The following is a 72,089-nucleotide window of genomic DNA, read 5'->3' on the forward strand; positions in this document are numbered from 1 at the left end:
TGCATGGATTCGGAACCCTGGCCTTATGAGTGAGTACAGTCCTCATCTACATGCACTCTTACGGACTGTACAAATTCTTTTCTTCTTAGGCCACTCAATTAAGGTAGCGTGCATGTAGGTATTTCTTCTTGGTACAGCCCTCATCCACATACACTCTTACGGGCCGTACAAATTCTTCTTTTTCTTAGGCCGCTCACTTAAGGCGGCGCGTATGTGAGAATCTTCTTCTTCTTGTCACTCACGGGTTCCCCATCGTAACAACCTTTCGTTTCTCTTCTTTAGCACTTTTCTTTCTTTTATTCTTTAGTGCTTTTCTTTCTTTCTCTTTATTCTTAAAGTTCTTTATTCTTTAAATTCTCATACATATGCATATGTATGCATGTGGGTGGCTCATGCTTGTAATTCTTTCTAAGTGCAAACATGTAATGCAAAAATGTCATGTAGCATAAAAATAAGTTTTCCCTACTCATGCATACACTTCTCTTAGGCATTTCATCAAACAACATGCATGTATTCCCAAATTCTATTTGGCTTAAACCATCCATATTTGGAGTAAAACTCCTCTATAACAAGATTAAACCTGGCCAGGAAACACACATCAAATATTATACTCTGGTCACCATACTACCAACTCCACTTCTCATGGCTCATCAATAGCCATCTACTCATCATAACATCATTCTGACCAACCAATCTCAAAATCATAAGCACATACATGCATATAAAATCTCTACACAAATTGACTATTTGAATCATAACTTGGATTGGATTTACTTACCTTGTGCTTAAGTAATTCCACTAAGATCTCTCTTCTTTGGTAGACTTGTTCTTTCTCTAAAACCCTAAGCATAAACTCTGTTAGAATTCAACACTTTTACAAATTAATCTCATATCTATAGCAAGAATCCTTACCTTTGGATGCTTAGGATCAAATCTCTACCAAACTCTATCCAAAAGCTCTTGAATCTTCCTTGGAAATTTGATTAAAAGATGAGAGAATTAGAGAGCAGAAGTGGCATATGGGGTGTAGAGTGGGAAGGTTTATGTGATTCAACCCTTAACATCTCATATTAATAAGCATTCTTTCCCATTTTGCCCTTGCATTTTCTTGAAAATTCTATCTTTGCCTTTTAATTCATTGCAAATAGACACCTATCTCCAATGCATTCTCTATGAAATTTTCTTACTTTTCACTCTCCACATTTGTTGCTAATTAGGGGTAGAATGGTCACTTTGCCCCTAAGAAAAATTTCTCAAGAATTTCAGCCAGCTCTTCGCCTCAGTGAAAAATTCTAAAGCATACATTGCCGTAGCGAGCCCTCTTCTTCGCCGCAGCGAAGTCTAAAATTTTCCAACTTCGCTAATCCTTTACCAAAACTCAGGGCAACCAACATATTAAAAACATACAAGCTTAACTAAGGGAAAACAAACAACACTAAGGGCAAATAAGCATATATGACCTAGGTACCTCAAAGTAGGCGTTACAGATTTGCTGGGTATATGGCATGAGTTTTCTGCTCCAAAAACACCTCAACATAATGGAGTTGTGGAAAGAAAGAATAGAGTTCTTCAAGAGATGGCAAGAGTCACAAACGAAGAAGAAAGTAGAAGAAAAAGGAAGCTTTTAGAAATGTGTATTCAACTTAAGTGTTAATACAGGGAGTAGCACTCTTATAGTGTTGTGTAAACAAAATAACTGACTATTAAACTAAACAGAGCTTAACAGGAATTAACAACAACTAATAACGGTGACTAACCTCAACTAACTTTCACTTCTTTACTAACATCCTCCCTTAAACTAAATTGGGAGTTTACATTGCTTACTTGTTTAATTACACCTCTTACCAATATCCTCCCTTAAACAAAATTGGGGTACTTCACATCTTGCATCACCATATCATGCCTTTCTGTGATGCTTTAGTCTTTTACTTCAAACTTTCAAAGAAGAACAGAGAAACTCATTATAACCATACCATATGAACTTAATCATTAAAAAAACACAAAAAAAATAAAATAAAATAAAATTGGTCCAACTGCATCTGTAGCTGACTTCCAGTATTAGTAGACCACTCTTACATCTACAACCAAGGTTTAGTTCCAAAACACTCGGCAACTACATTTGTAGTTGACTTTCAATGTGAGTAAGTCACTCTTGCATCTGCAGCTAATTTTTCAGTTTCAAAACAACCAATTTTTACTTTATCCTTCAACAATAAATTTACTTATGCGCAACAAATTAGAACCTACACTCTGCAAGATAATCCAGCAAATTTCTACACAAAACTACTCAGTAAGATTTATTTTGCACACAAGATACTTATGTTGCAGGAGAACCACTCTACAACTTATCAATCAACAAAAATATCTAATTCACTAGCAAGAATTAGATAAGAATTAGGCTGCACATAAGAGGTGTTAGTAAATCGATGAACAAAGGCAGTAGAAAAACAAATATTTTCACCCATCGATTACTCTGATTTCGCCAAGATCAGGGTCTGATATATATATTTTACATGCTTAAATTGAAACAACATAAATCCATACAAGGATTTGATTATACCTGCGATTGAAGGCTCTATTAGTGTCTCTGAAGGTGATTCGCTACTGATTCGAGAATGGAATCGAACTCACGTTGACCACACAAAGATAGTATGCCAATGACCAAGAATTAATTTTGCTAGAATTAATTCTTGCCTTCAAAGAGTGTGGATTTGGAAGGTTGAGTGTAGAGAAGAGAAGAGAAAAAGTTTCTTTTCAAAACTATCATCCACGACACAAATGAAATTAGGTTGATAAAACCTAATTTTTCTTGCTTTAAATAATAAAGCAAACTATCACCTATGGCACAAATGAAATTAGGTCACTAAAACTCATCATGGACCTAACTATGTCAAGTAAGGTTCTATTCCTCCTCTCAGACACTCCATTGTGTAGGGGTGTGTACAGAGGGTTGAATTGTGATACTATCCCACATTCCTTTAGGTACTCAGAAAACCCTGAGGTTAAGTATTCACCTCCTCGATCCGACTGAAGAGCTTTAATACTTTTGCCGAACATTTTTTGTACTTCATTCTTGAATTCTTTGAATTTATCAAAGGCTTCAGATTTATATCTCATAAGATAAACATACCATATCTACTGAAATCATCAGTAAATGTGATGAAGTATGAATATCCACCTCTAGCTTCAACTATTAGTGGACCGCATACATCACTATGGATAATGCCTCATAGTTCAATAGCCCTTTCACTTTGTCCTGTGAAAGGTGACTTGGTCATCTTGCCTAAAAGGCATACTCACATACATCAAATGACTGAAATCAAAAGGGTCCAAAGCTCTATCCCTTTGAAGTTTTGCAATGCGAGTCAGATTAACATGACCCAATCTACAGTGCTAGAGGTATGTTTGGTTTCGATTGCTATGTTTAGCTCTCTTAGTTTCAACATTGAGAATATCTTTATTGTTTAAATCAAGAACATATAACCCGTTATATAACCTTGCAATTCCAAATAGAATAGCATTCAAACTAAAGGACAACAATCCATTAGAAATCTCAAAACGATATCCTATATTATCCAAAGTGGATACTAAAATAATATTTTTGGAAATAGAAGGTACGAAATAACAATAATGAAGTTCCAAAAACAAGCCTGTAGGCAAAGATAAACAATAAGTCCCTATAGTCAATGCAGCCACATGTGCTCTATTTCCAACTCGTAGGTCCACTTTTCCCTTGGCGAGTGATCCATTCTGCCTTAGTCCCTGAACATCAGTACAAATGTGAGTACCACATCCTATGTCAATGACCCAAGATGTTGAAGGAGAAAAGTTAATCTCAATCATGTACATACCTGAAGTCGAAGCGTCCGACTTCTTCTTATTAGCGAGGAAAGACTTGCAGTGCTTCCCCTAGTGGCCAAGCTTGCCACAATAGAAGTAGACTACCTTCCCACCTTTCCCAATGCCACCCTTAGGCTTGAGAGCATTTTGTCTTTTGGGCTTAGGCTTGGGCTTGGGCTTGGGATTGGCCTTGGCCTTTCTTTTGCCCTTACCCTTTCCTTTATTAGCAATAACCAGTAAAATAGGCTTGGACCTTTTCATGTCCTACTCTGCAGTCCTTAGCATGTTTAGAAGCTCTGATAGGGATTTCACCACCGTGTTCATATTGAAGTTCATTATGAACAGTGAAAAAGAATCAGGTAGAGACTGTAGAATTAAATTCACTTGTAATTTTGTATCCAACCCAAACCCCAAAGTCTCAAGCCTCTCCATGTACTCAATCATTTTGAGCACATGAGGACCAACTTGGGCTCCCTCAATCATATGACTCCTAAACAGTACACTCGACACCTTATACCTCTCATGTCGAGCATTTCCTTCGAAAAGCTCCTTGAGGTGCAGAATCATGGTAGCAGCATCCATATTCTCATGCTGCTATAGCAGCTCAAGTGTCATCGATCCTAACATAAGGCATTGAACATTATTAGCATCATCAAGGAACTTTTGGTAAGTATCTTTTACTTCTTGAGTGGCATCAGGCTCAGGCTCAGCCAAATAAGGCTTGTCAAGGATATACAATTTCTTTTTAGACTTCAGTACAATCCAAAGATTTCGATACCAGTCCAAGAAATTAAATCCATCCAGCCTGTTTTCTTTCTTGATTATCGATCGCAGGTTGATATTGCTCATTTTTGGTGAATCTACAAATGCAGAAAAGTAAAAGTCATTATAATGTTCATTATTATTTAGTAAGGTCTTTTATTAAAAATGCTCCCACTATTTTCCTCAAGCCAATAGCCCTCACTATTAACTCGAGAAAGCCCGTTGACTTTCCTACTGGACTGAGATCCCATCTAGCCTATTTCAAACCTTCACTTTGGCGAACAAGCCAAAATGGGTTGATTAGGTAGGCCAATAAACTAAATCCACACTAGTTGATAGCTCCTTCTACCAACCTCAAATGTTAAATAAGCCAACAAGCCAATCACACAATTCAATGGCCTAAGTCATCGTCCTCTAGTGTGATTCTCAGTATCAGTAGAGTGGACACTACATGTCTCCATGTACACACAACAAGTGTACTTCTTTACTATGCCTATGATGTGCTTATCAACATTCGCTTTAGCGAACAAGCAAAACACGTCATTTTAAGTCGACCCACCACCATTAAGGAAAATCTAATGAGCTTTAACCTCCCACTGGTAGAAGTGTACATTCACTTTGCAAACAAGGTTCTAACGAGCAGTGGTTTGATTAAAGCCATGATGATGGAAGGCGTACATGACTTAATATACTTTATTTGAGGGTTTTATTTTATGTCTCACTATTTTATATTTATTAGCATGTTATAGTCATAACATATGATAATCCGATGATTATACTATTTTATTTAGGCTTTTTGGCCGGATTTTGGATACTTCTTTGTTCGTTTGTGCCTAAATTGCTACTTAATTCCACATATTTTATGTTTCAGGCCAAAACGTGTACTTTGAGCAAATAACGAGCAGATTGGAGTTTCTAGATCCAGAAGCAAGCGAATCTCAGAATTCAGGGAAGTTTTGAAGCGGATTTGAAGCACTATGAAACTTGTTCCCATTGGAGAGCATCGAAGATTGAAGATTCAAGCAAGGAAGCAAGCAGAGGGCAATTTTGTAATTTTAGAATTGTTCAGTGGGGTTCACCGTGGCGAAGTTCTTTTTTGGCCGCGGCGAGAGACGCTTGGCACGAGAGTTCACTTTAGCTCGTCGCTACAGCGAAGTTCTTTCTTTGCCGCGACGAGTCTGCAAATTACAAATTTCTTCAAAACGCATAGTTTTATTTTAGGAAAGTTTCTAGGTTTTTGGGCGGACTATTTAAGGGAAACTTTGCCATTTTAAAAGGGAGTTCGATTAGGTTCGTCTAGGTTTGTCTTTATTTTTAGTAGCTTTGACATTTTGGGAGAAAGAGAGAGAAGATTTGAGCATTAACCTTGTGGATTCATCAATTAGGGGAGATCTTTTACTCTTTTTTCTTTGTTTCAACATGTTAACTGCTGTGTTTACTGTTTTTCTTGCTATTTGTGTTAATTTCGTTATGAACTAACTCATTTTGGGTTAGGGTTTTGATGTAATTCAGATTTCTATGGATTAATCAATTGATTATTGTTGCTTTTACATTCTATTGCATGGATTGTGTGATTATTCTGATTTTTATTGAATTTATTTGTTGAACATGATGAGATTGAGAAATGAATCATGTTGAGCTTCTTGGGTAATCACCATTGTTGTATTGAACGCTAGAGATAGGTTTGAGAATCAATGAAATCAATCTAGGATTCCATTAGCTTAATGAACTTGGATCTATTAATCTTCAAATTGTTGGGTGCGGAAGCATATTAGGGAAAAGTAGGACTTCATAGCCTCAGAAGGTATGTTTTACAAATTAAGAAGTTCCATTTACAATCCGTGCATATGAATGTAGAAGTAGCATAAATTGTAGAATTAATTCATAGAGTAATGAAATCAAAACCGTAACCGCTTGTTTTACTTGAAATTACTCTTACTTTAATCTTGCTTTCATTAATTAGCATTTTTAATTATTTTAGTAAATTTTGTTTCCATGTTAGTTTAAATTTCTCCCATCAATCCAAACACTTTTGGTTTCTCCAACTTGAAAATAATTAGGAAAATCAGTGCTTAACAACCAGTCCTCGTGGGAACGATACTCACTCATCACTTTATTACTTTGTGCAACTAGTGCACTTGCTATATTGCATGTTGTAGTAGCAACTCATCAACATACACCCTTAGCATGCATTCTAAGCATTTAAGGAAACGTGCTGGTACATGGCCTAACTAAAATTGATTTCCTCGAACCTAGAAGAATCAGTGGGTCACCTAGAGATCCTGTAATAAATATCTTAAGCCTTCAAGTATGATTGCTTCATCCTTGCTCCATCTTCAAGTACATTACAAAATACATCATATTGAATTTACAGTGAAATTACTACTACACTAACTTTACATCACTAAATTTAGAAACCTCGACTTACATTCGAGGGGAATGAGATGAGAAGAGAAAGTACATTGAGAAGGGTGAGAAAGACAGGGCAACATGCCTTATTTAAAATATTTACAGTCATACATACCAAAAAATATACTTTAAAAACATTTACCATAGGTCTAAGACTCATGTACTAGGCACCATGCAATTTTTCAAACAAGAATTATTGCATACATTCAAAACAATCAATTTTGAATTGGGTGGGTTGATTTATAAAATTACCCTCTTGAATTTGCAGAATTATGCATTGATCTAGCATTGAAAAATGCTACAGTAGCATTCACGCCGCGGCATAATAAAACTATGCCGCGGCGAGGAGCAGGAACCAATATAAGCCGCGGTGAAGTTTTATTTCGCCATGGCACAAAACCAGCAACTTGCGCATTGTCGACATATTTGAGCCTGGCATAGTTTTATTACATCACGGCTCGATCACGCAATTTTACGATTTGGCACACTACTTCGCTGTTATGACACCACAGCGTAGTTTTATTACGCCAAGGCCTAAATGTGCATTGCATGATTTTTACAATGCTTTCATGTTGGAGCGAAATTTTATTTCACCATGGGTCAAATTGGGCGATTGCACGATCACATTACGTAATCACACCGAGGTGAAGTTTTATTTTGCCGCGACCCAAATGCGTGTTCCCAATCGCTCAACATTACCGCAATCACGCTATGGCGAAGTTTTATTTCGCGCGGTGCGTTTACATATTCCAGGATCATGAAACTCTATGCCGTGACGCAGAAGAACTGTGTCGCAACACAAATCGCAATTTCCTGAATATTGTTCATGCACGCTTAATACAAAATCGATCCAATGCGAATTCCTTAACAAACCTAGTTAATATATTAATCAATTTAAGCAATTTTAACATATTGAAAAACTAAACATGCATTTTCTAGCAATCAATTCAGTTAATCAATAAAAAACACAGTTAAAATATATACAATCAAGACCCTAGGCTCCGATACCACTTTTAGTAAATCGATGAACAAAGGCAGTGGAAAAACAAAAATTTTTGCCCATTGATTACTCTGATTTCACCAAGATCAGGGTCTAATATATATATATTTTACATGCTTAAATTGAAACAACACAAATTCATGCAAAGATTAGATTATACCTGCGATTGGAGGCTTCATGAGTGTCTCTGAATGTGATTCACTACCGATTCGAGAATGGAATCAAACTCACGTTGTCCACAAAAAGATAGTACGCCAATGCCAAGAATTGATTTTGCTAGAATTAATTCTTGGCTTTAAGGAGTGTGGATTTGGAAGGCTGAGTGTAGAGAAGAGAAAAGAAAATTTTTCTCTTCAAAACTATCACCCATGGCACAAATGAAATTAGGTTGATAAAACCTAATTTTTCTTGCTTTAAATAATAAAGCAAATTTCCATTCCACCCCCAAAGTTTAGCAACAACCCAGACTTAGGTGGAATTGCATTTTAGCCCTTATCTAATTATTTAGTTAAATATTAATATAGATATTAATATTAACTCTAATAATAAAATTTATAATTTTTCTAAATTGATCCAATGATGAAATTGAACATAGGCTACAACCTCAATAAATTTAATTACGCAGAAAAATTACCAATATGCCCATTCATCTAAAAGATGAATATACCCTTCCAAAATTTACCATCCTTAAACTGTCTTCTAAGTGTGTGACCCATAGGCTCCTTATCATATCAACAGTAAGCAGTATCACGATTGACACCACTCAATCGTCTCAATACACATAGACCAAGATTGGCCCCTAGCAAGGCATTATGGCCACCCAATCGATTCGGATTCAGCGAAGTAGCTACCTATCAATGATATGGTTACCATGCAATCAAATCATTTCATCATCTGTTATCTTATCGAGGTTGAGGTACAAGAAATAGTGTCAACCTTAGCTATCCTGAATGTTTTTGTATTCAGTTACTAGACAAATGACCGGAATAATAAATTGGATTGAGCAACAACTCAATCCCACTGTGGCCATAGCTTTAGTGTCATTGCTATCCACTAAATTGTGCCATGAGATAACTTCTCCCGTATCCAGGAGTGATGAATCCTCTGTCGATCCACCATAGTCTTGATACACTTCTCAATATAGCCAATCACTACAGTATTGATAGCTCTGAATAGAACAACGATGGGCTAGTGTCAAACTACATCAATCAGTGCACAAGGCACTCTGGTGATCTCAAGTCTAAGGATCACATACACCACCATCCATTAGAGGATTTATTCCATAGACACTAGGGTTACCATCTATATGAAATCCTCTGGTGGGTTAGTCTAGTGAACTTGCCTACAACAAACACCCATGTGTTGCACCAGGTTGTCGATAAACAAACTTGACAAGTGAGATCAATCACTACCTTTTGACAGGGTCGTTCAACACTATGATAGCCTTACCGTATTATTTGTGTCTTTGGTCAGAATAATACCGGGGCTACAGAAATGGCCACCATATGTGATCATAGGGTTCTCACTATCAAGATTTAAAACACTTGATACCCTTGTCACGGTTCTACCATCCTAAGGACATATATCAATACATACCATTATGATTTACATGATATAGAATAAAATGTCTTTTATTGATTAAGGAACATTATTACAAAGAGTCGATTCTACAATATTTGATTGGCTCTAGGGCACCTACTCTAACAAGAGGCACATTCTACACACAAGAGACTTATTCTATAGGAAAACCACTCTGCACTTATCAATCAATGAATCAATATGCATTAGAACACACAAGAGTCTTATTTTGCAAGAGAACCACTCTACAACTTGTCAATCAATGAATCAGTATGCATCAAAACACACATGAGACTTATTCTATAGGAGAACCATATACTAGAAAACTGCAGGTAAGAGAGCCATACACTAGAATACTATAGGCACATATACACCAGAACACTACAGAACTCATACACATCAGAACACTTCTTATCTAAGCACCAAAACTTTAGTATCAAGTCAACTTATAATCAACTCATGAGCTTGCTTGATTTTGGAGAAACTGGAGAAACTACAGTTTCCTTTGCAGGGTTGCAAGAGGTAACATCAGCTTTCACAAGGGAAGCAGTTACTGTCAGTTTATCTCTGAGAGTTTCAAATCATGAAGCTAACAAAGATTTGGTGGAGATGTTAACCTTTTGTTGTTTTGTAGGAACATATTGTACCTTTATGTTGTTAGCATGTAACGCCCCGCTTGAGGTACGTTGTTATTGTTTCCTCTTTTGCCCTTAATCGAGTTGGTTTTTGTTATTATTATTTGTTTGAGTGTTGTGTTGAATGTTTGCCCTGAAAATTGGATGAAAACAGAAGAAGTTCAGTCTGCCGTGCTTCGCCGGGGCGAAGAAGAAGCTTCGCCGCGGCGAAGATGTGTTGAAACCAAGGGGAACTCCCTGGACAGTTTCGCCGCGGCGACAGAGGTTTCTTCGCCGCGGCGACGGGCCGAATAAAAGGTTGATTGAGTTTTAGATATTTTCTTCCTTAAGGACAATTTGACCTTTCTACCCCTAATTAGCAGGAAAAGTGGGGAGTTAATTGTAAGGATTTTTCATGGAGAATAGGTTGAGATAGGGGTGAGTTTGTAATGAATCAAAGGATATGGATGGAATTCCCAAAGTAGAACAAGGGCAAAATGGGAATGAGTGTGTTAATATTTCATTAAAAGGAATTAGAATCAAAGAAACCCCTCATTTCTTCTTCTCAAACGTGACTCTCCATTCTTCTCCTCTCAACTTCTCTTTTCTTTTGATCAAGGTTTTCCAAGGGATTTTTGAAGGATTTTGGGGTAGAAAAGCAACCTAAGGCTTCCTAAGGTAAGGATTTCTTCTTAAGTTGTGTGATTTGGGAGTTTTAACCCATATTGAAGTTTGAGGGTTTTCATTCTTTTGGCTAAGATTTGAGGAGATATCAAGCTAAACAAGTGAAAGGAAGAGTTTGTGAAGTCTCTCCTTAACAAGTAAGTAAAACCCAACCCAAGTTGAGATTTATGAATTTTCTTGATTAGGGTTTTGATAGAAATGATGTATGTATGTGATGTGCATGTAATATAGCATGTATGAAGGATTAAATAGAGATTTCTATGCTTTGTGATTGTTTATACCTTGCAAATTTGAGAAATGGGTTGTTGGTTTGGCAAGGTAGTTGAGATGGAATTTAAGGGGTATTATGTATTCCCTTTTTGGAAGTGTTTTCTATGGCAGGTTTTGTGACTTTGTGAAGGGGTTTTTCCCCATTTTGGATGGTTAAGAAAAGTTTTAGAATCATGGCTATGATAGAGTTTTATAGTGCACATGAGTTGTTTGATGAAATGCCTAATAGAGGTTTGAGTGTGAGAAATGAACCTTAATTCTTGCAACATTGCATGTTGGCATCTCATAAGTGCATTGGTGAAGATGAACCATCCATAGGCACTAGTTGTACATGGAAAAGTGACCTAAGAAAGTGTAAGGAAATGGTTTATGCAATTACCCTATGAGTAGAGAGCTTAGTGGGTAAAATTACTCTAAGGGTAGAGAGCATTGAAAAATGCTACAATAGAATGAATTAGAAGAGTAGTATAGTTGGGATGATGCTTTGTGATCATCACCCGACCGTTATGGGAATCGGATTGATGCTTGGTGATCATCATCCGAATAGCCCTTAGAGTGATGGGTCGATGCTTTGTGATCGTCACCCGATGAGTAGTAGAGATGGGTAGATGCTTTGTGACCGCTACCCGGTTAGTGATAGATAAGTAGGTTGATGCTTTGTGATCATCATCCGACATTTAGTAGAAACGGGTTGATGCTTTGTGACCATCACCCGATAGTGACTAGAGACGGGTAAATGCTTGGTGATCGTTACCCAAAATTCATGAGGAACGGGTAGGCGCTAGGTGATCTCCACCCGATAGTTAGAAATAACCGAGTTGGTGCTTTGTGATCCTCACTCGGTAGTCACTAAGAACGGGTTGGTACTGTGTGAATTCCACCCGATAGCCATAGAGAGTGAGATGGTGCTGTGTGAACGCCATCCGGCCGTACCTCCGGTAAGATGAGGCCATGATGTTATTAGAAACAGAAATAGAATCAGAGATAGCATAAGGAAAGAATTAAGAGTTATTCATACGGGGACAGACAGATAGAGAGTTTTACTTACTGAGCATTATTTTGTGCTCACCCCGTTATTTTCCTTTGTGGATGCAGGTTCTAGATGATGTTGCGGTCGGAGGGGCGTCGGCAAGCAATGAGGAATAGCTACACTGTTTCCCCTGTTTTGTCTTTTAAAATACATTTTTTTAAACAGTACTCTTTATGTATAAAAGACACATGAATTGTAATGAAAGAAAACTTTGGGCCCAACTTTTCTATTGTTATTATGCATGCATTGTACAGTTTTCAGTAGGTGTTACATAGCAACTACTTGTTCTCTAATGTGGAGAACATCTGACTCAATATGCTTGGTTCTAGCATGAAAGATTGGATTTGAAGCAAGAGATCTAGCACTCAAATTATCACACCACACAATTGGAATTGTAGAAGGGTTTAAACTCATTTTAGAAAATAAACTTTTGAACCATGCTATTTTTGTAGCTCCCTGAGCAAGTGCTTTGTGCTCTACCTCTGTAAAGGACAAGGCCACTACCTTTTGTTTTCTAACACTCCATTGGAGTAGATTAGGGCCACGGAAGATGCAACAATCACTAGTTAATCTTCTGTCTTGAACATTTCTTGCCCAACCAACGTCAGTGAAACACTCTAGATTGAACTTGTGAATTTTATGAAACTAAACCCCAAAGTGTGTTGTGCCTTTAAGATATCTAAGTAATATCCTGCAAGCTTGCCAATGTAGGTGAGTAGAAGCCTTTAGAAATTGGCTCAATTTGTTTACAGAACATGCAATATCAAGTCTTGATAATGTTAGATATTGCAAGGCTCTAATTGTGCTCTTGTAAAGTGATGGCTTGTCAAACAACTCACTATCCTCAAGAGTTAACTTGTTTCCTAAATCCATAGGAGTAGAGCATGGCTTAGAGTCCATCATTCTAGTTTTAGTTAACAGATCTTTGGCATACTTTTCTTAACACATATGGATGCTATAAGCTATTCTATATACCTCAAAACCCAGAAAATATTTAAGAGAGCCCAAGGATTTTTCAAGGTAAACTCATCCTTGAGCTTGTGCACTATGTCTTGGACTAGTTTAGAATTACTTCCTATCAAAAGAATGTCGTCCACATAAACTATTACATAAACAACCAAATCATTGAGCTTGTAGATGAATAAACTTGGATCAGCCAATGAACTAACAAACCCCTACTTGAGAAAAGCAGTTTTGAGTTTCTCAAATCAGGCCCTTGGAGCCTATTTAAGGACATACAATGCCTTGATAGGTTTGCATGCATGGAGTGGTGTCTTAGTATCAACAAAACCAGTAAGTTGAGTCATATACACTGTCGCACTGAGTTCCCCACTCAAAAAAGCATTGTTGACATCCACTTGTTGGATGTCCCATCCATAGGTAACAGTTAGGCTTAGCACAACTCTAATTGTGGATGATTTGATGACAGGACTAACAGTCTCAAGATAATCAATTCCCGAAGTTTGTTGAAAGCCTTTGGCAACTAACTTGGCTTTAAACCTTTGAATGGAGCCATCTGAGTTGTGTTTAATTTGGAAAACCCACTTACAACCTACCACATTCATATGAGCCTCAGCTGGAACAAGCTCCCAAGTGTTATTAGAGAGCAAGGTAGTGAATTCACTCTCCATGGCAGCTTTCCAAGAGGGATGGGAAAGTGCTTCAAATACACTTACTGGTTCATCAGTGATAAGTGCTTGAAAATAAACTTATACTTAGTCGTTTATAGGTATCATTTGTTAGAAATTAGGTTTAATTCGCATGAATTAACTTAATTGTTTCATAAACGCACTTTCCGGGATCACGGGTATTTTTGTTGTCTTTTTAGGGAATAAGGCTCAAAAATAATATTTGGATGAGAGATGATCTTGGCGAGAGAATTTTTGACAACTGGAAACAAACGAATCGAGAATCGGAGTTGAATTGAAGAAGTTATGGAAGTTGAAGCAAAGAGAAGATTCTAGATTACGTTCCAGCTTGAGCATGCCTCGGTATTTTGAGAATATCTTGAGTTTTAGAACTTGGATTAAGACGATTCTTGGACCGTTGGAAAGCTGATTCAAAGGGCTATATTTAGTATGATTAAAACGTTTCCAAATTCCATCGTTATTGAGTTCAAAAATCACCATCTCTGAAGAACAGTGGAATGATGCGAGAAGAAGACCTGTAGCTACTGTGCCGCGACACACTTTTTCCAGTAGCTACTGTGCCACAGCATAGTGCTGCGGCACAGTCATGAAAGCTGGGAACTTTTCCTCCATTTTTGATTGGGAAAATAGCGTTTTAAGAGTCCTAAACTAACTAGAATTAAGGAAAACAAAACCCTAACCCTTGTGGGATGTAAATATAAGTCTTTTAGCATTATTTTAGGGGAATTCTTTTAGAGATAAAAAAAGAGAGAACAAAGATCATTCAAGAACTGAAGAAAAAGGGAGATTAAAGAAGGCTTGGAGAAGAAGAATCGGAGGAGATCATCATCAACTTCATTAATCCAACCAAGTTTCACTAAGTTTTTCTTCTTCTTTGTTATTATTATTTGTTATGAATAAAACAATGATGTTCTCATATTTATTCATGAAGAACTAATTCTTTTGTGATTGAGGGTGATTTCAAAACCCTAGACATGTCTTGTGTTCAATAAAATCTGCATCTTTTTATCTTTTGATCCTTCTTGGTTATGTGATTATTTCTCTGTGAATAGGGTTTAGATAGATTGTCTTAATTGTTTAAGTGGCCAATTAAATCGTTAGGATTAATCTATTAATGCCAATTTAGGTTGTTTAGTACGGAATCGCTTTATTAACCTAAATAACTAGTGGTAAAGTGTATGCCTGCATACATGGGGGGTAATCACTCAAGATAACTAAACCGACCATATGAGTTTAGCCTTGATTCAGTAGGTCTCTCGCAACTTAATGCTTTTATTACTTTGAATCTAGAGATCGTATCCTAGGTTATCTAATAAATAGGGAATTGGGTTATGACCGTGTCTATTCCAACGACTTATTAAGGAGAGATTTTACTTATCAACGTTTGTTATTTTCTGAGCTGATGTGATTAAGAGGGTAGAAAGTTAAAGAGTGTTTTTATTTTATGTAATTTTTGTCTAGTGGTGGCGAATAAACCTTCAATCCAGTTTCTCTTATTGATTTCTCTATCATCATTAATTGCTTGATTTACATTGTTTGCTTTGAGTTCTTTTTAGTTTTTGGTTGATAATTCGTGACAAACCCCGTTAGAAGTAGATAATTAATTAAGTTCACAAATCCTCTACGGGAAAGACCCTTACTTGCTCTTTGCTACTACACGACTTTGCATTAGAATTTAGTGAGGTAAAATTAGGTGTTGCATTTGCATGCATTAATTTTTGGCGCCGTGTCGCCGGGGATTTTTATTAACTTAATTATTTGTTTACTTTTTGTTTATTTTTCAATTTTTATTTGTTCTTTGTTTTTGAGTTGCAGGTGTTTTAGGTGAATGAGCTCGCGATACAATTTGAGATCGAATCCGCATTCTGATCTAATTCCACCTATTACTCATTCAAAATAACCTTTGCATAGATCAACTCTCGATCAAGCAATCCATACCGATCTTCCACTCACAAGTGATTCTTCTGATTTTTCCAGATCAAGAGGAGATGGCTAATCTAACTCTCAAAGAGATGGTTGCACCAACCGTTGACCAACAACCTTTATGCATTCGATACAATGATACAATAGGGGGAGCTTTTGAGCTTAAATCTGGGATGATTCATCTTCTACCAATTTTCAGAGGTTTAGCAGGAGAGGATCCAAACAAGCACCTCAAGGAGTTCCATGTGGCGTGCTCGAGTATGAAACCAAATGGAACAATGGAGGAACAAGTGAAGTTAAGGGTGTTTCCATTTTCTTTAGCAGATAGTGCTAAGGAATGGCTTTATTACCTACCATCCGGGACCATAACTACTTGGAATGAGATGAAGAGGTTGTTCTTGGAGAAGTATTTTCCAGCATCTCGAGCCACACTCATTAGGAAAGAAATTTGTGGGATTTGGCAATACAATGGGGAAAACTTATATGAATATTGGGAAAAGTTTAAGAAATTGTGTGCTAGCCGTCCGCATCATCAAATAAGTGAGCAATTACTTCTCCAATATTTTTATGAGGGATTGATGCCAATGGAGAGGAGCATGATAGATGCAGCAAGTGGAGGAGCATTAGTGATAAAACTCCTACAGAAGCAAGGAACTTAATTGCAACCATGGCGGCAAACTCTCAACAATTTGGTACTCGATTCGATCCACCACCAAGGAAGGTAAATGAAGTGGGGATATCCAATAATCTTGAACAAAAATTGAATAATTTGACTGCACTTGTGCAACAAATTGCAATTGGACAAGTGAAGACTTGTGGAATTTGCTCCAATGTGGGACATCCTACCGATATGTGTCCTACCCTTTAAGAGACAAATGCAGAACAAGTAAATGCCATGGGAGGATACCAAGGACAACAAAGGCAAAGGTATGATCCGTTTTCCAATACCTATAATCCAGGATGGAGGGATCACCCTAATCTTAGCTTGAAGGAAATCAACAAGCTACTGTCACTAATTATCTACCTGGTTTCCCTTACCCACGAGCTCCACAACCGTACCAAGCAAGACCCCAAAATGTTTCCCAACCTCAAGGTAAGTCTTTGGAGGACTTGGTAAACTCATTAGCAACTGGCTCTCTTCAATTTCAGCAAGAGAATCTCAAGTTCCAACAAGAAACAAAAATGTCAATCAAGAATTTGGAAAGCCAAGTTAGTCAATTGGCTAGTATTCTTGGAAGATTAGATGCGCATGGGTCTGGAAAGCTTCCTTCCCAACCTTTGGTTAACCCTAGGGAGAATGCTAGTGCCATTACTTTGAGAAGTGGTAGACAACTTGAGAAGACTCACAAGAAGCCAAATGATGAGAAAGAAGTTGGAGATGAGTTGATTCAAGGTGGAACAAAGCAGCCCAAAAGTGCAGAAAATTTGCCAACCGATTCTTCTAATGCAAAACATCCACCTAAGGTACAATCTAAAGTTCCTATTAATACTTACAAACCTCCTTTGCCTTTTCCTAGCAGGTTTGCCACATCAAAGAAGGAGGAACATGAACAAGAAATTTTGGACACTTTTAGAAAAGTACATGTCAACATTCCTTTGTTGGATGCAATAAAGCAAGTGCCGCGTTATGCGAAATTTCTTAAGGAATTGTGCACCAACAAGAGAAAACTGAAGGGAAACGAGGTGGTGAGCGTGGGAGAAAATGTCTTAGTGGTTTGCAAAGGAAGCTTCCAACAAAGTGCAAAGATCCGGGTAGTTTCACCATACCATGCGTCATAGGCAACACAAGGTTTGAGAAAGCAATGTTGGACTTAGGTGCTTCTATTAATGTCCTGCCTTACTCAATTTATTTGATTTAAATCTTGGTACTCTTAAAGAGACCGGCGTAGTTATTCAACTCGCTGATCGATCTAATGCCTATCCAAAGAGAGTTGTGGAAGATGTTTTGGTGTAGGTAAACGAGCTTGTTTTTCCAGTGGATTTCTACGTGCTTGACATGAAAGATGAAACAACTGTGAAAACCACGCCATAGCTTTTGGGGAGACCATTCATGAAAATAGCCCGTATGAAAATAGATATGCATAATGGGACATTAACAATGGAGTTTGATAGGGAAGGCATTCAATTTAACATCTTTGACACAATGAGGTATCCTAATGATGACAATGATTGCTTTTCCATTGATTTACTTGATTCTTTAACGCAGCAAATGTTCGAGCTTAAGGGTAAAGATCCATTGGAAGTGGCAATATGGAATGGGTTATCAACCGAGGAACCTCAAAGTTTTAATGAAGATGTAGAGTTGGGAGAAGAGCTAAATGAAACTATAGCAATGTTGGATGAGCTTCCAAAGAAAAATCCAAGGTATGAAATCTCCTATATTTCTCTTCCCATATCTAATGAGAAACTTTTACCTTCCATTATGCAAGCCCCTACCTTGGAGCTTAAGCCTTTACCAAGTCATCTCAAGTATTTATACTTGGGAGAAGGAGACACATTGCACGTGATTGTAGCGGCCAACCTTTCAAAGGTGCAAGAAGAGAAACTTGTTCGTGTGTTGAGAGAGTACAAAACGGCAATTGGTTGGACAATTACTGACATTAAAGGAATAAGTCCTTCCATGTGCATGCACCGCATATTATTAGAGGAAGGATCGAAGCCTACAAGAGAAGCGTAAAGACGAATGAATCCACCAATGATGGAAGTAGTGAAGAAGGAAATAATCAAGTTGTTAGATGTTGGTGTGATCTACCCAATTTTGGATAGTAAATGGTTTAGTCCGGTCCAAGTAGTTCCTAAGAAATCTGGAATAACTGTGGTAAAGAATGAAGATAATGACTTAGTTCCCACTCGCATTCAAACGGGATGGCAAGCAAGCTCAATGCCATAACGCACAAAGATCATTTTCCTCTTCCATTTATAGATCAAATGCTTGAACGTTTAGCGGGCCATTCTCACTATTGTTTTCTTGATGGATTTTCAGGTTATAATCAAATTGTGATTGCACCGGAAGATCAAGAGAAGACGACGTTTACATGCCCTTTGGGCACTTTTGCTTATCGACGCATGCCATTTGACCTTTGTAATGTACCAGCCACCTTTCAAAGGTGCATGGTAAGTATTTTCTCCGATTACATAGAGAACATTATAGAGCTGTTTATGGATGATTTTAGTGTCTATGGGAACTCATTTGATAATTGTTTGGGTAATTTGGCATTAGTTTTTAAAAGATGCATAGAAACGAATCTCGTTTTAAATTGGGAAAAATGTCATTTTATGGTAAATCAAGGGATAGTTTTAGGGCATATTATCTCATCTAGGGGGATTGAAGTTGATAAAGCTAAAATAGATCTTGTACATTCCTTACCAGCTCCCACTTGTGTGAGAGAGGTACGTTCTTTTCTTGGACATGCAGGATTTTATAGGAGATTTATCAAGGATTTCTCCAAGATCGCAAGGCCCTTATGCTGTTTGTTACAAAAAGAGGTAGCGTTTGAGTTCAATGAAGAGTGTATAAAGGCGTTTAAGAAATTAAAAGAACTCCTAACCACAGCCCGAATTATTCAGCCACCCAATTGGAGTCTTCCATTCGAGTTGATGTGCGACACAAGCAATTATGCCATTGGAGCCGTGTTAGGACAACGAGTTGGAAAGTTACCACACGCCATTTATTATGCTTCAAGAACATTGAATGACACTCAACTTAACTACTCCATAATTGAGAAAGAACTTTTGGCCGTTATTTTTGCATTAGAAAAGTTTCGTTCTTATCTAATTGGCACTAAAGTTACTGTTTTTTCTAACCATGCAGCTCTTAGGTATTTGCTTATGAATAAGGAGGCTAAACCAAGGCTTATAAGGTGGATTCTATTGCTACAGAGTTTAACCTAACAATTAAAGACAAAAGAGGGAGCGAGAATGTTGTAGCAGACCATTTAAGTAAGTTGATAAATCGAGAAGATGCTCTTCCATTGAAAGATGATTTTCCAGATGAACAATTACTTGCGATGACATCCTCGAGACCATGGTATGCAGATATAGTAAATTACATAGTGACCAAGAGAACCCCACCCAACATGTCACATGGTAGCAAGGACAAACTGAAGAAGATCGCCAAACAAAACGTGTGGGATGATCCATATCTTTGGAAATATTGCCCCAACCAAATCATAAGAAGGTGTGTGTCCGAAAGTGAATTTAATTCAATTTTAACTTTTTGCCATTCTTATGCATGTGGAGGACACTTTGGAGCAAAGAGGACAGCTCTCAAGGTTCTTGAGAGTGGATTCTATTGGCCTACACTCTTTAAAGACGCATATTGTTTTTGCAAAACATGTGATAGATGTTAACGCTCAGGTAATTTAGGCCCAAGAAATCAAATGCCCCAAAATCTGATTTTATTTGTTGAGATTTTTTATGTATGGGGTATTGATTTCATGGGACCCTTTCCGTCTTCTTATGGTTACTTTTATATCTTACTTGCTGTTGATTATGTGTCTAAACGGGTAGAAGCAAAGGCCACCCGGCCTAATGATTCTAAAGTTGTAGATTTTGTAAAATTTAACATTTTTGCAAGGTTTGGAACACCTAGAGCCATAATTAGTGACGGGGGCACTCATTTTTGCAACCGTACATTTTGGGCTACCTTGAAGAAATACAACGTCACCCACAAGATCTCTACGCTATACCACCCACAAACGAGTGGACAAGCCGAAGTCTCTAATCGGGAAATCAAGTCCATCTTAGAGAAGACCGTGAATCCAAATAGGAAAGATTAGAGCTTGCGACTTGACGATGCATTATGGGCGTATAGGACAGCATATAAGACACCAATTAGAATGTCCCCATTCCGAATGGTTTATGGTAAACCATGTCACCTTCCCGTTGAATTAGAGCATAGAGCCTATTGGGCAATTAAGCAATGCAATATGAAACTAGACGCAACGGGAGAACAACGGAAATTGCAATTGAATGAACTTGAGGAGAAACGGAATGAAGCTTATGAAAGTTCATGCATTTACAAGGACAAAACAAAGGCCTTCCATGATAGAATGATCCAGCGAAAGCATTTTGAAGCTGGACAAAAAGTTCTTCTATTCCATTCACATCTTAAACTTTTTCCTGGTAAGTTAAGTTCCCGTTGGGTTGGTCCTTTTGTGATTACTAATGTTTTTCCCAATGGTGCAGTGGAAATTAAGAGAATGAAGACCGGGAAAGATTTCAAGGTCAATGGCCATCGTCTAAAGCCATACTAAGAGCCATTCATGGAACAATTGGATGAAGTACCTCTCCGTGAACCAACGGACATGGACGGTTAAGCAAAGAACAATGTTAGGCTAACAACATTAAACAAAGCGCTACATGGGAGGCAACCCATTGAGTTGTGTTAGTTTTCGTTTTTCCTAATGATTTTTGTTTAATACCGATTAATAGAGCAATAAGGACATTGCCCAATTTAGGTTGGGGGTGGGACATAGAAATATTAATTCTTTGGTATGTCTAAGTATGTGTTTACATTTGTGTGTTTGCATTTGTGTTTCTGTAGTTTTTTTTTAGTGTTTGCATGTTTTTAGGATTAAATTTTTTTTAGTTTTTCGGATTAATTTATGTGTCAATGATATGATTATAATTGTGATAACATGTGATGTTTAGAAGATGTTAAATGTCGCTTAGGTTTAGGGGTAATTTTGAATAATTAGTTTCATCTAGTTTGAGACTCTCATGCTATGTGGTATGATTTGGTTGGTTAGTCTTAAGGCTTAGTGATGTTTGTTATGTATGAATTTTCATAGATATTTTTGCGATCTCAACAAATTCTAGAACTCACTTGATAACTACTTGAGGCGAAATCCTAGAATGAACATTACTTAGGATATGATTTAGGCTATCTTTGGATCGTTTGAGCCTTTCAAGCCAACCCTTTATTTAAATTATCGCTAGTTACCCCTTTGAGCCATTATTAAACACATTTAGCCTTGATTTTCTTTCATGTAACCTACATTAACCCACTATTATTTTGAGCCAAAAACACATTCCTACCCTTTAATTTTAAGAGACTTAATCTAAGTACAAGATTGGTGAGAGCAATTAAAGAAGTGAGGGTGAAGGTTTGTGAAAATTATCAATTTATTCCAAATGTGCTCAAAAGAATAGGTTGGGGGTTGTGGAGTGCTTTTTAATCAAGATTGGGGTAGCATTTTTAGCTTTCCTTTCTTTCTTCTGAATGAAAAAAAAAAAAAATTGAAAAGAAAAAAAAAAAAAGAGAAGAAAAGAAAAATAGAGAAGAGAGAAAGAAGAAAAAAGGGAAATTTATTAAGAAACACTGCAAAGTATAAATGATGCAATGAAATTATTTTTGATAAAGGGTGGAAAAAGTTGGGTGTAAAGAAGAATGATGGTGCGTGAATGAAAGTGTTTGAAAGAAATAGGATTGAGTCTCTTATTTTTGCTTATCTTTTCCGTTCTTTCATAACCTCATAACCTAGCCTAACGTTACAAGCTTAATAAAGACCTATTGATCTGAGGTAGTGTGATCATTCTACATTAGTGGAGAGTAGTTTGAAAAGTGAGCCTATGGAATATGATTCTATACATTACATTATATTATTAAAATTTTGAGATCAATTCTTTGTTTGTGAAGTTTGTGCATGTGATCATCCGGGTTTTGAGATTAACGGGTTTGTGGAATGATTGATGTGTGAGAGTTGATAATGAAAATGAAATTGATTTTTGAGTTACCTTTGGGCTTGGGTGATATTTAACTATTCTTTATGTTATGTGTTGTATGCAATTTTTTGAGACGAATGTATATCCAGAGACTAATGTTTTGCTTGTTTGTTTTTAATTTTAGAGTCTAGGTTAGGTTTAGCATGGATGTTTGTGGGTATCATCGCTGGAAACCCTCATGAGACTACAACTTGTCCAACTAGGGCCACCTAGGGGTTTAAAGGCTTGTTGCATACGCTAAATGCAACCGTGACAATCTAAGGAAGTGATTTGGTGTAGATTAGATTTATGTTTATTTTATTTTAATTTTCAAGCTAGAAGACATATTTTTATCACTTAGCTTGCTAGGGACTAGCAAGAAGCTGGTTGGTGGTTGTGATAAGTGCTTGAAAATACACTTATACTTAGTGGTTTATAGGTATCATTTGTTAGAAATTAGGATTAATTCGCATGAATTAACTTAATTGTTTCATAAACGCACTTTTCGGGATCACGGGTATTTTTGTTGTGTTTTCAGGGAATAAGGCTCAAAAATAATATTCGGATGAGAGATGATGTTGGCAAGAGAATTTTTGACGAATGGAAACAAACAGATCGAGAATCGGAGTTGAAGAAGTTATGGAAGTTGAAGTAAAGAGAAGATTCTAGATTACGTTCCAGCTTAAGCATGCCTCGGTATTTTGAGAATATCTTGAGCTGTAGAACTCGAATTAAGACGATTCTTCACCATTGGAAAGCTGATTCAAAGGGCTACATTTCGTATGTTTATCACTTTTCCAAATGCCATCGTTATCGAGTCCAAAAATCACCATCTTTGAAGAATAGTGGAATGATGCGGGAAGAAGACCTATAGCTACTGTGCAGCGGCACACTTTTTTCAGTACCTACTGTGCCACAGCACAGTGCCACCCCACAGTCACGAAAGCTGGGAACTTTTCCTCCATTTTTGACTAGGAAAATAGGGTTTTAAGAGTCCTAAAGTAACTAGAATTAAGGAAAACAAAACCCTAACCCTTGTGGGATGTAAATATAAGTCTTTTAGCATTATTTTAGGGGAATTCTTTTAGAGATAAAAAAAGAGAGAACAAAGATCATTCAAGAACTGAAGAAAAAGGGAGATTAAAGAAGGCTTGGAGAAGAAGAATCGGAGGAGATCATCATCAACTTCATTAATCCAACCAAGTTTCACTAAGTTTTTCTTCTTCTTTGTTATTATTATTTGTTATGAATAAAACAATGATGTTCTCATATTTATTCATGAAGAACTAATTCTTTTGTGATTGAGGGTGATTTCAAAACCCTAGACATGTCTTGTGTTCAATAAAATCTGCATCTTTTTATCTTTTGATCCTTCTTGGTTATGTGATTATTTCTCTGTGAATAGGGTTTAGATAGATTGTCTTAATTGTTTAAGTGGCCAATTAAATCGTTAGGATTAATCTATTAATGCCAATTTAGGTTGTTTAGTACGGAATCGCTTTATTAACCTAAATAACTAGTGGTAAAGTGTATGCCTGCATACATGGGGGGTAATCACTCAAGATAACTAAACCGACCATATGAGTTTAGCCTTGATTCAGTAGGTCTCTCGCAACTTAATGCTTTTATTACTTTGAATCTAGAGATCGTATCCTAGGTTATCTAATAAATAGGGAATTGGGTTATGACCGTGTCTAGTCCAACGCCTCAGTAAGGAGAGATGAGACTTATCAACGTTTGATATTTTCTGAGTTGATGTGATCAAGAGGGTAGAAAGTTAAAGAGTGCTTTTATTATATGCAATCTATGTCCAGTGGTGGTGAATAAACCTTCAATCCAGTTTCTCTTATTGATTTCTCTATCATCATTAATTGCTTGATTTACATTGTTTGCTTTGAGTTCTTTTTAGTGTTTGGTTGATAATTCGTGACAAACCCCGTTAGAAGTAGATAATTAATTAAGTTCACAAATCCTCTGTGGGAAAGACCCTTACTTGCTCTTTGCTACTACATGACTTTGCATTAGAATTTAGTGAGGTAAAATTAGGTGTTGCATTTGCACGCATCAATCAGTATCAAGGTGGGAAAGTGTAGTGGTAGAAGAAACTAACATAGAATTATGGAGTTTGGCTTTGGACCTAGTAACCATGGGGTGAGTGTTTAAAGGTTGTGTCTCAATTGGTAGTTCAACCGTAAGGTGAATGGCTTCAGGTGACTTTGAATAGGTAGAATTATGGGACTAAGTAGCACTAGATGAATGAGATTAACTAGGTTGATTTGCTAGGTGGAGTGGTGGTGTATCAATTGGTCTGCATAAGTGAGGTTCACTAGGCTGGTCTGCTAAGTTGGTTGGTTGTGCATCAATTGGTAGTTCAACTGTAAGATGAATGGCTTCAGGTGACTTTGAACAAGTAGAGTCGGGAAACTGAGTAGGATTGGCAGAAGGGGACTCACTAATCTGGTTTACAGTAGGACTGGTAAAAGGGGACTCATGAATCTGGTCTGCAGTAGGACTAATAGAAGGGGACTCATGAATCTGGCCTGCTAAGTTGGAAGAGTGTAGTAGTGATGAGTTCTGCTGAGCATTCATGGATGGAAGTGATAATATGGCAGGATTTTCAGCAACATTAGATGAAGCAGTGATAACTGGAAAGTGTTGATCAGTGACAACAGGCGACAAAGATTTAGTAGGGAACGCAGGTAGTTTTGGTGTTGGCTAAGCAGTGATGTGAAAGGGGGCAGAATAATTATCATTCAATGAGACAAAAGAAGTATAAGTAGAAGTAGATACTTCCCAAGACTGAGATAATGAAGAGGAAGCAAAAGGAAAAGTGGACTCATCAAATTTAACACTTTGACAGATGTATATTCTGCAATTAGAATCCATACAATTGTATCTTTTGTGATGCATACTATATCCAACAGAAGTGCATTTAGTAGTGTGAAAATAAAATTTATGAGAATTGTATGGCCTAAGGTAAGGATAGACTACACAACCAAATACTCTAACAACTCTGTAGTCTAGAATTTTGTTAAATAGGACTAAAAAGGAGAAAGGTTGGATAGAACAACCGTAGACAATCTGTTGGTTAGGTAGGTGGAAGTTTGAAAGGCAAACCACCAAAATTTTAGGGGCATGCTAGCTTGAGCAAGCAAAGTCAAGCCTTGTTCAACTATTTGTCTGTGTTTTCTCTCTATTCTCCCATTTTGTTGGTGAGTATGGGGACATGGATGCCTAAAAATAATGCCATGGTCAAGAAAGTTAGAAACTAAGCTCCTATATTCCCCTCCCCAATCTGTTTGGACACACTTTAGGCTTGTATTAAACTGTTTTTCAGCCAGTTTGAGAAATTGTTTGAAAATAAGTTGAGTCTTAGATTTTTTTTCAAAGGGAAATCCAAGTGAACCTGCTATAGTCATCTAAAAACTGAATGTAATACTTAAAACCTTCGGATGAGGGAATAGGGGATGGTCCCCATAAATCTGAATATACTAATTCCAAAGGTTGAGAGGTGTAACGCCCTTTTTGAGGTACGTAGTTAAGAGTCGTTGTATTGCTTAAATGTTTATTGATCCAGCTTCAATTAAACTTATATGTTGTTATTTTTGTTTGGTTGGCCCTTGGTTGAATGGATGTATTGGTTTAGTTGAGTGATTGCCCTGAAAATTATGAAGACTTGGCGAAATTTTGTGTTACAGGCTTCGCCGGAGCGAAGAAAAAGCTTCGCCGCGACGAAGAAGTGCTGTAGCCCACGGAGTAGCTGCTGGAGTGTTTCGTCGCGGCAACGGAATTGTCTTCGCCGCGATGACGGGTCGGCTGAAAAGTTTTATTAAGTTTTAGATATTTTTCCTTAAGGGCAATTTGACCATTCTACCCCTAATTACCAAGAAAAATGGGGAGTAAAATGTAAGAAAATTTCATGGAGAATATGTTAGTATGGGGGTGTGATTGTAAGGAATCTAAGGATATGGATGGAATTCCAGGAAAGAGCAAGGGCAAAATGGGGATGTTTGTGCATAAGTTGAGCTAAAAAGGGTTAAGTGTAGAGAACCCTTCATTTCATCCATTTCCACCGCCTCTTCCATTCTCTATTTTCCTCTCAAATTTCTTTCAATCTTCCAAGGATTTCTAAGGACTTCTTGAGTAGTTTTTAGTAGAGTTTTAATCTAAAGCATCCTAAGGTAAGGATTCTTGCTTTAGATGAGAGTTTTAGTATGTTTTGGTTAAAGTCTTATGTTGTTGTTGTTGTTTAAAGTTGTAGAGAGAAATCAAGCTATCAAAGGAAAGGAGAAGTGTTAGAGAAGCTATTCCCTCACAAGGTAAGTAAATCCAACCAAGTTGAGATTTGAGAAAGTCTTTAAGTAGAGATTTCTTTATATATGTACATATGATGTCTATAGAGAAATTGAGTAGAAAGATATGTCTACTTGTTGATAAATGGAATTGAGATGAGTATTCATGTTGAGTTGTTGGATGTATTTCCTTTAAGAGAAGTGTTAAGATTTTATGATGTTGAGTGAGTTTTGATTGAAGTTGAAGGAAGTTTTGAGTAAACTTTATAGAAGTGTTTTCCTTTGATAGGGATTTAGAGTGTATGAGGGAGTTTTTCTCCCATTTTGGATGATTAAAAAGAAGAGAAAAGTTATTGCTAAAGTAGAGCTTTATATGCACATAAGTTGTATGATGAAATGCTCAAGAGAAGCATGAGTAAGAGTAGAAAGCCTTAATTTTGCTACATGGCATAATTTCATCTCATAAGTGCATTAATGAGCATGAGTCATCCATATGTATTAAATATGCATTAATTATGCATTAGAGAAAGAGAGTAGAGAAAGAGTAGAGAAATTGAGTTTAAGCTACTCTAAGAATAGAGAGAATGAGAGAATGAGCACTAGAGAATAAAGAGAAAGTAGTGTTAAATAAGTGAATAGAGTAGGTTGTGCGATGGGGAACCTGTGAGTATGGGTAGAGTATTCCTGCATGTACGCCGCATTGAGAGAGCGGCATGAGTATAAGAGAGAGAAGTGGTGTAGCCCGTGAGAGTGCATGCGGATGAGGGCTATCCCTGAGAGTACCCGAGAGAGAGTTTATACACTCACATGGCCAAAGGTTCTGAATCCATACATAACCGAGTCCGATCGGCTAGAGTGAGTACAAGTCACGGAGAATGGGAGTGAGTCCCAGCCGTGCCTCCGGTCAGATGAGGCCGTGACTTATTAAAGAGAGTTAGTAGAAAAGAGTTACGAGAAAGAGAAAACAGAGAGAATATAAAAGAGAGAGTAAATGAGATTTGTAGGGAAAGAATTAGAGAGAGTTACGGGGATTAATGAGTAGAGGATTTACTTACTGAGCATTGTTTTGTGCTCACCCCGTTGTTCCCTATGTTTTTACAGGACCTAGGTGAGTACACAGTCGGATGGACATCGGCACGCGAGGAGAAATGGCTACACTATCCACCTTATTTTTTTGACAGTTTGTACATGATATGAGTTTTGTATAAAGAATGTATATGTTTAATAAAAGAAAAATTTGGGCCCAACTTTTCATGTTATTTTACATGTATTTTTACTATGCATATCGTATGAGTATTTGAGTAGAATGGAGTCATTACATTTTTGGTATCAGAGCAGAGATTTTGGGATTTGACAATGTACCATTCTCGTCGCTACGATGTTTGAGAGCCGACTGTGTAAGTTAATTCTTTCCTTATGTTAAGTGTTCTCTTGAATTGATCAAGTGTGATCGTTTTGTAGATGAGACATAGTAACCGGAAGAAAGGTAAGAGTGTGATGAACGAGGGAGAACCCTCTAACCCACTAGAACCAACTCCCCCTACTCTTGATGAGACGATGATCCGAAACGTAGTATAGCATGTGTTAGCTGAGAGTTAGGGGAGAGTTGTACCAGAAAGAACTGAGACCCCTATAAGAGGACCGATCGCAAGACAAGAGCGAGAAAGGCCGGTACCTTCGACAGTACAGACTCGGGCTGATCCCATTCAGGGGCTTGCCAGTCAGCCTTAACCGCCAGAGTTTAGGGGTACTAAGGACCCGCTAGAGGCAGAAGAGTGGTTTAAGTCCGTAGAGCGGACGGTAGCACTATTTCCCATGAATGATAGAGAGATTAGGTTTGAAACCTATTAGAGTGAGTCAACCTATTAAGATTGAGTTACCTGATGGAGTGAGTGTGTTGACTCAGGAGATGTTGTTAGGAGAGTCTATAGTGATCCATGGTCGAGAGTTAGCAGTTGAGTTAATAGTCTTTGATATGCCCGATTTTGATGTGATTTTGGGCATGGATTTCCTAGGGAGATATGGGGTAGAGATTGATTGTCGGAAAAAGAAAGTGAGATTTAATCTCGATAGTGGAGATAAATTTAGTTTTGGAGAGGGCCATCAGTTGAGTATGTTGATTAGTAGTATGAAGGCTAGAAAGATGTTGAGGAAGGGGTGTTCTGGATATATTGCCCATGTAGTGCAGAGTGGTGATGTTCCATAGTCAGAATTTCAGAAGGTGTCGATAGTTCGAGAATTTTCAGATGTGTTTCCGGAAGACTTACCAGGTTTTCCACCGGAAAGAGAGGTTGAGTTTAGTATTGAACTAGCACTAGGAAAAACACCAATATCTAAAGCCCCTTACCGAATGGCCCCAGCAGAGCTTCAGGAGTTGAAAAAGCAACTCCAAGAGCTTTTAGATAAAGGTTTTATCCGACCGAGTCATTCTCCCTAGGGAGCTCCAATCCTATTTGTAAAGAAGAAAGATGGGTCACTACGGATGTGTATTGATTATAGAGAATTGAATAAAGTGACGGTGAAGAACAAGTACCTGTTGCCTCGGATTGATGATTTGTTTGATCAGTTGAAGGGAGCAGCAGTATTCTCCAAAATTGATTTGAGGTCAGGGTACCATCAGGTGAAAGTGGCTGAGTAGGATACAGCTAAGACCGCTTTCCGTACAAGGTATGGGCATTATGAGTTTGTAGTGATGTCGTTTGGCTTGACTAATGCCCCAGCGATTTTTATGGACTTGATGAACCGGGTATTCCATAATTATCTAGATCAATTCATAGTGGTTTTTATAGATGATATCCTGGTTTATTCGAAGTCGAGAGAAGAACATGAGAAACACTTGAGAATTGTGCTGCAACGGTTGAGAGAAAAGCAGTTGTATGCAAAATTTTCTAAGTGTGAGTTTTGGCTCAACCAAGTCATATTTCTGGGCCATACAGTGTCAAAGGAAAGGATTTCCGTAGATCCGAGTAAAGTGCAGGCAATCCTTGAGTGGCAGAGGCCGAAGACAGTAAAAGAGGTCAGATGTTTCTTAGGCCTGGCAGGTTACTATAGACGATTTGTTGAAGGGTTCGTGATGCGTGTTACTACAACATGCACAAAATAGCAAGTGCACTAGTCGCTCAAGTAATAGAGTGATGGGTAGGATATCGTTCCCATGAGGACTGGTAGCTAAGCACTAAGTTCCTAACGTTAACAAGTTGAAGCAACCGGAAATCTTGGATTTGTGGGAGCAAGTTACTATTAAACTAAAACAAATTAAAATTTAACAAAGAAGTAATTCTTAAAAGGAAAGCAAATGAAACACAAGAAATTCAATTTAAGTAAAACGGGTATCATAATGCTCATTTTGGTGAATCTACAATTGCAGAAAAATAAAGTTATTATAAAGTTCATTATTATTTAATATGGTCTTTTATTAAACGATACTCCCACTATTTTACTCAAGTCAATAGCCCTCACTATTAACTCGGGAAAGCCCGTTGACTTTTCTAGTGGACCGAGATCCCATCCTTCCCATTTCAAACCTTCGCTTTGGCGAACAAGCCAAAATGAGTTGATTAGGTAGGCCAACAAACTTAATCCACACCAGTCGATAGTTCATACTATCAACCTCAAATGTGAAAAAGCCAACAGGCCAATCACATAATCCAATGGCTCCAACCATTGTCATCAAGTGTGATTCTCAGTATCAGTAGAGTGGACACTACATGTCACCACGTACACACAATATGTGTACTGCTCTACTATGCCTATGATGTGTTTATCAACCTTCGTTTTGGTGAACAAGCAAAACCATCATTTTATGTCGACCCATCACCATTAAGGAAAACTCCAATGCATTTTAACCTCCCACTGGTAGAAGTGTACCCTTCGCTTTGGCGAACAAGCAAAACTGTCATTTTAAGTCGACCCATCACCATTAAGGAAAACTCCAATGCATTTTAACCTCCCACTGGTAGAAGTGTACCCTTCGCTTTGGCGAACAAGGTTTCGCCAAACAGTGGTTTGATTAAAACCATGGTGATGGAAAGCTTACGTGACTTAATATACTTTAACTGACGGTTTGTCTCAGCAGATTATTATCTTCGTTAGAATGACATTGTTTGGCATGTTATTCAACATTTAACCTTAGCATTCATTCTAAACACAATATTAAAACGTGCCGGTACATGGCCCAACTAAAACCAATTTCCTCGAGCTTAGAGGAATCAGTAGGTCACCTAGGGGTCCTGTAATAAATATCTTGAGTCTTCAAGTATGGTTGCCTCGTCCTTTGCTCCGTCTTTAAGTACATTACAAATACATCATGCTAAATTTACAATAAGAATAATTATACAAAATTTTTTACATTAATAAATTTAGAAACCTCGATTTACATTCGAGGGGAAAGAGATGAGAAGAGAATGTACATTGAGACTAGGAGAAAGGCAAGACGTGCAGACCCTATTTAATAAATTTACAACCATACATACCCAAAAGAATATTTTAAAACATCCACCATAGGTCTAAGGCTCATGTATCGGGCACCATGGAATATACAAACAAGTACATAGCATACATTTCAAAAACAATCAATTTTTGAAAATGATGGGTTAATTATTAATTACCCACTGACAAGTTGCAGATCTGAATTTGGTCCAAAAGTTTTGAAACTTTACAATCTAGCCCCTACGCACTCAGAAGTGCGCTCGCTGTGGCAATGAGTTAAATCACTGCAGCGTGCGCTGGTTAACTTGACGTTCATGCTTAACGTGCGATCGTCGCGGCAATGGGTTATATTGACGTGGCGAGCGCTGATTTCATCCAACGCTCGTCCTAAGGACGATCGCCACAGCGATGGTTTATATCGCTGCGACGAACGTTGATTTCGTAATCAGCGTGAATGCCAAATATGCACGTCGCGATGATGGGTTATATCGCCGCGAGGAGCATACACTAATCTGTAGCTCCAGATCAGTTCATCCTGCAACCAAAAACACACCCAACGGATTTTGCAATCAATCATACACACTGATTTCAACACAAATCCATCACCCAATACACCAAACTTATAGATCATCAACAAATTAAAATTAATCGATTAATTTATTTCTTAAAACATGCATTTAAGGCAGATTTTACGCAAATTCTTTAAGGCAACATATTATCAATCAAATACATGTAATCAACCATCCACATAAAACTGTAAAATCTGGTACCCTAAGCTCTGATACCACTATTAGGAAACGATCCATTGAGGCAGTGAAAAACAAAACATTAATAACAAGGATTGTTCCATAGAACCAAGATCAGGGTAAATTTTTTATAGTTTATATCACAATAAGAATCTGCAGAAAATTAATCTAGAGTTTAAGAAACCATACGCACGTTTGGAGGCTCCTCCAAATTTGTCTCTGAATTTATTTTGCTACCGACCCAAGTGTAGGGTCGAACCGACGTAGTCCACACGAAGACAATCACAAGGAACTAAGGAGGGATTTGCTAGATCACTCTTTAGCCTTAAGAACAAAGAAGAAATGAAGAGAATTTGATTTTAGGCAAAAATCAATTCTAGCGTGAGAGAGTGAAATACGGGGCTATGTGTTTTTCCTTTTCAGTGAAAATGAGTGTAATGAAAAAACTCGTCCATTTTACAAATAACCTTTTTCTTTTATAGTAAAATTTAATTGCCCGATTCCCATATGGAATAGGCTTGGGTTCCAACCCAAACACCCCATGTTTCCAAACACTCCCAATTAGATATTTATTTTAATTCATCATTATCTTCAATTAAAATCAATTAATATATATATTTACTATATATATATATATTAACATTTAACAATAATGATAATTTATTTAAATATATGCTAACACATATTTAAATGTAATTTCACTTATTTAATTTTTCTAACAAATTAAATAAAAGGTTACGACCTCAGCAAATTTAATTGCACTGTGAAATTACCAAAATACCCTTCCGCCCAAAAAGACAAAAACTCCCTTCTTTCTTCCTAAGTCTTGAATTATCTTCTATGTGTGTGACCCATATGGTCCTCATCATACCGGTAGTGTATAGTATCGCGATTAACACCAATTAATCGTCTCACTAAACACAGACCAAGATTGGCCCCTGGCAAGGCATCATGGCCACCCGATAGATTCGGATTCAGCAAAGTAGCTACCTGTACAACAATATGGTTACCGCACAATTCGATCCTTTCATTATACGTTATCTCGATGAGACAAAGGCATAGAAATAGTGCTAACCTTCGGTTACTCTCGATATTATGTATTCAGTTTCTGGACCAATGACCTGAATTATAAATTGGATAGAGTAACAACTCAATCCCACTGTGGCCAAAGTTTTAGTGTCATTGCCATATGCTGAATTGTGCCGTGAGATAACTTCTTCCGTACCCGAGAGTGATGAATCCTCTGTCTATCCACCATAGTCTTGATACACTCCTTGATGCAGCCAATCACCACCGTATTGACAGCTCTGAATAGAACTGTGTTAGGCTAGTGTCAAACTGCACCAATCGGTGCACAAAGCGCTCCAGTGATCTCAAGTCTAAGGATCACATACACCATCATTCGTTAGAGGATTTGTTCCATAGACACTATCCTCTGGTGGGTCTGTCTAGTGAACTTGCTGTGGTGTATTCGCCTACAGCAGGCACCCACGTGTTGCACCAGGTTGTCACCAAACAACCTCAACAAGTGAGATCAGTCACTACCTATCGACAGTCATTCAACACTATAATAGCCTTACCGTATTATTTGTGCCCTTACTTCAAGATAATACTGGGGCTACAGATGTTTGTAGAATGGCCACCATATGTGGTCATAGGGTTCTCACTATCAAGATTTGAAATACTTGATACCCTTATCACGGTTCCACCATTCTAAGGACATATATCAATACATATTGCAGTAATAATGATTTACACGATATAGTATAAAATGCCTTTTATTATTGATTAATGAACATTATTACAAAGAGTCAATTCTACAATAATTTATTGGCTCTAAGGCATCTACTCTAACAATCTCCCACTTGCACTATAGCCAATCATTCATGTATTTAATACCAAATGATCTCAAGTGCCTTTTACGCTTCTGCTGCGATAGAGGCTTTGTTAGTAGATCTGCGAGATTGTCGTCAGTATGCACTTTACTAATATGCACATCTTTCCTCTCAACTATCTCTTTGATGAGATGGAATTGTCTGAGTATATGTCTGGATTTCTGATACGACCGTGGTTCCCTGGCTTCAACAATTGCTTCATTGTTGTCATAATAGATGTCTATAGGATCAACAATAGTGGGAAACATACTAAGTTCAGTAATGAACTTCTTAATCCAGACTGCCTCCTTGGCCGTATCTGACAATGCAATATACTCAGCCTCCATTGTAAAGTCCGCTACAGTGCTTTGCTTGGAGCTCTTCTAGCTCACTGTACCGCCATTGAGACAAAATACCAACCCTGATTGTGATTGATAATCATCTTTGTCCGTTTGGAAACTAGCATCACTGTATCCTCTTACAATGAGCTCATCTTCCCCTCCATAAACCAAGAACATATCCTTAGTCCTCTTCAGGTACTTAGGAATATTCTTGACAGCCATCCAATGACGCTCACCTAGATCTGATTGATATCTACTACAAGTGCTAAAAGCACATGAGACATCAATCCGAGTAGATAACATGGCATAAATGATGGATCCAATTGCTGATGCATATGGGATCCTCTTCAACTTATCTCTCTCATCCTGTGTCCTAGGACACAATTCCTTAGAGAGATAAACACCATATGACATCGGAAAAAATCTCTTCTTGGATTCTTCCATACTGAATCTTTTCAGTACTTTGTCAATATATGCACTCTGACTTAGGCCAAGCAACCTACGCAATCTATCACGATAGATCTTTATTTCAAGGATTTAGGCTGCTTCCCCTAAGTCCTTCATGGAGAAGCACTTGGATAACCAAGTCTTTACCAACTGCAGGTTTGGTATATCATTCCCGATCAGAAGTATGTCATCGACATACAACACTAGGAATACTACTGCACTCCCACTCACTTTCCTGTAAACACAAGGGTCATCTTCATTCTTGATAAAACCGAATTCTTTTATGGCTTCATCAAAACAAATGTTCCAGCTCCTTGAAGCTTGCTTGAGTCCATATATTGATCTCTGCAACTTGCATACCCTATCAGCTTGCCCATCAAGAACAAAACCATCAGGCTATGTCATATACACATCCTCCTCAAGGTTTCCGTTCTGGAAAGCTGTTTTGACATCCATTTTTCAAATCTTATAGTCATGATATGCATCAATTGCAAGCATAATCCGGATGGATTTAATCATGGCAACCGGTGAAAAGGTTTCTTCATAGTCAATGCCATGAATTTGTTTGAAACCTTTGGCAACCAGTCATGCTTTATAAGTATACACCTTGCCATCCATGTCAATCTTCTTCTTGAAGACCCATTTACACCCTATGGGTTTTACCCCTTTAGGTGGTTCCACCAGAGACCACACTTGGTTCTAGTACATGGAGTCCATCTCAGATTTCATGGCTTCAAGCCATTTAACGGAATCTGGATCAAATACTGCGTCTTCTAAGGCTAAACCCTTTTTAGCTCATATAAATAAGAACTCTTTCCCATTTTGCCCTTACATTTTCTTGAAAATTCCATCCTCGTCCTTTAATTCTTTACAAATTCACCCCCATTCCAAAATATTCTCCATGAAATTTTCTTACATTTCACTCCCTACTTTTCCTGCTAATTAGGGGTAGAATGGTCACTTCAACCCTATGGAAAATTCTCTAAAACCTTCACAAAGAAAATCAGCCAGATCTTCGCCCCGGCGAAGCTTTTTATTTGCCCTGGCAAAAAAATATAGAGCCTACGTCGTTGCGGCGATGATTCTTCTTTGTCGCGGCGAAGTCTGCATTTCCCAAAATCCGCCAGGACTTCACCAAAATCAAGGCATCCAAGCAATTCTAACAACTTACAAACTTAACCAAGGGTAAGCCAACAACAATAACACATATCAAGTAAACTTGGGGCCAACAAACAACATTTAAAAGGAAAATGAACATGAATCAAAGATGTACCTTGAAGTGGATGTTACAATACCAGAATTCCACCTGTTAGACGGTGTCCTCCGTTTCAGGGATCGCTTATGCATTCCCCAAGATGCTGAATTGAAGAAGAGAATTCTTACGGAGGCTCATGACACACCATACACTGCTCATCCTAGAGCAACCAAGATGTATCAAGACTTAAAAAAGGGCTATTGGTGGCCAGGTATGAAAAGAGATATCGGAGATTATGTGGCTAAGTACTTGGTTTGTAAACAGGTGAAAGCAGAACACCAAAGGCCGTCAAGATTACCTCAGCCACTTTGCATTCCTAAATGGAAATAAGAGAGTATATCCATGGATTTTATTATAGGCCTTCCCAGAGTTCAGAAAGGGTTTAATGCCATATGGGTGGTAGTAGACAGATTAACTAAATCAACCCATTTTCTTCCAATAAAGGATAGCACCACCTCAGATCAGTTGGCCCAGATCTATGTTAGGGAGATAGCCAGACCCCATGGTGTGCCCAAGACCATAGTGTCAGATAGAGATTCCATATTTTTTTCAGCTTTCTAGACTAGTCTACAGAGAAATTTGGGTACCAGATTAGCATTTAGTATAGCATACCATCCTCAGACTAAGAGAACAAATCAGATACATGAGGATATGTTGAGAGCATGCTGTATGGATTATAGAATGACTTGGCATGAGATGTTACCTTTGGTGGAGTTTGCCTATAATAACAGCTATCAGTCTACAATTAAGATGGCTCCTTATAAAGCCTTGTATGGTAGGCGATGTAGATCTCCATTGCATTGGGATGAGGTAGGAGAAAGATGTGTTGAATATAGCTCTTAGGCCAGAGATAACTCAGAAAATGATAAAGGATATCAAGTTGATCAGAAATAGAATGAAGCAAGCCCAAGACATACAGAAAAGCTATGCATATTTGAAGAGAAAAGATGTTGAGTTCAAAGTGGGTGATAAAGTGTTTCTAAAAGTTTCCCCTTATAAGCGAGTAATGCGTTTTGGAGACAAAAGAAAGTTAGCACCGAGATACATTGGTCCATTTAAAGTGTTACAACGAGTGGGAAAGGTACCTTATAAGTTGGCACTACCATCTAGTATGGACAGGGTGCATAATGTGTTTCATATCTCAATGCTTCGAAAGTATGTTAGCGACCCCTCCCATATACTAAAAGTAGAGGAAGTGGACTTAAAAGAGAATCTCGTTTATAAGGAGCATCCAGTACATATATTGGATAGAAAGATTAAAGAGCTCCGAAACAAAAGTATTCCACCCGTAAAAGTCCTATGGAGGAATCATAAGGTAGAAGAAGCAACATGGGAGGTAGAACAAAATATGCGGAACCGCCATCCTGAGTTGTTTGTTTGAATTTTGGGGACGAAATTCTTATAAGGGGGGAGAATTGTAATGCCTACATCGAGGTACGTAGCTTAAATTATGCCCTTATACCCTTAGTTGATTTGTGCTAAAGTTATTTTGAGAAAATGTGAAGAAAATTCCTTAAAATTTCATTAGGGGTAAAATAGTCTTTTCACTCAAAATTAGTTGAATTTGTGGGGAGTGAAAAGAGATAGAATTTCATAGAGAATGCAATAAAAATGAGGGCATTGTGGTAATTGACTAAAGGACATAGATGAAATTTCATAGAAAGTGCAAGGGCAAAATGGGAAACTATAGATAATAATATGTTATATCAAGAATTGAAGAATGAAACCCTAGCCATTCTTCATCCATTTTCACACCACCTTCACCTTCAAATCCTCTCAATTTCTTCAATTCTTCTTTAAGGGAAATTCATAGATTTTGGGTACTTTTTAGTGGATTTTTAATCCCAAGCATTCTTAGGTAAGATCCTTGCACTAAGAAGTGAGTTTTAATTTTTAAAGTGTTGAATTTTGATGATTTGTGTTCATAGGATTTAAGAGAAAGAGAGTTAGATCAAAGAAGATTATTAGAGTGTTGGATTGCTCACATCTAAGGTAAGTAAATCATACCCTAGTTATGATTTAAGTAATATTGTCTAGAGAATTCCTTTTATGCATATATGTGTTTTATATGAAGAATTGTTAATGGATTTGGTGTTGAATGATGATTAGAACTTATCCATGAGAAGTAGTGTTGGTATATTTGAAATTTGATGTGAGTTTGGATGAAATTTGGAAGAATTGGAGTAGAAATTTTGGAGAGTACATTTTGGACAGGTTTGGCATTAAATATGGAGGACTTTATACCAAATTTTTGGTGGCCAAGAAAAGAGATAGAAGTGTAGCCAAATTAGAGTTGTTTTGTGCACATAAGTTGTTTGATAAAATGTCAAAGAGAAGTGCATGTATGACTATGATTATGTGTTATATTGAGATGAGTTTGTAGATGGTAAAGAATGACATGTTTGCATTCCATATTACATTATTGCATCTAAACATGTGAATTTAGAAGGAATTATAAGCATGAAACCATCTACATGCATACATACTCATAAGAGCATGAAAATGCACTAAAAATGTTAAAGGGTAAATAGAAAGAAATGAGAATATTAAAGAAGTTCAAATCTGAATTTTTTTTTATTTACAGAAGTGTAAAAAGATAAAAAGAAGAAAAGATTGTTGCGATGGGGAACCCATGAGTGACAAGAAGAATTTTCCCTGCATGCACACCGCCTTCAGTGAGTGGCCTAAGAATAAAAAAGAAGAATTGGTACAGTCCGTAAGAGTGCATGTGGATGAGGGCTATACCCAAGAAAGAAGAATACACTCACACGGCCAAGGTTCCAAATCCATGCCTCAACCGAGTCTGATCGGCAAAAGAATAAGAAAAGAAAAGAATAAGAAAGAAAAGAAAAGGATAAGAAAGAAAAGAAAAGAAAGAGTAAGAAAGAACAGAAAGAAAAGAAAGAAGAGAAAGAAAGAAAAACAGAAAAGAAAGAAAAACAGAATAAGAACAAAAAAGAAAATGCACATTTTATGCATTTGTGCATGTGCATCGTATATATGCATAATACCATGCCCATTATCTGGGTAGTGGAAAATTAGAATAGAGAAATAATAGAGAGAGGAAGAATAGAGAAAGAACAGAGAGAAAAATAGAGTAAGAGTAGAGAAAAATATAGAAGAATGGGGAAGTGTGAAGTAAGGAAAGAAATTTAGAATTTAAGCAATGGAGAGAGAAGGGTAGTATAGCGGGTTTACTTACTGAGCAATTAGTGCTCACCCCGTTGTTTTCAATGTTTTTACAGGTAATAGGTGAAATGCGATCACTTGGAACATCACACAGTGGAAGGGTTGGGCAAAACTGTCAAGTTACTATTTTTAATCCTTTATTATATTATGTAAAGATTTGTGTATAAAGAAAATTAAATATGGGCCCATAATTTTATACTCGTTTATATGTATATTTTCTTATATGTATATATTTACTGTTATTTTATGAGTGTACTAGCTAGAAAGAGAGTCATTACAGACCACTAGGGAAGAAAGAGAAAGGCCGATACCTCCGACAGTGCAGAACCGTATTGAGCCTATTTATGGACCGCCAAGCCAACACCAACTGTCCAAATTTAGGGGTACGACAGACCCATTAGAGGCAAAGGAATGGTTTAGGTCTGTGGAACGCACGATGACACTTTTTCCCATGACGGACAGAGAATTGAGCCTATTTATGGATTGACAAGCCAACACCAACCGTCCGAATTTAGGGGTACCATGGACCCATTAGAGGCAGAGGAATGGTTTAGGTCTTTGGAACGCATGATGACACTTTTTCCCATGACAAACAGAGAAAAGATACGGTATGCAAGCTTTCTATTTCTGGGTGATGCCCGAATTTGGTGGGAATTAATGGAAGATACCCACGATTTAGCTTTTATGACATGGGAAGAGTTCAGAAGATTGTTTGAGGCTGAATATAGAACAATGGATCGGGTTCATGAGAAGATCCAAGAGTTTATCAGTTTGAAGCAAGTGTCTAGTACAGTAAAAGAGGATTCTGTAAGATTTAACTCTCTTGCACGGTTCGCACCAGGTATAGTAAACACACCAGAGTTGAGAAAAGATAAGTTTATTCATGGGCTGAAACCGGAAATAGCCCATGATGTGATAGCAGGAACTGAGCCCCCTCATACTTATAGTAAAGCTTTAGAGTGAGCTTTAAGGGCAGAAATATTTGTAAATAAGCTCACCTCAGTGGGACCATCAACAACAGTACTAAGTGACCCATCTCTCGCTCCACCAAAAGAAAGAAGTGATGTTTCAAGAAACAAGGAAATGAGGAACAAGAAGAGATTCTAACCTAAGAAGAACAAAAGAGACTGGCAGAGTAAACAGCCTAGACCTACTGAGTTTTGTAATGACTTCTTTCTTCTAGTATACTTTATCACATATACAATGAAAACATACATAATTAACATATGAAAATAGTTGGGCCCAAATTTTTCTTTACTTATAAAATATAATTCTTTACATATACTAAAATAACAAGTACAAAAACTTAGTAACGGTGTAATGCCAATTCTCTCCGCTTGTCGACTCCCTTCCGACCGCTGCTCACCTATTTTAGCAAAAACATGGAAAAACAACGGGGTGAGCATAAAAATGCTCAGTAAGTAAATCCCTTAACTCTTCTCCTTCTTTGATTCTTTCCTTACTTGATTCTCTTCTTCTTTCTTTCTTGCATTCTTAGTTCTTTCTCTTTTCTTTCTCTGTTTCTAATTCTTACTGTTCTTTCTTTCTTCCTAAGTCTCGCTGTTCTTTCCTTCTCTCTGTTCTTTCTTTCTTTTTATTCTTTCTATTCTTTCTAACCATGATGGAATTCGTGGTAATATGCATGAATGAAAGGCATATGCAATAATGCATAAAATGCATTTTCTTTCTTTTTTCTATTTCTTTTCTTTCTATTTTTTTTTCTTTTCTTTCTTGTCTTGCTTGCCTAAGCTTCTCTTTTCTTTCTTGTTTTTTTTTTTTTTTTCTTTTCTTTTCTTTGCTTGTTCAAGCCTTCTCATTCTTTCTTTTCTTATTCTTATTCTTTTTTTCTTTTTTTTTATTCTTTGCCGATCGGATTTGGTTGATGCATGGATTTGGAACCTTAGCCGTGTGAGTGAGTACAGTCCTCATCTACATGCACTCTTGCGGACCGTACAAATTCTTCTTTCTTCTCAGACCACTCAAGTAAGGTGGCGTGCATGTAGGAAATTCTTCTTGGTATAGCCCTCATCCACATACACTCTTACGGGTCGTACAATCCTCTTCTTCTTATGCCACTCAATTAAGGTGGCATGTATGTGGGAATTTCTTCTTAACACTCACGGTTCCCCATCGCACCAACCTATTCTTTTCTCTTCTTTAACATTTTTCCTTTATTTAATTCTTTAATGCTTATTCTTTCTTTCTCTTTACTCTTAAAGTGTTTTATTCTAAAAATTCTTCATTCTTTCTTACATTATTACACATATACAAATATAAGCATATGGATCGCTTATGCTTAAAATTCTTACTTAAATGCACTCATGAAATGCAAATATGCAATGTTGCATAAAATTAAGGTTTCTACTCATACTCATGCTTCTCTTAGGCATTTCATCAAATAATAAATAGGCATATACAAACCCTAATTTAATTATCATTCTATTTGTTTCTTAAACCATCCAAATTGAGAGAAAAACTCTCTTGTATCATCACCATACCTACATGACAAAAACACTCCCAAAAGTTTTCTCCAGTTCTTCCAATTTCAACCCATCATCATACCATCATATACACTTCTCATACTCAAATATATCCAACAAAAAACATAAATAATCATCAATCTCATCTCAATTTCTCAATAATCATAACATATGCATGCTAAAAAGAAATCTCTACTCACTTGATTTCTTAAACTTTAATTTAAGTGGGATTTTGAGTGGAATTTACTTACCTTATACTTGAGTAGTCTCTACTAAGCTCTCTACTCTTGTTGGATTCAAACCTTCTCTTAAGCCTAAGCATAAACTTCATAAGAACTCAACTTTCACACAAATAAATCATAGATAAAGAGCAAGAATTCTTACCTCTTGTTGCCTCGAATCAAAACCCTATTAAAATCCACTCAAAATCCTTCGAGAAGTGAGTGAAAAATTGAGAGAAAAGGAGAAGGAGAGTGGCGGTGGAAAGAGAGAAATAAGGGTTTCAAACCCTTAACATTTTATTTTACAAACACACTTTCCCATTTTTCCCTAACGCTTTCTTGGAAATTTTATCTTTGTCCCTTAGTCAATTACCATAATGCCCTCATTTTTATTGTTGTAACGCCCCACTTGAGGTACATAGCTAACGTTTCTTCTTTTGCTCTTATTTGAGTTGGTTTATTAGTATTATTGTTTGGTTGACCTTTGATTGAGTGGTGTGTTAATACTTGCCCTGAAATTGGTTGAAATAGAAGAAGTTCAGTGTTCCAGGCTTCGCCGAGGCGAAGAAGAATCTTCACCGCGGCGAAGAGGTGTTGAAGCCACGGGAAGCTGCTGGACAGTTTCGCCGCAGCGACAGAAGCTTCCTCGCCGCGGTGACATGCCAATCAAAATGTTTGTTAAGTTTTAGATATTTTCTTCCCTAAGGGCAATTTGACCATTCTACCCCCAATTAGTAGGAAAAGTGGGGAGTAAAATGTAAGGAATTTTCATGGAGAATATGATGTTATGGGGGTGTGTTTGTAATGAATCGAAGGATATAGATGGAATTCCCAAGGAAGAGTAAGGGCAAAATGGGAATGCTTGTGTATAAATTTCATTAAAAGGAATTAAGTCATTGCAAACCCTTTATTCCTCTTCTCCATCGCCACTCTCCTCTCTTACTTCCTCTCAATTTCTCTTTCTTTTGTTCAAGGAGTTTTAAAGGGCTTTTGGAGTGATTTGGGGTAGAAAATCAATCTAAGGCATCCTAAGGTAAGGATTCTTGCTTTGGTTATGAAGCTTTGTGAGTTTTTGAGTATATTTGATTATTGAGGGTTTTTGTTCATTTGTTAAAGAGTAGAGAAAAAGTCAAGCAAACCAAGAGAAAGGAAGAGCTAGTGAAATCTCTCCATAACAAGGTAAGTAAATCCCAACCCAAGTTGAGATTTGAGAATTTTCTTGATTAGGGTTTTTGATAGCAATTATGTATGTATGTTATATACATGTTATATGCCATGTTATTGAGTCTTAAATGGAGATTATTAGTGCTTTGTGATTGTTTATACATTTCAAGTATAAGAAGTGAGATGTGGGTTGGAAAGGTAGTTTGAGATGGAATTGAAGGATATTGAGGAATCCTTTTTGGAAGTGTCTTTCTTTGGCAGGATTTATGGCTATGTGAGGGGGTTTCTCCCCATTTTGGATGGTTAGAGAAAGACTTAGAATTATTGTTATAGTAGAGTTTTATTATGCACTTGAGTTGTTTGATGAAATGCCTAATAGAGGTTTGAGTATGAGTAGTGAACCTTAATTCTTGCAACATTGCATGTTGGCATTTCATAAGTGCATTAGTGGAGATGAACCATCCATAGGCATTAATTGTGCATTGAGAAGTGACCTAAGAAAGAGTAGGAAACTTTGTGTATGCACTTGCTCTATGAGTAGAGAACTTTGTGGATGCAACTACTCTAAAGGTAGAGAAAATGAGAAGTGCTAGAGTTGAGTGAATGAGAAGAGTATTAGAAATGGGTTGATGCTTTGTGATCATCACCCGACAGTTATGAGAATCGGGTTGATGCTTCGTGATCATCACTCGAATAGTTATTAGAAATGAGTTGATGCTTTGTGATCATCACCCGATAGTTATTAGAAACGGGTGGATGTTTTGTGATCATCACCCGATTAGTTATTAGAAAGGGGTTGATGCTTTGTGATCATCACCCGATATTTATTAGAAATGGGTTGATGCTTTGTGATCATCACCCGACAGTGGTTAGGAACGGGTTAATGCTTTGTGATCGTCACCCAAAAGTCATGAGGAACGGGTAGGTGCTTTGTGGTCTCCACCCGATAGTTACAAAAACCGGGTAGGTGCTTCGTGATCCCCACTCGGTAGTCGCTAAGAATGGGTTGGTGCTATGTGAACTCCACCCGACAGTCATGAAGAGTGAGATGGTGTTGTGTGAACGCCATCCGGCCATACCTCCGGTAAGATGAGGCCATGACGTTTAGTAGGAAACAACAGAAAGAGTGAGGAAAGAATTAAGAGAAATACATACGGGGATAAACAGATAGAGGGTTTACTTACTGAGCATTATTTTGTGCTCACCCTGTTATTTTCCTTTGTGGATGCAGGATCTAGGTGATGATGCAGTCGGAGAGGCGTCGGCAAGCGAGGAGCAATAGCTACACTGTTTTCCCCTTTTTTTGCCTTTTTAAATGGCTTTTTGTAAATGATGCTCTTTGTGTATAAAAGACTTATTACATATAATAAAAAGAAAAGTTTTGGGCCCATTCTCTATTGTTATTATGCATGCATTGTATTGGTTTACAGCAGTTGTTACAATTGTATTCTCTATGAAATTCTCTCTCTTTTCACTACCCACAATTTCAACTAATTTTGAGTGAAAAGACTATTTTACCCTTAATGCAAGTTTAAGGTGATTTCTTCATATTCTCTTAAAATAACTTTAACAAAAATTAACTAAGGGCTATAAAACATAAATTAAATCATGTACCTCCATGTTGGGTGTTACAGTTGTCCCCATGTCCAAAGTGTGGGAGAACGCACTCGGGGGAGTGTTTAAGGGAGTTAGGTCGAAATGTATGCTATAGGTGCCGATAGCCAGGGCACTTGATGAAAGATTGTAAATCCCCTTTTGTACCCGCAGCACAGACTTCTAGAGGTACAAATGCTAGGGTTTTTACTGTGGCATAAAGTGAAGCAGAGGCCAGTCCGTCCACAGTTACTAGTCAGTTATTATATCATGCATTTCCTCTTTATGCATTGATTGATTCTGGAGCTACACATTCTTTTATTACTCATGGAATGGTAGAAAGATTAGGTTTGAAACCTGTTGTAGTAAATCAGCCTATTAAGATAGAATTACCTGATGGGGTTAGTGTGGTGACCCATGAGATACTTCCAGGGGAGTCCACAGTGATCCATGGAAAGGAGTCACCGGTTGATTTGATAGTGTTTGATATGCCCGACTTTGATGTTGTTTTGGGCATGGATTTCCTAGGGAAGCACGGAGTAGAAATTGATCATCGAAAGAAGAAAGCAAGATTTAATCTTGATGACGGACATAAATTTAGTTTTGGAGAGGGCCATCAGTTGAGTATGTTAATTAGTAGTATAAAGGCTAGACAGATGATAAGAAAAGGGTGTTCTAGGTATATTGCTCATGTAGTGCACAGTAGTGATGTCCCACAACCAGAGATTCAGAATGTGCCAGTAGTCCGGGAGTTTTTAGATGCATTTCTGGAGGATTTGCTAGGTTTACCTCCAGAAAGAGAAGTAGAATTCAGTATTGAACTGTCGTCAAGGACTGCACCAATTTCTAAAGCACCTTACCGGATGGCCCCAGTCGAGCTTCAGGAATTGAAGAAGCAACTCCAGGAACTCATAGATAAAGGTTTTATCCGACCCAGTCATTCTCCCTAGGGAGCTCCAATTTTGTTTGTGAAGAAGAAAGATGGATCCCTACGGATGTGTATAGATTACAGAGAGTTGAATAAAGTGACAGTGAAGAATAAATATATGTTGCCTCGTATAGATGACTTATTTGATCAGCTAAAAGGAGCAGTAGTGTTTTCAAATATTGATTTGAGGTCGGGTTATCATCGAGCAAGAGTGGCGAAACAAGATATTGCCAAGACTGCTTTTCGGACTAGATATGGGCATTATGAATTTGAGGTGATGCCTTTTGGGTTAACCAATGCTCTAGCAGTCTTTATGGATTTAATGAACCGCGTGTTTCACGATTGTCTTGATCAATCTATAGTGGTGTTTATTGATGACATCCTGGTTTATTCCAAGTCAAGAGAGGAGTATGAGGAACACTTAAGATTTGTGCTGCAGCGATTGAGAGAAAAGAAGCTGTTTGCCAAGTTTTCTAAGTGTGAGTTTTGGCTGGATCAAGTGATATTTCTGGGCCATACTGTCTCTAAAGAAGGTATATCAGTGGATCCTAGTAAAGCGAAGGCAATTCTTGAGTGGCAACAATCGAAGACAGTAAAGGAAGTTGGAAGTTTCTTGGGGCTAGCAGGCTACTATAAGTGGTTTGTAGCAGGATTTTCCCAATTGGCTGAGCCACTGACATCTCTCACCAAATAGAGAACTCCTTTTGTATGGTCAGATGGTTGTGAAGAGAGTTTCTAAGAACTGAAGAAAAGATTAGCCACTGTTCCCATTTTGGTGTTACCATAGGAGGGTGTGTATTATGACATTTATACTAATGCCTCACTACAGGGACTTGGTGCTGTGTTGATACAGTTAGGTAGGGTAATAGCTTATGCTTCTCGACAATTGAAAGAGTACAAGCCGAGATACCCTACACATGATTTAGAGTTGGCAGCTGTAGTCTTTGCATTAAAGATATGGAGGCATTACTTATATTGTGCAAAGAGTAATATCTACACTGACCACAAGAGTTTGAAGTATTTCTTCACTTAGAAGAAGCTGAATATGAGACAGAAGAGGTGGTTACAGCTGGTTAAAGATTATGATTGTGAAATTAAGTATCAGCCTGGAAAAGCCAATGTAGTAGTTGATGCCTTGAGCAGAAAAGCCTATTTGTCCCGACTCACAAAGCAGCAAGAATTATTGAAAGAATTATGCCGAGAATAGATTGAGGTGATACTGGGAAGGATTGCTAGGTTAGAAATTCAGTCCACTTTACGGGAAGAGATTAAAGAAAAGCAAGTTACTGATGAGTGGTGTTAGAAAATAAGTCAGCAAGTGCTTGAGGACAACATACCAGAATTCCACTTGTTAGACGATGTCCTCCGTTTTAGGAATCGCTTATGCATTCCCCAAGATACTGAATTGAAGAAGATAATTCTTACGGAGGCTCATGACACACCATACACTACTCATCCTGCAACCAAGATGTATCAAGATTTAAAAAGGGGCTATTGGTGGCCAGGTATGAAGAAAGATATCGGAGATTATGTGGCTAAGGGTTTGATTTGTCAATAGGTGAAAGCAGAACACCAAAGACCATCAGGTTTGCTTCAGCCACTCCGTATTCCTGAATGGAAATGAAAGAGTATATCCATGAATTTTATTACAAGCCTTCCCAGAGTTCAGAAAGGGGTTTAATGCCATATGGGTGTTATTAGACAGATTAACGAAATCAGCCAATTTTCTTCCAGTAAAGGATAGCACTTCCTCATATCAGTTGGCCCAGATCTATGTCAGGGAGATAGTCAAACTCCATGGTGTGCCCAAGACCATAGTGTTAGATAGAGATTCCAGATTTGTTTCAGCTTGTTGGACTAGTCTACAGAGAAACTTGGGTACCAAATTAGCATTTAGTATAGCATACCATCCTCAGACAGATAGCCAGACTGAGAGAACAAATCAAATACTTGAGGATATGTTGAGAGCGTGTTGTATGGATTATAGAATGACTTGGCATGAGATTTTACCTTTGGTGGAGTTTTCCTATAACAACGGCTATCACTCCACCATTAAGATGGCTCCTTATGAAGCCCTGTATGGCAGATGGTGTAGATCTCCATTACATTGGGATAAGGTAGGAGAGAAAGATGTGTTGAATACAGCTCTTGGGCCGGAGATAACTCAGAAAATGATAGAGGATATCAAGTTGATCAGAAGTAGAATGAAGCAAGCCCAGGACAAATAGAAAAGTTATGTGGATTCAAAGAGAAAAGATGTTGAGTTCGAAATGGGTGACAAAGTGTTTATTAAAATTTCCCCCTATAAGCAAGTGATCTGTTTTGGTGGTAAAGGAAAGTTCACACCTAGATACATTGGCCCCTTTGAAGTATTACAACAAGTTGGAAAGGTAACTTATAAGTTGGCGCTACCACCTAATATGGATAGGGTGCACAATGTCTTCCATATTTCGATACTCCGCAGGTATGTCAGTGACCCCTCCCATATTTTGAAAGTAGAGGAAATGGACTTAAAAGAGAATCTTGTTTATGAGGAGCGTCTAGTGCAAATATTAGACAGAAATATTAAAGAGCTCCGAAACAAAAGTATTTCACTCGTAAAAGTCCTATGGAGGAATCATAGGGTAAAAGAAGCAACATGGGAGATAGAGCAAGATATGCGGAACCGCCATCTTGAATTGTTTGTTTGAATTTCGGGGACGAAATTCTTATAATAGGGGAGAATTGTAATGCCCACATTAAGGTACGTAGCTTAACTTATGCCCTTATACCCTTAGTTGATTTGTGCTAAAGTTATTTTGAGAAAATGTGAAGAAAATGCCTTAAAATTTCATTAGGGGTAAAATGGTATTTTCACTCAAAATTAGTTGAAATTGTGGAGAGTGAAAAGAGATAGAAATTCATGGAGAATGCAATCAAATGAGGGCATTATGGTAATTGAATAAGGGACATACATGGAATTTTAAAGAAAGTGCAAGGGCAAAATGGGAAACTAATATATAAAATTATGTTATATCAAGGATTGAAGAGTGAAACCCTAGCCACTCTTCATCCATTTTCACGCCACCTTCACCTTTATATTCTCTCAATTTCTTGAATTCTTTTTCAAGGGAAATTCATAGATTTTGGGTACTTTTTAGTGGATTTTCAATCCCAAGCATCCTTAGGTAAGATCCTTGCACCAAGAAGTAAGTTTTAATTTTTAAAGTGTTGAATTTTAATGATTTGTGTTCATAGGATTTAAAAGAAAGAGAGTTGGATCAAATAAGATTTTTTAAACTGTTGGATTGCTCATATATAAGGTAAGTAAATCCTACCCTAAGTAAGATTTAAGTAATATTGTGTAGAGAATTTCTTTTATGCATATATATGTTTTATATGAAGAACTGTTGATGGATTTGGTGTTGAATGATGATTATAACTTATCCATGAGAAGTTGTGTTGGTGTATTTGATGTTTGATGAATGTTTGGATGAAATTTGGAAGAATTGGAGTGGAAATTTTGGAGTGTATATTTTGGACAGGTTTGTCATTAAATATGGAGGGTTTTATTCCCAATTTTTGGTGGCTTAGAAAAGAGGTAGAAGTGTAGCCAAATTAGAGTTACTTTGTGCACATAAGTTGTTTGATGAATTGTCAAAGAGAAGTACATGTATGAGTATGATTATGTGTTATATTGAGATGTGTTTGTAGATGGTAGAGAATGACATGTTGCATTCCATATTGCATAATTGCATTTAAACAAGTGAATTTAGAAAAAATTATAAGCATGAAACCATCTACCTGCATACATATTCATAAGAGCATGCAATAGCACTAAAGAATGTTAAAGAGTAAATAGAAAGAAATGCGAATATTAAAGAAGTTAAAAACTGAATTTTTATTTAAAAAAGGGTAAAAAGATAAAAAGAAGAAAAGGTTCTTGCGATGGGGAACCCATGAGTGACAAGAAGAATTTTCTCCACATGCACGTCGCCTTTAGTGAGCGGCCTAAGAATAAGAAAGAAGAACTGATACAGTCCATAAGAGTGCATGTGGATGAGGGCTGTACCCAAGAAAGAAGAATACACTCACACGGCCAAGGTTCCAAATCCATGCCTCAACCGAGTCCGATCGGCAAAAGAATAAGAAAGAAAAGAAAAGAAAAAAATGAGAAAGAATAGAAAGAAAGACTAGAAAAGGAAGCAAAGAGAGAAATACAGAGAAAAGAAATAGAAAACATAATAAGAAAATTAGAAAAGAAAATACATATTTTATACATTTGTGCATTTGCATTATATATATACATAATATTATGCCCATTATCTAAGTAATGGAAAATTGGAACAGAGAGAAAAACAGAGTAAGAGTAGAGAAATAATAAAGAAGAATGGGGAAGTGTGAAGTAAGGAAGGAAATTCATAATTTAAGCAACGGCGAGACAAGGATAGCATAACGGGTTTACTTACTGAGCAATTAGTGCTCACCCCGTTGTTTTCAATGTTTTTACAAGAATCAAGTGAGATGCGGTCACTTGGAACTTCATGCAGCGGAAGGGTTGGGCAAAACTGTCAAGTTAATATTTTGAGACTTTATTATGTTTTGTAAAGATTTGTGTATAAAGAAAATTAAATATGGGCCCATAATTTTATACTTGTTTATATGTATATATTTTTTTATATATATTTAGTGAGTTTTACTGTTATTTTACGAGTATACTAGCTAAAAAGAGAGTCATTACATTAATTGTTTTAATTCATCTATGGATTATCAATCCATTTACATTACCTCTTGCTCACATACATCATCTTAAAACATGTATTACATTGCATCTTCATGCCATTTCATAACATTAATCATGCATTGACATCATGACCATGTATACCTTTCAAGGATCATCTAACTAATGGGTAAACATTAGTACATGACTTAATCATGTCAATATATAATCATTTTCTAATCATAAGAATTAATTATGTTAAATCTTAAACTTTAATAACTAGAAGCTTATATTTCAGGCCATTTTCCATCCATTTTCTAAATGAACTGGCTCTTGGCCTAAACATAAAAGTTGTAGGGCTATCTCTTAAATTTCTAGTGCTTCAAGAATCACCTCATTTCAACTTTTATAACTCAAGTTATGGTCGAAATACTGAAGCATGTTTAACATAACCCCTAAGCTTACCAATCCGAATTTTTCATATTAAACTATGTCACATCAATTCCTATTGACAATTAACCAATAGGTCAACTTATGAATCAAATAAGCCTCCCCTTAATAGTCTTTAACATCTTAAAGGAAGTGTAAAATCTCATTCCTATAATCATCCATTATTGTTATAACATTGTAAGCTAATGCAAACAACATATCAACACTTCTAATAGCAACCATTCAACACCATGTGACCTCCAATACTACAAGTTTTGCCATAATCAGTATCCACACTTCATTTTCTTCAATCAAACATAACAACTCATAAAACATAAATAGCAATAACTTCATGTACAATGAATTAAAGGCAATAAATAGAATAAATGAGTTCAACTACACTCGTCATCAACTAATTACATGCCTTAAAGCCTTAATTTAAGGTTTCAAACAAATCTATAAACCCTAACATAATCCATAAAGTCATGGGAGGTTCTTCCTTACCTTTTTAAAGAATTCCTCCAACAAATCCTTTGTCTTTGTCTTCTTTTATACCTTAATCCTACATATATAACATTATACCTCAACATCTACTTCAAATCTTCAAATCACATCAAGACTAGGGTTTTTAATCCTTATCTTAAACCCTAGGCTCCTATCTTGTTCTCCTTGAAAAATTATGCAAAACTCCTTTAAAACTTAGACAGATAAGGCTTGTTTAATGGAAGATTTGAGAGAAAATGGAAGAAACGTTGAAGAAATGCTCTCTCCCTTGGCTTGAACGAATTTCCTCTAATTTATAGGAAAATATTTCATTAATTTTCCAAAATTATACTACTGACCCAATTATTTTAATGGTATAACTCATAAGTCCTTAATTCTTCATATAAGGGCATTTTGGTCATTTCGCACTAAACATAATTATTACTTAATTAATGTCATTAAATGTAGTTACGTCTACTCATCCTTGACTTTTCAATTCTTACCCATAGGCAAAATGACTATTTGGCCCCTAATACCTTTCTATGGATAATTGATTCATACTGTTCCAAATGAATTGACTATTTTGCCCTTAGTTAGATTTTATGCTTTTTAACATAAAATTAACATCTAAAGGATTATTTTGAGTTAGGAACATACCTTTGACATCTTGGGTATTACAGGATTTTGCAATCAATCTAAACTGCTAATTTCAACAAAAATCCATAACCTAATATACCAAACTTGCAGATCATCAACAAATTAAATTAATCAATTAAATTGATTGCTTAAAACATGATTTCAAGGCAACATGTTATCAATCAAATACATGTATTTAACCATACATAAAACTATAAAAATCTGGTACCCTAGGTTCTGATACCACTATTAGGAAACGATCAAGTCATGGCAGCGGAAAACAAAAATTATTTACAACATGGATCATTCCTTAGAACCAAGATCAGGACACAAATTTACAGTTTACACATTATATTAGAATCTACAGAAAAAATCAGTTTACAGTTAAGAAATCATATGCACGTTTGGAGGCTCCTCCAACTTGTCTCTGAACAGGTTTCGCTACCGATCCAAGGATAGGATCGAACCAGCGGTAGTCCACATGAAGATAACCCCAAGGAACTAAAGAGGGATTTGCTAAATCCTCTTTAGCCTTAAGAACCAAGAACAAAATCAATAATATTTTGATTCAACACAAAAGCAATCTGGCGTGGGAAGAGAGAAAAGGGGGCTAGTATTTTTAATCTTAATGGTTGAATGAAATGTTATATCATTTCACAAAAATTCTGCACTTATATAGTGCACAAAATGCCATATTCCCTCATGGAATAGGCTTAGGCACCAACCCAAACAACCCCTATGTCCAAACAACCCCATTTAGATATTTTAATTATTACTATTATTATTTCAATTCAATTCAATTAATATATGTAATATATTAACATTTAACAATAACAATAATTCATTTAAATATATGCGTACACATATTTAAATATAATCTCACTTATTTAATTTTAATATCAAATTAAATAGAGGCTACAACTTCAGCAAATTTAATTGCATTGTGAGATTACCAAAATATCCTTTCATCTAAAAAGATGAAAACGTCCTTCTTATAAACTGGCTCTTAAATTATCTTCTATGTGTGTGACCCGTGGGCTCCTTATCATACCAATAGTGTATAGTATTGCGATTAACACCAATTAATCGTCTCACTACACACAGACCAAGATTGGCCCCTAGCAAGGCATCATGGCCACCCGATAGATTCGGATTCAGCAAAGTAGCTACCTGTCAACGATATGGTTACCGTGCAATTCGATCCTTTCATCATACGTTATCTCGACGAGACGAAGGCATAGAAATAGTGTCAACCTTCGGTTACTCTCGATATTATTTATTCAGTTTCTGGACCAATGACCCGTATTATAAACTGGATAGAGCAACAACTCAATCCCACTGTGGCCACAGTTTTAGTGTCATTGCCATATACTGAATTGCGCCGTGAGATAACTTTCTCCCGTACCCGGGAGTGATAAATCCTCTGTCAATCCACCATAGTCTTGATACACTCCTTGATGCAGCCAATCACCACCGTATTGACAGCTCTGAAAAGAACTGCGTTAGGCTAGTGTCAAACTACACCAATCGGTGCACAAGGCACTCCGGTGATCTCAAGTCTAAGGATCACATGCACCACCATTCGTTAGAGGATTTGTTCCATAGACACTGGGGTTACCATCCATATGGAATCCTCTGGTGGGTCAGTCCAGTGAACTTGCTGTGGTGTAATCGCCTACAACAAACACCCATGTGTTGCACCAGGTTGTCACCAAACAACCTTGACAAGTGAGATCAGTCACTGCCTTTCGACAGGGTCGTTCAACACTATGATAGCCTTACCGTATTATCTGTGCCCTTANGGGATAGATTAGTAGAGGATTTACTTACTGAGCCTTTTTGTGCTCACCCCGTCATTTTCCTTTGTGGTTGCAGGTTCTAGGTGAGGATGCAGTCGGATGGGCGTCGGCAAGCGAAGAGAAATAGTTACACTGTCCACCCTGTTTTTGAGAGCTTTTGTATATATAATACTTTATATTTGTGTAATGTATATGTATATTTAATAAAAGAAAATTTTGGGCCCCTCTATTTATGTTATAATACATGTATTTTATTATATGCATTTTCTGAGTATATGAGTAGAAAGCAGCTGTTACACCGTAGGCTCCTTGTCATACCGGTAGTGTGTAGTATCGCGATTAACACCAATTAATCGTCTCACTATACACAGACCAAGATTGGCCCTAGCAAGGCATCATGGCCACCCGATAGATTCAGATTCAAGGAAGCAGCTACCTATCAACGATATGGTTACTGTATAATCCAATCCTTTCATCATCTGTTATCTCAACGAGACCAAGGCATAGAAATAGTGTCAACCTCAGTTACTCTCGAATGTATGTATTCAGTTATTGGACTAAGGACCAAAATAATAATCTGGATAGAGCAATAACTCAATCCCACTGTGGTCACAGTTTTAGTGTCATTGCCATGTATTGAATTGCACCGTGAGATAACTTCTCCCGTACCCAAGAGTGATGAATCCTCTGTCGATCCACCATAGTCTTGATACATTCCTTGATGCAACCAATCACTATCGTATTGATAGCTCTTAATAGAACTGTGTTGGGTGTCAAACTACACCAATCAGTGCACAAGGTGCTCCAGTGATCTCAAGTCTAAGGATCACATGCACCGCCATTCGTTAGAGGATTTGTTCCATAGACACTGAGGTTACCATCCATATGGAATCCTCTGGTGGGTCAGTCCAGTGAACTTGCCGACAACAAGCACCCATGTGTTACACCATGTTGTCACCAAACAACCTTGACAAGTGAGATCAATCACTGCCTTTCGACAGGGTCATTCGACACTAAGATAGCCTTACCGTATTATCTGTGCCCTTACTTCAGAATAATACTAGGACTATGGACGTTTCTAGAATGGCCATTATATAACCTCATAGGGTTCTCACTATCAAGATTTGAAACACTTGATACCCTCGTCACGGTTCTACCATTCTAAGGACATATATCAATACATACAATAATGATTTACGCGATATAGAATAAAATGCTTTTTTATTGATCAATGAACATTATTACAAAGAGTCAATTCTACAATAATTGATTGGCTCTAGGGTACCCACTCTAACATCTCATACTTGTTTTTTAGGTATGACCACTTAGGTTCATTATAACCTAGTTGTGCGCCCAATATTGTATTCTGATATGTTTCATCATAACACTTTATGATCAAAACTCCTACCGATCATGGTAGGCATTTAGCAATGCTCCCTAACCCTTAAGCCATAATGAAGTTATACTCCAATGAACCTATCCGATCGTACGTACCGTGTAATAAAATCTCTCTGTCATCTAATCCCGATTAAGAATAGTTCATGGTATGTCAAAACCCTTAACTTAATCTTTAATTAAATCGTCAATCAATACAGTGAAACGTGTCATCACGAAACTACTTTTCATATGACATCTTTATATACTCTAGTCAAAGATTTGCTTTTTCCAATGTTTATTGACATTCGACTAGGAACTCGAGATCAAACTATTTTGAGTCAACGGATTCTGTCTTGACCATCACTTGTCCTCATACATGAATAACATATGACCAAACAGGCTTCTTGCATAAGACATAACTAGTCTTGTGCTTATACACCATTTAAACCATATGCATCCTATGTCAAATCCAATCGTGATATATCAAGTCTAAGGATCAGTAGTACACTAGTACGATCTACGATGTAGTCCATGTGATTTATCATAATTCGTCATATTCAATAAACAGTTTACTAATTGTTTATCTATGCTAATGCCCTAGTGACATAACTTTATCATCCCATGATATTCAATAGAGATATTCAACATGCCTACTATGCAATGTTATTGACTAATTAACATTACTTACGTAAGGAATGTTTCAATAATTTAATCTTCTGAAGATCCACATCATCCGGACATTGCACATGTATATATATATATATCTATATATATTATATATATATATTAATATATTATATATATATATATATATATAAATATATATATTTATTAAACTAAGCAGTAAACAAACATGTGAAAAATAAGAACTCTTTCTTTATGAATAATAAATATTTACAAGAAATAATGTCCTAAAACCGACAACATGATTGGTTCCTAAGGCATACAGCCATACACTAACAAGGGGTGGCTGAATTTACCTCTATGGAAACTAAACACTTAGTTGCCAAAAAACTTATTTGCAACTAAAAAATAGTCTCACAAAAATTATTTACTAACATAGTTTCATTTTCTGGGAATGAGGGCGCAAAAAATGGCAATTACTTTGGTTGACTAAATTCATTTAGTTGTTAAAGTAGAGTTTCAGCACACTTTTAATTAGTTGCAAAATAATTAGTTGCTGATTCTAATTTCTGTAGTGAATCTATTGTCGAACCCGTTTGTTGTAACTTCGTTAGATCTCCAAAGAAATCATTAGATTGAGTAGGACCAATCCCCTGTTAAAATTCGCGTTTTATACGCGAATTATACGCCCAACCGTATAATTCGCGTATAAAAAGCGAATTCCCGTGTCTCATAAGACAGCCGAATTAACGCGAAATATGCCTTAGCCGTAAATTCGCGTATAATTCGCGTATAATTCCCGTATAATTCAGCCGTATTTTAAAAATAAATTTTATATTTACTGAGCCAAAACGACGTCGTTTTAGGTGAAATTTGATCAAAACGACGTCGTTTTATGCTCAGCTTTTAAGCGCGATATCAGTCTCGTTTTGGCGCTTTTCTGCCCTTTTCTGCGCCGCTTCTTTCTCTTTCTCTCTTTTGGCCTCCTTCTTTCTTTTGGTGCCCTCTTCTTTCTTCTTTTTTTGTCCTCTTTTCTTTTTTTCTCTTGGCTCGTCTATACAGTCTACCTCTTCCTCTTCAACTTCTTCAACAAACACCACTTTTTGTCTTATTCTTCTTCTTCAACTTAAAAACAAATAAATTATTTGTTTTATTTAATAATTGATCACTTCTATAATATTGTTAATAATAAACTAAAATATTATAATTAAAAAAATATAAATAACACTATAAAGAAAAATAGAGAATAATTAATTCAATGATCATAAAAATACTAAAATCAGGATTAATATTACCGTTTTTTCAAAACGTATTATTGACAATAACGTATTAAACCGTATATACCCGTATCATATTTTTCCGTATCCGAATTTTAAGGCCGAATTTTTATAAACGTATTTTTCACTGTTTGCCGTATCATTCCCGTAAAATTCCGTACCGTTTTTTTACCGTACCCGTATTACTAAACTATGACCAAATCTACTATGAAGGCCCCCTTGAAAACCTACAATGATATAGGAGTTCCTTGCTCCCTCAGATTAATAGGATATGTGTCCCCTTCCAAATTGAATGATACTAGTTGTATTTTTTCCTCTTTTGAAGTGTAGTAGAACTCAAAAACTCATTAGCGAACATATCCAACTTGAGGGATCTTTTTATCAATTGAAGCGAGAGAAATTTATGCTTCACTATCAGGAAGATACGATATGGTGGAGTTTTTCGAGCAGTCTCCTCAGACTCTGTAGTCTCTGTTTAGTAGTTGTCTCCCAAGTCTGACGACTGGTATTAGAGAGTTGAAGAAAGCATGGATTCATCACTTTGAACATCTTTTCAATATGCTTTAACGTAAATTTTCTTGATGAGCATCTACAATGTCTGGCTTTGATACTAATTGTCACATGCGGTAGATATAGTAATTGGTCGATTTAATGGTTGAGAGGAAGTTTTTCTAGTTCTATCTATTTTTAATGAAATAAAAGCAAGTAATTAAGAAAATTGGTTTGCTTGAAGGGACATGAAGACATCTGATTCTTAAGGAAACTCGACCACCTTGTAACTGAAAGAATTGTTATTCCAAATATGTGTTTATACATTAAGGAGAGTAAATACAAATAATTACATAAAAAATAGATACTCTATTCAATTTATTTTATCCTAAACATCTCAATCTCTTGAGAAAAGCTCCAACAATTATAATCACCTAACATCCACACATCTTAATTGGACTTTAAATAGACCAAGCAACTCTTGACAATGGTATATAATATAACCCCTAACGTTTGATTTGATGCTGACCTTATTAAAAAATCGTCATATTTGTGTCTAAAATCTATGAAGTTATAAATATTTATAGTTTAAGGTCAGAAGATATATGGTTGATATATACTCATATTCATACGACTCCATTCGACCACACAACACAACTATGGCACTTGCTCTCAAATTTCTTACTTCTCCTCACTTGTTCCTCCATCCACAACTTCACTCTTCCTTCTGCGGTCTAATATTCAAATCTTTAAAGCTTAATAACAAACTTTCCTCAATCTACAACATCATTCCAGTCCTTTGTCTCTTTTATCGTTTCTCCGTTGATGATGAAAATGATGATGAAACTCAACTCTAGCTCGATGAAGCAGTTGCACTTTTCAACAAGAGGGCTTACTATGAATGTCATGATTTTCTGAAGCTCTATGGTACAGCGCCGAAGACCAACTAGAACTCTCATTCATGGTATTCTTCAATGCGCTGTGGGATTTATCACCTATTTAACCAGTAATTAGTTTAGTTTTTCTAATAATTAATTAAACTCTCTATTAGACTTAATGCTGTTTAAAATAATTAATTAATACAGAACCATAAAGGAGCATGATGGAGTTGGAGAAGGACTTGTAAGCTCCGTAAAATGAATTTTCGAGTGGACCATTTCATGAGTTTGAGAGGGAGATTTCTGCAACTTTGGATTTATTATTTCAAAAAAAATTGAATTGGCGCCTGTAAGTCTTTTCCCATATATCTAACATATTAAAGATTTGATTATTGTGTCAATTTATAGTAATCCAACCATTATAATTTAATTATGTAATAGTTTGTTAAATTGATATTATAAATAGCTATACTTCAACCCCAAAAAATAATGTTTGACTGAGAAAGGGATTATGGAAATTTTGAGACGATAATCTACTTTTATAAGTGATTTATTAGATAATAGAAAATTGGAGATCTTAAATATACTACTCGAATTCATAACTGTAGGAGGGACCATGAACCGGGCTCATTTACAAAAAGTTGAAATGGATACTCTAATTGATTTGAGTCAAATGTAAAACTAGTCAATTGGTTCGTATGTTTGATGATCTAATTATATGATAATAAAGGTAAAATACATTGATATGAAGAAAATAATTATTAGTTGAAATTTGTGTTGTTCATTCAGGCATTGATGATCTAGTCTTGCAATGGAATCGAAAGATATATCAACTTCTTGGGACTATGGTGCTGGGCACATTTGTATCATCTTGAGCGTGATCACAATGAAATTATGTATATAGTCTTCCACCCTCCAAGATCTTATGCCTTCACAACTCTTTAAAGGTAAAACTTCCCCTTTTAAATGCGACTCAACAACATTTAATTAATACCCTCTAAATACAAATACAATTGATTTTGTATCAATTACTTGATCTGTCAACTATTGTAATATAGAGAGTTCATCACAAGGAACTGTTGAAGTTAAAAAGACCATGAAAAGAAAAGTACTCCACTCATTGAACAAAACAATATATCTTTTCGCTTAACAGGAATCATACATCTCATTGAGATCATTCACATCTGCACTGCCTGATGTAGACGAAAAGAATCTCCTGTCATGCCATGAACCATAGAAATTACATTAACTCATAAGGAACATAACTGAAAAATATGGTGAAAATTTGCATTACCACTGATATTCCACAGCAAACAATACTTGCAATTAACAAGAAAACTTTGGATGAGGATCAATACATATATAAATGTTAAGGCAAGATATCAAGCTCCCATTTCTTCATACTATCAAAGAATTCTTGTGCTCATCTATTCCATTTCGTCATATTATGATGGCAAGTTGGCCAACGCTATGATAGGGAAAATTTCAGTATGCATAAGGCAAAACAGAATCAGAAGAGTCAGAAATATTAGTCATTTTTGGATGTCTTGAAGGACTACTTATGCAAGAGGCTTTTGTAAAAGCTCACTTGGATGACCAGTAAATATGATGATGTTGACCGTCGATGGAGTATTCTCACCGCTACGATCGATGGGATCCCATTTAAAGGCAAAAATAGAAACAGACAAGAATGATGATGCTACATTTGAGAGGATGTGATAAGAACAAATCTTAAAATAGCATTAAAAAGTAACCCATCCAATGATATTAAACATCCAGAAAATTGCCATTTACATGTGTCCCAGGCAGAAAATTCACAAGTACCACTTCACCTCATCTCAGACATTCTAGAAAAATTATAGCTGAATAAGAAAGAGGGTCAAAAAGATTGCTTGAAATATAGAGGAACGTTAGGCTTGTCTTGCTCCTCCACATTGCATATGTATGCCAACGAACGAGGGTGCATTTGAAGGCCCTCTGATTGCCAAGAAAAGAATTTATACTTGATTGAGCATGTAGTATGTTAAAGCTTATTCCTTGCAATACCATAAGAATTTAGGAATCAAATGTGACCACACGCCGTCAGACATGATATCAAACTTTCTATATCGTTAATGTCTATGCTCAATCTTTGTGCATTTGAGAAGGAACACTATGAGGTTTGAAAATTAAACAAAGATTTCCTTGGTGGTGGTGTGCCGCACCACAAAGTTCATGATTGAAATTTCAGTTTTACCATCATTTCTTCAAGTGATCATAAATGACTATTTTTTAACCTTAATATATCATTGTATTTCAAAATCAAAAAAGAAAAAAACAATATTAAAACAAAAAAAAAAAAAAAAAAAAGATGTATTCGCTTTAATAATGACTTTGTTTAATGCAAAAATAAAATCTTTTAAGAAACAAATTTAATAAAACTATTGGATAAACTCCCCTTCGTTTAGTTTATTTTGTGAATTTTGTAATAATTGCATAGTCAAAGTTATCCAAAAGATTTTTTTTTTTCCTTGTTTCAAATGGCACTCTCTCATAGACGAAAAAGGATCTTAAAAAGACATGATTGAAAAACCCTTGAACTAGATTGTCTTTAGAAACAATCTAGGACTATTGTAGCTTGCCTAATCTTAATTATCCTTGAAGAGACTTATAAGATTCATATGAATCAAGATTGGAAGAAGCATTGTATTATAGTAGTCTACTACTGTTAGTCAGCTTAGTTAGTCCACAACTTGATTTGATCTATGTAACACCCACATTGCGGTACATAGCTTAATTATGTTTGTTTGCCCTTAGTTATGTTTATATGCTCTTAGTGTTGCTTAGTTGCCCTTAGTTTTGTTGGTTTTAAGGTGGAAGATTAGCGAAGTTGGAAATTTCAGACTTCGCCGCAGCCAAGAAGAAAGTTTGTCGCGGCGACGTATGTTCTAGAATTTTTCACTGAGGCAAAGAGCTGGCTGGAATTCTTGAGAAAATTCTAGAGAAATTTTCTTAAGGGAAAAATGACTATTCTACCCCTAATTAGTTGAAAATGTGGGAAGTGAAAAGTAAGGAAATTTGATGGAGAATGCAATGGTGATGAGGGCATTTTTGTAATTGACTAAAGAACAAAGATGGAATTTCTAAGAAAGTGTAAGGGCAAAATGGGAAAGTATGAATATTAATATGAGATATTAAGGGTTCAAGCACACAAACCCTACCATTCTCTACACCCCACACACCACTTTCATTCTCAATTCTCTCAATCTCTTCATCAAATTTCCAAGGAAAATTAGAGGGCTTTTGGTTGGATATTGGTAGAGAATTAATCCTAAGCATCCAAAGGTAAGAATTCTTGCAATAGATATGAGATTAATTTTTAAAATGTTGAATTCTTATAGTTTTTATGCTTAGGGTTTTAGAGAAAGAATAAGTCTACCAAAGAAAGAGAGATTCTAGTGGAAGTACTCAAGTGCAAGGTAAGTAAATTCAACCCTAATCCTTGATTGAGCAATAAAAGTGTAGAGATTTTCTTATATGGATTTATATGCTTGAGATTTGTTAATGGAATTGTTGTTGAGTTTGTTGATGATCCATGATTGGATTTACACCATGAGAAGGGATGGTTGTGTTGATAGAAATTGATGGAAGTTCGGTTGAATTTAGAAAGAGTTTGAGTATAATTTATGGAGTGTATTTCCTGGCCAGGTTTAATAATGCTTTTAAGGGAGTTTTACTCAAAATATTAGTGGTTTGAGAAAGAAGTAGAAGTATAGCTAAATTAGAATTTGAGTATGCATGCATTATGTTTGATGAAATGTCCAAGAGAAGTGTATGTTTGAGTGTATTTATTTGTGATCTTGATATGAGCTTGTAGATTATAGAGAAAGACTTATTTTTATGCTACATGGCATTCTTGCATTAAATATTTGCATTTAGAAAGAATAATAAGCATGAATCATCTACATGCAAACATATGCATATGTATAGGAACTTAAAGAATAAAGAGAAAGAAAGAAAAGCACTAAAGAACAAAGAGAAAGAAAGAAAAGTGCTAAAGAAAAGAAAAGAAAGTTTGTTGCGATGGGGAACCCATGGGTGACAAAAAGAAGAATATTCCCACATGCACACCGCCTTCAATTAGCGGCCTAAGAATAAGAAGAAGAATTTGTACGGCCTGTAAGAGTGCATGTGGATGAGGGTTGTACCCAGAAGAAATACCTACATGCACGCCACCTTAAATGAGTGGTCTAAGAAGAAAAGAATTTATATAGTCTATAAGAGTGCATATAGATGAGGAATGTACTCACTCACACAGTCAGGGTTCTGAATCCATGCATCAACCGAGTCCGATTGGCAAAGAATAAGAATAAGAAAGAATAAGCAAGCAAGAAAGAAAAGAAGAAAGAAATATAGAAAACAGAAAGAAAACAGAATAAGAAACAGAAAAGAAAATAGAGAATGCATCTCTATGCATTTGTGTATTTGCATCTCATCCATGCATGATACCATGATTCCTATCTTGGATAGTGAGAAACTAGAAGAAAGAAAGAATATAAAGAAAGAACAAAGAAAGTTAGAACAAAAGAACAGTGAGAACTAGCAATAGAAAAAGAACAAAGAAAGAATTAAGAAGAAGAAAAAGAGTAACGTAAGGAAAGAATTCAGAATATGAGTAACGGAGATAGAAGATTAGTGTAGCGGATTTACTTACTGAGCAACTAGTGCTCACCTCGTTGTTTCTAAATGTTTTTGCAGGAAATAGGTGAGAAGCGGTCGGATGGACGTCGAGGAGCGGAGAGAAATGGCACTACTGTCCACTATTTTGAGCTTGTGTATATGATACCTTTGCTATGTAAAGAATTATATATATGTGTGTGTGTGTGTGTGTGTGTGTGTGTAAAGTAAAGAAATTTTTGGGCCCATTACTTTTCACTTTATGCTTATATTTTTTTTTTTTTTTTTTTATCGTATTATATTTTCCAAGTATATTAGCTAGAAAGAATCATTACAATCTAGGTAGTCCAAATCAATCCCTCAACTCTAAATCAATCCTTCATTTCTTTTTGGAGTAGCGAAAAAAGAGATTTCAGAAATTGAAAGCAATAATGGTAGGTGTCAATGGAGAACCGAATATAGCAGCAACAGATCCAAATTTGCCTCTTTATATACATCCATCAGATACTCCAGGTTCGGTCTTAGTCTTAGAACAACTTATTGGGACTGAAAATTATGGAATTTGGAGTAAAGCTATGACAGTATCATTGCATGCTAAAAACAAGTTAGGGTTTGTGGATGGAACTTGCAAGAAATTGACATTTGATACTCTTTTACATGCACAATGGGAAAGATGCAATTCTTTGGTATTGGCCTGGATTTTCAACACAGTATCCAAAGATATTTTTAGGGGAATTGTTACTCTACAAATACGTCTCAAGTCTGGCAAGATCTTCAGGAGCAATATCACAAGGTGAATGGTACAAGAATTTTTGGAATTCACAGAGAAGTTGTGAATCTTGTCCAAGGTACAAACTCTGTGGCAGTGTATTTTAACAAACTAAAATCTCTATGGCATGAATTGAATGCTTTAGTAAGCTTGCCACCTCCTGATACTGCTATAGCAAAGGCTTATCATGAACATTTAAACCAGCAAAAATTATTGCAATTCTTGATGGGATTTAATGATTCTTACTCAATGGTGCCTAGCCAAATACTATTAATGTCACCACTACCGTCGGTGAAACAAGTGTACTCAATTGTGAATCAGGATGAAAGTCAGAAGATACTTGCTGGAATCAACACCAATTCAGAGGTTTCAACTGCACTTTATGTACAAAATAATCAAAAATCACAAAACCAGAATCCGAAGTACAAAGGAAAGAAGCCATATTTTGAGTGTGAGCATTGTCATCTTCCTGAACATAGAAAGGATACCTGTTACAAGATACACGACTACCCTATAGATTATCAGTTCACAAAAGGAAAAAATGGAGGAAAAACTAAGGCCAATCAGGTGTAATCTTCACAATTAACCAGTAATTCTAAGTTTGGCACAAATCTTGGAACCATTCTTACAACTGAGCAATATAATCAGCTCTTGCAACTGCTTGGGAAAGAGAATGTATCAGCTCCAGTGGCCAACCTTGTAGGTAACTTGTTTCTTTGTATTCATGTCATACTACTAGTAATTGGATTATAGATTTAGGAGCAACAGACCATATGACATATGACTATTTAGGCCTAGAATCTCCTATTGATATAGGCACATCCCATAACACATTGGTAGGACTTCCAAATGGTACCAAAACTAACATACAACATACTGGTTCTATTAGTTTGGATGAAAGGATTTCTTTAGATAATGTGCTTCATTTACCAGATTTTAAGTACAACTTGCTTTCAGTGTCCAAGTTAACTACTTTAAACAATTGTTCAGTTACATTTTATCCTGATTTTTTTTTTATTCAGGACCTTTGGAGTGGCAAGTTGAAGGGGATTGGTAAACATAGGCAAGGGCTATACTATTTCATGCCTCTTTCAAAGCTAAAAACCAATGTAACCAATTTACAAACAATAAGTGACAATGCCCACAAAACTTCCTGTTGTATGCAAAATGTATCTTTCGGTTTACAAACTAATAAAGATTGTATCTCTTTGTCATCATCTGCATCTTCTTTGAATAATAATCCAGAAATTTGGCATCATAGGTTAGGGCATGTTCCATATCACATCTTAAATTTGATATTACTGACACATACACCCTACTATTATATATGTCCACTAGCTAAACAAACTAGGATTCCATTTCCGTTGAGTCAATCTACTACTGCTTGTACCTTTGATCTATTGCATATGGATATTTGGGGTCCATATAAGATACCCACTCATGGAAATGCAAGATATTTCTTAACCATTGTGGATGATCATTCTAGGATAACTTGGCTTTTCCTCATGCAATTCAAATATGATGTTTTTCAAACCTTTAAACATTTTTTGTCCATGGCACAAAATCAATTTGACAAGACTCCTTAGTGTATCCGGACTGATAATGGATTAGAATTCTTTAATAAAAATTATTTTGAATTGTTGCATGACAAAGGTATAGAACACCCAAGTACTTGTGCATATTCCCCTCAACAAAGTGGTATTGTTGAGAGGAAGCATAGACATATATTGGAAGTAGCCAGAGCCTTGAAATTTCATTCACATGTTCCAGATAATTTTTGAGGGTATAGTGTAAAGATAGCAGTCAACGTTATAAATAGGTTACCTACTAAAGTTCTTCAAGGGCAATCACCATATGAAAAAATTTTCCATAAAAAACCTAACCTTGATCACTTGAAAGTTTTTTACTCCCTTGCTTATGCTACTGCCTTGTCTCCTAAGGACAAGTTCTCTCCAAGGTCCACTCCATGTGTTTTCTTAGGCTACTCACCTACCCAAAAAGGTTATTATTTGTATGATTTAAAAACACATTTTGTTCAAGTTAGCCGAGATGTGGTCTTTTATGAAATAATTTTTCCATTTGCTTTGTCAAAATCATCACAACCTATGTTTTTATCAGAACCATTCCTAGAATTAGATTTTGTTTCACATTCCTCATCTGTCATAGATCAGTCTACTTTACCTAGAGATGTTTCATCTGTTCAGACAACAGAACCAGCCTTTATTATCCCTTTCCTTGATTCTTCCCCTCCAGAATCCACTCAACTTGATTCCTTACAATCATCACAGGTTGCTCCTCAATTTTCTTCCACAGAATCATCACATATAAACCTTTCCATTAGAAAATCTACTAGGATATCAAAACCTCCTATCTAGACAACAGATTTTATTTGTCCCACATTATCCAAAACAAATTTAGTTACTCATGTCAAGTATTCTATTAATACTTTTTTATCCTATTCCCATCTTTCACCTACCTATCAAGCTTACTTATCTTAGTTTTCCTCACTCACTAAAACCTTCCACTTTCAATCAAGCCTCAAAAGATCCTAATTGGGTAGATGCCATGCAAAAGGAGATTCAAGCCTTAGAGCATAATGTTACTTGGTCTTTAGTTCCTTTACCTCCTGGCAAGACCCCTATAGGGTGTAAATGGGTGTATAAACTCAAATACAAATCTGATGGCACTTTAGAAGGGTATAAAGTTGGGCTAGTGGCCAAGGGATACACTCAACAAGCAGGGGTGGATTATGATGAAACTTTTCTCCTGTGGTTAAAATGGTTACTATTCGGATTGTTCTAGCTTTAGCTTCAATGTATGACTGGCCTTTGTTTCAAATGGATGTGGATAATGCTTTCTTGTAAGGACATTTACAAGATGAAATTTACATGAAATTGCTACAAGGGTTTTCTCAACCAGGTAAGCAACATTTGGTTTGCAAACTTTATAAATCACTTTATGGTTTAAGGCAAGCCTCTCAAGCTTGGAATTACAAGCTTACTTCAGCCTTGGTTTCTGGTGGTTTTAGTCAATCTCACTTAGATCATTCTCTGTTTATTAAGAGAGATCATTCCAAGCTTATTATTTTGCTTGTCTATGTTGATGATATCGTTATCACTAGTAATGATATGTCACTTATCTCTAATACTAAGTCTCTACTGCATACACATTTCAAAATCAAAGACCTAGGGTCTTTAAAATATTTCTTGGGGTTTGAGGTGGCTCGATCACATAGAGGTATCACTCTTTGTCAGAGAAAATATGCAATTGAGTTGATTGCATCTTCAGGGTTATCTGGATCCAAGCCTACCCTTGTTCCCCTAGATCAAAATATGAAATTCACTTCTGCACAATATGATAGGTTGTTTAATCTCTCAAATGATACTCTCTTATCTAATCCTACTACTTATCAAAGGCTTGTAGGTAAGCTTCTTTATCTTTGTCAAACTCGGCCAGACATTAGTTACTCATTAAATCTTCTCAACCAATTCATGTAGTCTCCTAAGAACTCTCATATGGTTTCTGCCTTGAAAATTGTTAGATATATCAAGCAAGCTCCTGGTCTTGGTTTGTATTTTCCTTCTCATAATTCTCCCTAGTTGGCAGCTTATAGTGATTATGACTGGGCGTCATGTCTTATGACTAGAAAATCCATAACAGGATATTGTGTTTTACTTGGCAATTCTTTGTTATCCTAGAAATCAAAAAGACAAGCAACCATGTCTAAATCTTCTTCAGAGGCTGAGTATAGGCCCATGGCCTCCACTGTTTGTGAAGTAACCTAGATTGTGCAAATTCTTTCTGAGCTTGGCTTTAAGGATTTGGCTCCTATTAGTTTATTTTGTGACAATCAATCTGCTCTTCACATAGCTTCTAATCCTATGTTTCATGAGCAGACAAAACATGTTGATATTGATTGTCATATTGTTCGCACTAGCCTCAGGAATGGTTTAATCAAAACAGCTCATGTTTCTACACAAGACCAGCCTACTGACATCTTTACTAAAGCTTTTGGCAGTAAAGCTCAATCTCATTTGCTTGGCAAGTTGGGTGTTCTTAGATATTTTTCACCCTCCAACTTGAGGGGGGGTATTAGAGTAGTTTACTGCTGTTAGTCAACTTAGTTTACTGTTGATTGTTAGTATAGTTACAAGTTAGTTGAGTGTTGGCTGCATCTAGTTGTGTAACTATAGTTAATAAATTCAGTAACTATGATTAGTAAACGTTGGTTAATACTGTACCCAACCTGAAGGCGAGAGAAGATTCTAACAAGACCAGTACAACCATGGTAAAAAATTTGTATTCTTAGCCCAACAAATTGAATATATTAGGAAAGGTTTCAATGATTTGTACAGCTATAAGTACAAGCACGAAAAAACATTTGAGACACTCTTAAACCATGTATTTTATACCAAACACCTTGGTGAGCTTCAAATACAAAATATTTCTCACCTCATTTAGGTTTGTTTAGTGCTATTTTATTTTACCTTTTCATGCTTTACTGCTAATTTTTTTTTTTTATTATTATTATTTTTTTTTTTTTTTTTTTTTTTTTTTTTGTATTTTTTAGGTTTTGAAATAAATAAGGATAAAAAGGGAAATTTTGAAGCAAAGGAGAGAGGGATGTAAATTCTTAAAATTTAGAGGCCAAGCAAGGGTTTTTCTTGAATATCAGAGCATCTTTGGGTATTTTGGAGACAACTGTGAGCTACAGATATCGGAATCTCTTGGTTATTGCAGCGTTGAAAACTAATTGAGAGAGCTAAAATTCTTATGTTTATGACTTGGCCCAAGTCACCGAAACCGGGAGAAAATCATGACACAACAGTATGGAAAAATCAAATCTAAAAAACAGGAGATTGGTAAGGAATTCATGGAGTAGCCGTCTTCATAGTTTTTTCTTACTTCTTTCCTTTTTTTTTAAGTCAATGTTTTGTCATTTGAAATTATGCTTTTCCTTTGTTCAAGTATGACTAATTTCTTTTGCTAGGATTTGATGTAGCCTCTCCTTGACATTTGAATCCTAAATTATATTATTGAAGTTTTTATCAATCTTTGTTGAGCATGTCATCACTGTACTTAATGCTTTTGAATGATTGATCACCATCTGAATGTTTTGTTTTGCATGTTGAGAATAATGCTACAAATTGTTTCTTGTGATGTGTGCCATGAATTGAATGAAAGACAGAGATGTGTCTGTGATTTGTGTGGTTTTTTGAAATACTATAGAACTTAATGTGCTCATATGATTTTAGATTCACATAGAGATATCGTAGGTTATTATGAGTAATTTCGGTTCTACTTGAAGAGGCTTCAAATAGGTTGAGTATTTTGCTATTACCATTGGATGATAAAATTTCAGTAATATGTTTTTAGGATTTAGGTGAATTGGTTAGGTCAAATTGAATGCCTTAGCTTTTTTGTCCATTGAGATTCAGCTTGTTAATTGCATTCTTTAATTGATTTTAACTTTTGACTATAAAATTCGTAATATTATTTCAATTTCGTTGTTTTCAATAATTTAAAACTAGACAATTTTGGCTTAATTGATTATTTTGATCTATAAATCTAAATTTCAATTTTCTTGTTCAAATATTTAAAACTAGAACAATTTGGTATTTAACAGGTAAACAATCTTCGTGAGAACGACAGTCTACTCATTTAATTATATTACTTGAGCGATTAGTACATTTGTTATATTTTTCACAACACACCCTGTGGCTGGACCATGACACCAAAGAATCAATTTGCTGTTGCAATAAGCTTGGTCTTGGTAATGCTAGACCACGCTAATTAAATCCTCAATCTTGGTACTTAGGATTTGTCAGACCACAATAAATATGTTATTTTTGTTTTTCTTTCTTTATCTCTTTTAACTTTATTGTAAACTAGGTTAACTGTATTTGCTCACCTAAGAGATTGTTAAGTCGCAAGTGTCCACAATGTCGAAAACTATAAAAACCTCCTGAAATTACCAAAACCCCTAAAAACTATTATTCTTTCACATTATTGATCACATCATTAGAGCCCTTTGAGACTAGGCAATTAACCCGTGAAAACTATTATTCTTTCACATTATTGATCACATCATTCAATTGCTCACACCACTAAAAGTTGTTTAATTACAGACCACCTGAACCCAATTGACCCACCGTCTTGGGTTGTATACCTTCAGTACACGAGTTTTTGTGTTTCCACTGTTATGGTTGATGTCAAAGCTTTATACCACATGATGGAGCAGTATCATATCAGTAAGTATTATCACTTTAAGTTGTACCCTTCTTCCAAACAAAAAATGGAAATAAGAAAATCAAGGCTACATGAACAATTATCGGCCTAAGACCATACAGACATGGTTTCATGCACACACATCCTAAACGGTTGGAGATACCTTGAATTACTTTGTTGTCATCATCTGCTAAGCTGAATTAGAGTTTCCGTGCTTATAACCTACATCTCGAGATGACCGACAATGGAAGTAGATGAATGGATTAAAATCTAGAGAAGATGTTAGCCCACACAAACTGAAAATGACTTTTTTTGTTGATGATGTTGTTACTGTCTTACTGAGAATCTAGTAAGGAGATAATTCACGGTTATGGGCCTCTGCACAACATTGAAATGTCTAAATATTTTACTTTTTGAGAAGATGGAATTGTAGATCTAACTATGCATTGAAAAATTCAAGAAAAATGCCCTCTTTCTACTAGTCTAACTAAAAAGAGAATAAGAGATAATGATATTTAATAAGGATACAAAAGCATCAAGTAGCACACAGCCTCCTGCATCTACAAGCCATGGTAGATTTGGTCTGATTTTTGACCAATCCAAGCTGCTAACAATTATGCTACAAAAGAAAACACATATATGCCTGTTAGAAGATCTGAGTAAGAAATCAGGCCCTGACATTGGGGTTCCAGCACAAAATATGAAAAAGTGAACATGATGAGTGGACAACAATAGAAAGACCCATGAGGATGAGAATGATAGATGGGACATATTCACCTTGCTACATATGTTGCATTACCAATCAAAGCAAAGAGAAACATTAGAGGATTAAGGCCCTGCAACATCATCCATGAAATAAAATCATGATCTTATTGAATTGTCTCACACACAAACACCAATTTTCTTTTCTTTGTACCACAGGATCAAGCAATCCCTTTCTCAAAAGAAAACAAAAGAAAAAAAAAAAAAAAAAAAAAAAGCCAAATTCCATTCCAAACGAACTTTACATTTATATATACAACTGAATTTACTGAAAAAAAAATAATTTCAAACCTATACTTTCTTACCTCCACATTCCCCCTTCTCATCTGCAAATAATAGAACAAGATACAAGAACCAAAAGTTTCAGAAAGACGATAATGAAAACTGGTTAACGGGATATATAAATAAAAGAACAATTTGTCAGATTGAGAAAAGATGACGATAGACTACTACATCCATGCTTCAAAGAAATACCATAAAAAACAGTTTTGCTGGCATATAGATGGTTTATTTATACCAGCTCATATGTCTTTCCAATACCATACAATTTCTATTGGAAAAAAGCAGACACATGCAAACATCATCTATATATTCATACGAAACATGAAAACCGATGGATACTTATTTCTGCAGATCAGGAAAACCTTACTACAGTAAATACTACCATAAGTCAGTTAAAAAGTAAAGCTTACATTCAAACAAATTTGGGGAAGCCGTCCACCCATATAAATTGCTGCCATTGCCCAACCAAGGTAACTTCCAATTCCACTGCTTCCTTCAATACCATTTCCTTGTAATAGCCCACCATGTACCTGAAACTCAAATCGCATACAAGATAAAAAGGAAATAATAAAAAATAAAAAAACAAACCAGCAGGAAAAAACTAGAGTGAATCTTAAAGGAAAATGGCAAGGAAAATGAAGCCAGTGATCATTCAGCAACTCTGGTTTTCCCCTTCAACGTACGTTAACTCTATTTCTTTTCTAATAAATAAATAAATGATTTCCCTTTCTTTTTTTCTTTTTTTTTGGGTTTCGTCTTTCCCATGTTTATTTTTTGTCTTTCAACTAGAAACGAACACAAAATTTATTAATGATCAACCAGCTATGGCTGAAACTGACTTGCCAATTTAAAGTTCCAACGTATAGCCATTAATGGACATGCTGTAGCCAACAATGAAATGATCTAACCAGATCCATACACTCTAAACCTAATCTGCTAGTGCCATACAAAGAAAACAAGATAGTAGCTTGAATTACCTGCAACAGCTTTCTCCCAACTTGAATCACAAATCCTTTATTTGATTTCTCAAACTCAATGTTATGATAACCGATAGCTAAGTATTCAAGATTAACAGTTCTAAGAAATATCATTATTGAGACCTGAAATAGAAATATGGAATCAAAAAAATTATGTCCCATAAAACTGTTTGTTGATTCCATCAATTATTGTAAACTTAAAGAGTGGCTGCATAATCTCACCAAGCATAGCATGGTTTTGGTGTTTGGAGATGGTGCAGATTGTGTAGAAACTTGTCCACCAAGCAAGGGCTGTTCAATGG

General features: G+C 36.3%; 2 protein-coding genes across 2 annotated transcripts in view; one reads left to right on the forward strand and one right to left on the reverse strand.

Moving 5' to 3' along the window:
- Positions 1-15,824: 15,824 nt before the first annotated feature.
- Positions 15,825-21,014, forward strand: LOC116134142. The gene is given in 10 exon segments (XM_031419827.1): positions 15,825-16,383; positions 16,386-16,591; positions 16,909-17,083; positions 17,180-17,466; positions 17,469-17,607; positions 17,610-18,466; positions 18,560-18,629; positions 18,632-19,633; positions 19,636-19,936; positions 20,573-21,014. Coding segments are annotated over 10 exon segments (4,038 nt in total).
- Positions 21,015-69,918: 48,904 nt separating this feature from the next.
- The window catches only part of LOC116134177, a 7,843-nt gene continuing 5,672 nt past the window's right edge, over positions 69,919-72,089 (reverse strand). Inside the window, exons 6-12 of the mRNA XM_031419860.1 lie at positions 72,010-72,089; positions 71,788-71,910; positions 71,221-71,340; positions 70,834-70,854; positions 70,544-70,602; positions 70,295-70,385; positions 69,919-70,036 (exon numbers count right to left, since the gene is read on the reverse strand). The exon at positions 72,010-72,089 is cut by the window's right edge and continues 92 nt beyond it. Coding sequence (XP_031275720.1) covers positions 69,989-70,036; positions 70,295-70,385; positions 70,544-70,602; positions 70,834-70,854; positions 71,221-71,340; positions 71,788-71,910; positions 72,010-72,089 — 542 coding nt within the window. The 3' untranslated portion in view covers positions 69,919-69,988. The remainder of the gene's footprint in view (positions 70,037-70,294; positions 70,386-70,543; positions 70,603-70,833; positions 70,855-71,220; positions 71,341-71,787; positions 71,911-72,009) is intronic.

Source organism: Pistacia vera, unplaced genomic scaffold (genome assembly GCF_008641045.1).
Source record: "Pistacia vera cultivar Batoury unplaced genomic scaffold, PisVer_v2 Contig283, whole genome shotgun sequence".
Classification (NCBI taxonomy): domain Eukaryota; kingdom Viridiplantae; phylum Streptophyta; class Magnoliopsida; order Sapindales; family Anacardiaceae; genus Pistacia; species Pistacia vera.